The following is a 61,261-nucleotide window of genomic DNA, read 5'->3' as shown; positions in this document are numbered from 1 at the left end:
TTTATTTGGGGGGGGTTGGAGGGGGTTTATTTGGGGGGGGTTGGAGGGGGTTTATTTGGGGGGGGTTGGAGGGGGTTTATTTGGAGGGGGTTAATTTGGGGGGGGGTTGGAGGGGGTTAATTTGGGGGGGGGTTGGAGGGGGTTTATTTGGGGGGGGTTGGAGGGGGTTTATTTGGGGGGGGTTGGAGGGGGTTAATTTGGGGGGGGGTTGGAGGGGGTTAATTTGGGGGGGGGTTGGAGGGGGTTAATTTGGGGGGGTGGTAATTTGGGGGGGGTTGGAGGGGGTTTATTTGGGGGTTGGAGGGGGTTTATTTGGAGGCGGTTTATTTGGAGGGGTTTTTTTTGGAGGGGGGGTTGGAGGGGGTTTATTTGGGGGGGGGGTTGGAGGGGGTTTATTTGGAGGGGGGGTTGGAGGGGGTTTATTTGGAGGGGGGGTTTGGAGGGGGTTTATTTGGGGGGGGGTTGGAGGGGGTTTATTTGGTGGGGGGTTGGAGGGGGTTTATTTGGGGGGGGGTTGGAGGGGGTTTATTTGGGGGGGTTGGAGGGGGTTTATTTGGGGGGGGTTTGGAGGGGGTTTATTTGGGGGGGGGTTGGAGGGGGTTTATTTGGAGGGGGGGTTTGGAGGGGGTTTATTTGGGGGGGGGGTTGGAGGGGGTTTATTTGGTGGGGGGTTGGAGGGGGTTTATTTGGGGGGGTTTATTTGGAGGGGGTTTATTTGGTGGGGGGGTTGGAGGGGGTTTATTTGGGGGGGGGTTTGGAGGGGGTTTATTTGGAGGGGGGTTGGAGGGGGTTTATTTGGGGGGGGGTTGGAGGGGGTTTATTTGGTGGGGGGTTGGAGGGGGTTTATTTGGGGGGGGGTTATTGGAGGGGGTTTATTTGGGGGGGGGTTGGAGGGGGTTTATTTGTGGGGGGGTTGGAGTGGGGTTTATTTGGAGGGGGGGTTGGAGGGGGTTTATTTGGGGGGGTTGGAGGGGGTTTATTTGGGGGGGGTTTTGGAGGGGGTTTATTTGGGGGGGGGTTGGAGGGGGTTTATTTGGGGGGGTTGGAGGGGGTTTATTTGGGGGGGGTTGGAGGGGGTTTATTTGGGGGGGGGTTGGAGGGGGTTTATTTGGGGGGGGGTTGGAGGGGGTTTATTTGGAGGGGGGTTGGGGGGTTGGAGGGGGTTTATTTGGGGGGGGGTTGGAGGGGGTTTTTGGGGGGGGTGGGGGGTTATGGGGGGGTTGGAGGGGGTTTTGGAGGGGGGTTTATTTGGGGGGGGTTGGAGGGGGTTTATTTGGGGGGGGTTGGGGGGTTTATTTGGGGGGGGGTTGGAGGGGGTTTATTTGGGGGGGGGTTGGAGGGGGTTTATTTGGGGGGGTTGGAGGGGGTTTATTTGGGGGGGGTTGGAGGGGGTTTATTTGGAGGGGGTGTTGGAGGGGGTTTATTTGGGGGGGGGTTGGAGGGGGTTTATTTGGAGGGGGGGTTGGAGGGGGTTTATTTGGGGGGGGTTGGAGGGGGTTTATTTGGGGGGGGTTGGAGGGGGTTTATTTGGGGGGGGGTTGGAGGGGGTTTATTTGGGGGGGGGTTGGAGGGGGTTTATTTGGGGGTGGGGGTTTATTTGGGGGGGGGTTGGAGGGGGTTTATTGGGGGGGTTGGAGGGGGTTGGGGGGGTGGGGGGTTTATTTGGGGGGGGGTTGGAGGGGTTTATTTGGGGGGGGGTTGGAGGGGGTTTATTTGGGGGGGGGTTGGAGGGGGTTTATTTGGGGGGGGTTGGGGGGGTTTATTTGGGGGGGGTTGGAGGGGGTTTTTGGGGGGGTTGGAGGGGTTGGAGGGGGTTTATTTGGGGGGGGGGGTGGAGGGGTTTATTTGGGGGGGGTTGGAGGGGGTTTATTTGGGGGGGGGTTGGAGGGGGTTTATTTGGGGGGGGTTGGAGGGGGTTTATTTGGGGGGGGGGTTGGAGGGGGTTTATTTGGGGGGGGTTGGAGGGGGTTATTTGGGGGGGGGTTGGAGGGGGTTATTTGGGGGGGGGGGGGTTGGGGTGGGGGGTTTATTTGGGGGGGGTTGGAGGGGGTTTTTGGGTGGGGGGGGTTTGTGGGGGGGGTGGGGGGGTGGTTTGGGGGGGGGTGGGGGGGTTTTTGGGGGGGGGTTGGAGGGGGTTTATGTGGGGGGGTGGGGGGTTGGGGTGGGGGTTTATTTGGGGGGGGTTGGTGGGGGTTTATTGGGGGGGGTGGGGGGGTTGGAGGGGGTTTATTTGGGGGGGGGGTTGGAGGGGGTTTATTTGGGGGGGTGGGGTTGGAGGGGGTGTGTTGGGGGGGTGGGTGGGGGGGTGTTTGGGGGGGGTTGGAGGGGGGTTATTTGGGGGGGGTGGGGGGGTTGGGGGGGGTTGGGGTGGGGGGGTTGGTGGGGGTTTATTTGGGGGGGGTTGGAGGGGGTTATTTGGGGGGGGGGTTGGAGGGGGTTTGTGGGGGGGGGGTTGGAGGGGGTTATTTGGGGGGGGGTGGGTGGGGGTTATTGGGGGGGGGTGGTGGGGGTTGTGTGGGGGGGGTGGGGGGGTTTATGTGGGGGGGGTGGGGGTTGGGGGGTGGGGGGTTGTTTGGGGGGGGGGTTGGAGGGGGTTATTTGGGGGGGGGGTTGGAGGGGGTTTATTTGGGGGGGTGGGGGGTGGTGGGGGGGGGTTGGAGGGGGGTATTTGGGGGTGGGGTTGGGGGGGGTGGTGGTTTGGGGGGGGGGTGGGGGGGTTTGTGGGGGGGGTGGGGGGGGTATTTGGGGGGGGGGTTGGAGGGGGGTTATTTGGGGGGGGGGTTGGGGGGGTTGGTGGGGGGTGGGGTTGGGGGGGGTGGTGGGGGTTGGGTGGGGGGGTTGGGGGGGGTATGGTGGGGTGTTGGGGGGGGTGGTGGGGTTGTTGGGGGGGGGTTGGAGGGGGTTTATTTGGGGGGGGGGGTGGGGGGGTGTGGGGGGGGGTTGGGGGGTTTGGGTGGGGGGGGGGGTGGTGGGGGGGGTTGGTGGGGGTGGGTGTGGGGGGGGTGGGGGGGTTGTTGTGGGGGGGGTTGGGGGGGGTTTGTGGGGTGGGGGGGGTTGGTGGGGGGGTGTATTTGGTGGGGGTGGGGGGGGTTGGAGGGGGGTTTATTTGGGGGGGGTGGGGGGTTGGAGGGGGGTGGTTGTGGGGGGGGGTGGGGGTTGGGGGGGGTGGGGGGGTTTGTGGGGGGGGTGGAGGGGGTTTGTGGGGGGGGTTGGTGGGGGGTTGTGTGGGGGGGGGTTGGGGGGGGTGTGTTGGTGGGGGGGGGTTGGTGGGGGTGGTGGGTGTGGGGGGGGGGTTGGGGGGGTTGTGTGGGGGGGGGGTTGGAGGGGGTTTGTGTGGGGGGGGGGGGTTGGTGGGGGTTGTGGGGGGGGTTGGAGGGGGTTTTTGTGGGGGGGGGGTGGGGGGTTATTTGTGGGGGGGGGTTGGAGGGGGTTATTGGTGGGGGGGGGTGGGTTTGGGGGGGGGGTTGGGGGGTGGTTGGGGGGGGTTGTGTGGTGGGGGTGGGGTGGGGTGGGGGGGTTTGGGTGGGGGGGGGTGGGGGTGTGTGTGGGGGGTGGGTGGGGGGGTTTATTTGGGGGGGGGGTGGGGTTGGGGGGGGGGGTGGGGGGGTTGTTGGGGGGGGTGGGGTTGGGGGGGGGTTGTTTGGTGGGGGGGTTGGTGGGGGGGGTGTGTGGGGGGGGGTGTGGAGGGGGGTTTGTGGGGGGGGGGTTGGGGGGGGTTTGTTGGGGGGGGGGGGGGGTGGAGGGGGTTTATTGGGGGGGGTGGTTGGGGGGTGGGGGGGGTGGGGGGTGTTGGGGGGGGGGTTGGGGGGGTTGGTGGGGGGGGGTGGGGGGTTGGGGGGGGGTGGGGGGGTTGTGGGGGGGGGTGGTGGGGGGTGGGGGGGTTTATTTGGGGGGGGGTGGGGGGGTGGGTGGGGGTTGGGGGGGGTTTGTGGGGGGGTGGTTGGGGGGGGGTTGGTGGGGGGTTGGTGGGGGGGGTGGGGGGGGTTTGTGGGGGGGGGGTGGGGGTTGGGGGGGTGGTGGGGGTGGGGGGTGGGTTGGTGGGGGTGGGGGGGTGGGGGGGTTATGTGGGGGGGTGGGGGGTTGGGGGGGGTGGGGGGGTTGGGGGGGGGTTTATTGGTGGGGGGGGTGGAGGGGGTTTTTGGGGGGGGTTGTTGGGGGGGGGGGTTGGAGGGGTTATTTGGGGGGGGTTGGGGGGTTTATTTGGGGGGGGTTGGAGGGGGTTGTTGGGGGGGGTGGGTGTTGGGGGGGGGGTTGGGGGGGGGTGGTATTTGGGGGGGGGGGTTGGAGGGGGTTTATTTGGGGGGGGGTGGGGGGGTTTATTTGGGGGGGGTGTTGGGGGGGTTATTGGGGGGGGGGTGGGGGGTTTATTTGGGGGGGGGGTGGAGGGGGTTTATTTGGGGGGGGGGGTTGGGGGGGTTTATTTGGGGGGGGGGGGTTGGAGGGGGTTTATTTGGGGGGGGTTGGAGGGGGGTTTATTTGGGGGGGTGGAGGGGGTTTATTTGGAGGGGGGGTTGGAGGGGGGTTATTTGGAGGGGGGGTTGGAGGGGGTTTATTTGGGGGGGGGGTGGAGGGGGTTTATTTGGGGGGGTTGGAGGGGGTTTATTGGGGGGGGGTGGAGGGGGTTTATTTCGGGGGGGGTTGGAGGGGGTTTATTTGGGGGGGTTGGAGGGCAGGCAATGATTGGCCACCGGTTTGCGGGCTGTGACCCCTGGATGAGGAAGTCGAGCAGGATCCGGGAGCGGGAGGATTTACGATAATAAAACATTAAAGAACAAACCAGTGAACCCGGAGCGCTGGGAACCGTCAGGGGTCGGTACCGGTGCCGGGGTCAGGGGTCGGTACCGGGGCTGGAGTTAGACTGACAGCTGTGAGCCGTGGGCCATTCCTGGGGCCTGAGATGTTTGGATGAGTTTGTAACCACTGCCTTTATTTGCAGAGGTCCTGGGGCTGTGGTGGAGGGTGAGCTGGTCGGTGTCTCCCGGCATCTGATCACCGACAGCAGCAACAAGAAGGTGAGCAAATGCCTGTGCACTTTGCGTGGGATCAGTCCCTGACACCTGGACACCGAATCTACAAACTCCGCTCCCCCCGCTCTGCCCACACTGGGGAGTGGAGTTTGCTGATTCCAATGTGATCCCAGTTGCCTTGTTTCTGTGTGGAAGTGGTGAGAGCCTGTCAGAACCGAGCTGTCGTCTTTGAGAAGAAATAGGAAGTTACTAGAATACTTGATTTTATTTTAGTTCCACCCTCACTCTGTCACATTAATTATCTGAACATCAACTGCCAAAACTTTTGATTTTCCAAACTAGCCAAAATGTGCTTCATATTGTCTTATTCCCAATGATTAGTCCAACAGTTACCTAATTGTGCCAGTTATGGAGAGAGAAACCTTCGAGTGAAACTTTTCTAATGTATCTTTTACTTTCTTTTGCCTTTTGAATAAAGACGACATAAGACATCATCGCTACAAACAGTAAAGGGTCAATCCATGGCCGAGATTCTCAACACTGCGAAAAGCAGGTGCCTCCTGATAGAGGGAAGACAGATCGGGCGTTGAATCATGTTGTCCGTTTGCAAGATCCGTTCTAAAAGTCAGTGACCAGGCGATGTGCACATTACTGGGGATCAGGTGACCTTCCTGCCTTGGATAGGGAATCATGAAAGAAAGAACTTGCATTTATATAGTGTCTTTCACTACGCCAGGACGACCCAAAGCACTTTACAGCCAATGAAGTACTTTTGAAGTGTAGTCACTGTTGTAATGTAGGAAAGATGGCAGCCAATTTGTGTATAGCAAGATCCCACAAACAGCTATGAAATAAGTGAACAGATAATCTTTTTAGTGATGTTGGTTGAGGGATAAATATTGGTCAGGACACTGGGGAGAACTCCCCCCTGCTCTTCTTTGAAATAGGGGCTGTGGGATTTTTTACTTCCACCTGATCTGTCGGGGGAGCGTCTGGTGTCTGGTCTAAGGACTGTAGTATCTGTCCGGGGACAGTGCGGCGCTCCCTCAGTACTGACCCTCCGACAGTGCGGCGCTCCCTCAGTACTGACCCTCTGACAGTGCGGCGCTCCCTCAGTACTGACCCTCCGACAGTGCAGCGCTCCCTCAGTACTGACCCTCCGACAGTGCGGCGCTCCCTCAGTACTGACCCTCTGACAGTGCGGCGCTCCCTCAGTACTGACCCTCCGACAGTGCAGCGCTCCCTCAGTACTGACCCTCCGACAGTGCGGCGCTCCCTCAGTACTGACCCTCCGACAGTGCGGCGCTCCCTCAGTACTGACCCTCCGACAGTGCAGCACTCCCTCAGTACTGACCCTCCGACAGTGCGGCGCTCCCTCAGTACTGACCCCCCCGACAGTGCGGCGCTCCCTCAGTACTGACCCTCCGACAGTGCAGCGCTCCCTCAGTACTGACCCCCCGACAGTGCGGCGCTCCCTCAGTACCGACCCTCCGACAGTGCAGCGCTCCCTCAGTACCGACCCTCCGACAGTGCGGCGCTCCCTCAGTACCGACCCTCCGACAGTGCGGCGCTCCCTCAGTACTGACCCTCCGACAGTGCGGCGCTCCCTCAGTACTGACCCTCCGACAGTGCGGCGCTCCCTCAGTACTGACCCCCCGACAGTGCGGCGCTCCCTCAGTACTGACCCCCCCGACAGTGCGGCGCTCCCTCAGTACTGACCCTCCGACAGTGCGGCGCTCCCTCAGTACTGACCCCCCCGACAGTGCGGCGCTCCCTCAGTACTGACCCCCCCGACAGTGCGGCGCTCCCTCAGTACTGACCCCCCCGACAGTGCAGCGCTCCCTCGGTACTGACCCTCTGACAGTGCGGCGCTCCCTCAGTACTGACCCTCCGACAGTGCGGCGCTCCCTCAGTACTGACCCTCTGACAGTGCGGCGCTCCCTCAGTACTGACCCTCCGACAGTGCAGCGCTCCCTCAGTACTGACCCTCCGACAGTGCGGCGCTCCCTCAGTACTGACCCTCCGACAGTGCGGCGCTCCCTCAGTACTGACCCTCCGACAGTGCGGCGCTCCCTCAGTACTGACCCTCCGACAGTGCGGCGCTCCCTCAGTACTGACCCTCCGACAGTGCAGCGCTCCCTCAGTACTGACCCCCCGACAGTGCAGCGCTCCCTCAGTACTGACCCTCCGACAGTGCAGCGCTCCCTCAGTACTGACCTGGGAGTGTCAGCCTGGATTTTGTGCTCAAGTCTCTGGAGTGGGACTTGACCCCACGACCTCCTGACTCCGAGGCGAGAGAGCTCCCACTGAGCAACGCCTCACACTTTATATAGAATGGGGAAAGTGGGGTGTGATACGAGCAGAGTACAAGCTTCAAACCATAAAATCTATTGTACTTATTTCATATGACACCTTAGATAGAACAAAATTTTGTAAATTTAAAATCGGCTTCAGACAGTAGTATCTGTCGGGGGAATGTCCAGTGTCTGTGGTCTGAAGACTGTAGGATCCGACGGGGGAGCGTCTGGTGTCTGGTTTGGACTGTAGGATCTGTCGGGGGAGTGTCTGGTGTCTGATTTAAGGACTGTAGGATCTGTCGGGGGAGCGTCTGGTGTCTGATTTAAGGACTGTAGGATCTGTCGGGGGAGCGTCTGATTTAAGGACTGTAGGTTCTGTAGTTTTTCTGGACCAAGCCCCAGGAATCTTTGAACACAAGCCAATCCTGTGTGGGCCAAGAATTTTATTTGTGGATTCCAATTCGATGAGGGAATGGTTTTGATTGGTGACCATGTCAAAGAAAGTGAACTTACAGATGGGTTTATTGTCTCAAATTTGACCCAATTGGAGGCGCCTCAAAAGGAAGTTTGTTAATGTCTCAAGTTTACTTGGCATGAAATCTCTTCTTGCATAAAGACATCACATCACGGTTTTCAAGATTAGATTCCAGTTTTCAACTGTCTGTGTCTGTAACTGACACTCGCTCCACACAATAGGCGAGAATTGCAAATCAGAAAGTTCACAAAAACCAGCAGATCCTCAAAGTCTTTCTGATTATTGGACTGTGTAAGAAATATGTTCTGAAGAAGGTATTTAAATTCTGTGGACTGATTAAACCTTTATTGTCTAAATATTTGTGACATTAATCTCTCACAGGGATCTGTGTTGGGCCTCAGCTATTCACTGTATTTATTAACGACTTAGATGACGGGATCGAGAGCCACATATCCAAGTTTGCCGATGACACAAAGATAGGCAGCATTGTAAGCAGTGTAGATGGAAGCATCAAATTACAGAGATATTAATAGATTAAGTGAATGGGCAAAAATGTTACAAATCGATTTCAATGTAGGCAAGTGTGAGGTCATTCACTTTGGACCTAAAAAGGATCAGAGTACTTTCTAAATGGTGAAAAGCTCGAAACAGTGGAGATCCAAAGAGACTTAGGGGTCCCTGTACATAGATCATTAAAATGTCATGGACAGGTACAGAAAATAATCAAAAAACACTAATGGAATGCTGGCCTTTATATCTAGAGGACTAGAATACAAGGGAGCAGAAGTTATGCTGCAGCTATACAAAACCCTGGTTAGACCACACCTGGAGGACTGTGTTCAGTTCTGGGCACCGCACCTTAGGAAGGATATATTGGCCTTGGAGGGAGTGCAGTGTAGATTTACTAGAATGATACCTGGACTTCAAGGGTTAAATTACGAAGCGAGATTGCACAGTAGGAACGGGAGGAGGCCATTCAGCCCCTCGAGCCTGTTCCGCCATTCAGTGAGATCATGGCTGATCTGTGACCTAACCCCTTATACTGCAATTTAGAAAATTAAGGGGTGATTTGATTGAAGTTTTCAAGATATTAAGGGCAACTGTTAGGGTAGGTAGAGAGAAGCTATTTCCATTGGTTGGGGAGTCTAGCACTGGGGACGTAGCCTAAAAATTAGAGCCAGGACTTTCAGGAGTGAAGTTAGGAAACACGCAAAGGGTGGTGGAAGTTTGGAACTCTCTTCCGCAAACGGAAGTTGATGCTAGCTCAATTGTTAATTTTAAATCTGAGATTGATATATTTTTGTTAACCAATGGTATTAATAGCTATGGGGCTAAGGCAGGTATATGGAGTTCGGCCACAGATCAGCCATGATCTCATTGAGTGGCGGAACAGGCTCGAGGGGCTGAATGGCCTACTGCTGTTTGTATGTTCCTACTGTAATCATTTGATTCTGTGCAATTACAATTCTTGTCAATAAATTCAGCTATTAATTTCCACCTGGAAGCTACAACCTGGCAGTGTGAAGTTTTCCATTTTGCAAAGTGGACACGGACACTTGATAGAAATCCAGTGCTCGACACCTGTCACGTTATCTCAATCTGTGGTCGGAGCCCGAATGAAGAATATTGGGGCAAAACCCAAATTGTAATGGACCAGCCAAATAAAGGGTGGGACAATAAAATAATAACGTACTTTCATTCTGTCTACAAAGAATGTGAAAGGGAAAGTTAAGAGAATGTTATGTTAATATGTAAGTAGCCAAACATGTATTAAAATTCTTTTCTTGAATTGCTCGTGTACTTTTCAGGATCACTACTTCATTCTGTACATTAAACCAACAAGAATCCACAAAAGAAAGTTTGATTCTCATGGGGCAGAGATAGAAGCAAACTTCAGTGATAGTGTATTCTTTCAGGAAGTATGGGGCTTATTGATGCTCTGGAGATCGTCAGCATTTGGAATTTTCCCTGCTCGAGAATTTAGTGTCAGTGAGATTCACCCCACTTTAGACTTGTGGTATGATGGGAGATTTCATTCCCTTTCAGAGGTTGGAGTTTATTCTTTAAAGACCACAAGATAATTGCAGATGTTAAAGGCCATTCAGCCCATCTTTAATTCATTCATGCAGGGAGAGGTGGGGAGTGCTGGCAGGTGGAAGGACGGGCTTTGGGGGCAGTATTGAATGATAGGGTTGCTCTTTAGTGTTGGACAGTGTTGAAGCTAAAATACTCAAAAAGAAAGAAAAACCCCAGTGAGCCAGATGTGATTTGAGGATGGTCACAAAACAAGCAGAGGTGGAAAATAGTCTATGCAGGTCCAACACCTGGAGGTAAATGTTGAGACAAATGAAGGACTGGACTGTCCTTTCCCTCAGTCTTGTCTTATGTTCTCATGTGCTGCATTGTGTGATAGAAGTGGAAGAAAAAGGACAAACAGATAAGATTTCAGTGGAAGAGCTGAAGCATTTGATAAACAAATCACAGCTGGTGAGAATCTTTCGGATGTACACACCTAATCAGAGCCTTAGTTTTTGGATTTCCGAGGGAGAGATGGACAAAATTGAGCTGGAGATTGGAGATGGACTGAAAACCGATGGGGAAGGTCCGTTTATATGTAAGTTGATGTTATGTGAATGCTGCTGGTTTTTGCTGTTGTCAATCATCTCTCCATTCACCTGCTTTCTGAAGAAAGAACTTGAATTTATATAATGCCTTTCACGTCCTAAGGATGTCCCAAAGTGCTTCACAACCAATAATTTGCCTTTGAAGAGTAGTCACTGTTGTAATGTAGGAAACGTCGCAGCCAATGTGTGCACAGCAAGATCCCACAAACAGCAATTAAATAAATGTCTGGTGAATATGTTTTTTTTATGGTTTGAAGAACTCCAATCTAAATCTTGTTTTAAAGATAGAAGGATTTTAACTTTTTCTGGGTCAATGACTGTTTTATATTGGGTCATTTAAACAGCCCAGGAATGCTGATAAGGAAAATGTTTTCAAGTATTTATTGTGAACTAACCTATCTGTTGTTTCACTGTCTGTGTAAGGGGGTATTTCCTGCAGCTGTAAATCTCACATTTATCCACGTTATACTGCATCTGCCATGTTCTTGCCCACTCACCCAACTTGTCTAAATCACATTGGAGCCTCTTTGCATCCTCCTCACAGCTCACGTTCCACCCCAGCTTTGTGTCGTCTGAAGGATGATCTTGTTTTATCTTCACATTTTCCTCCTTTCCCTGAGAGGACAGAGCAGTGGCACAGTCTTGGGTCCTTGTATCCTTTGACTGGGTGGCTCAGTGAGTGTGGCCTGGTCTGTGTGTCCTTGAGTTATGAGGTGAGGCAAGTGACCTTTCCACAAACTAAACTTGACTAACTTTTGAAGGACTAAAAGTGGAACCAAAACCCCCCAAAACTGCATGGCTGTTACTGTAGTAACCCAAGTCCTTGATTTTCAGTTACGTTGGCCAAAATGGATGCCGGTACTGTGACTAAATGCAACTTTTCAGGAGATGAAAAGTTGGGAGCTTCTTGGACTGATGAGGTATTTGGTGCAAAATCTAAAAATAAACAAGAGGCCAAAGCTAGCACACAAGAAGAAGGAGCTGATGAGGATGAATGGGTAAGATATGGATGGAGAGAGTGCCCTTCGGTCACTCCTATTGGGAAATTTATCAGATATTTTAAGGAGATGCTTAACTTAAGGATCATAAACCAATTGTAAAGGGCCATAGTCACTTGAATTGAAGCAAAGAATGCCCCACAGCCCATGAGAAGGCCAGCAAAATGACGATGCTTTGCGACTTGCTGCTAGAAGGGAATATCGGAGAAGGTGCAACAAATGCAACATTTTAGAGTTAACTTCCCCACAACTATTTTGGTCTAAAATTTTATGGCTAATCATTGAACTATTGGCCCTAAAAAGATACTGACAAGCAAAGTGCTCAATCAGATGGAGAACTCTTCTTTGGAGACATTCCATTGGTCATTAATAATTGGAGTACCAAAGTATTTGAAAGGGCTCCACAAACTGCAGCTGCGAATTTTCAGTTTAATGTAGTTACTTGGACCGGTGAGGTTTCAGTCTTTGGAGATTCTAACACTGGTGAGAAGTAGTGATTGGTCATACTGCGTGAAGTAATACATTAATTCCAATAAGGTAAGGTACTAAAGAGGAGGCTTCTGCCTTAACAATGAGATATATGTAGAAGTACTGGTATAAAGTAACTGTTAGTAATGCATAAGACTGCAACCTTTACAGTCCTGGATATCAGTGAGGGATGTCAAGAGTTAAATAGATTTAATTCCCACTGTGGACGATCGTACTGAATCCTTTTAATTCAGTTGGATTACGAAGCACATCTTGAGCCAAGTTAAGCATTATAAATAAATAAAAGCCCGGATTCAAACCGAAATCCTGATCCATTTTTCCGAGAAGGGGAAGTTTTTGGTTTTCACTTGTCTCCCTCAGTAAACGGGAAGGTTCTGCAGTAAACGGGAATCTTTACTAACTGAACCGTGGGCATTAATGAGGTGGGAGATGGGTAATTAGCTCTCACTCAGGTAAAGGTTCAAGGTTTGGAACAATGAAGGAAAACTGGCCGACTTCACCATTAAATCTCTGAAGAAATATAAGATTATTTGTAGAAGTTAGTTAGTATTAACAATAACCATTTTTATGAAATAAAGCTTTGCTGTGACCCAGACAGTCCAGTGTGTTACTTTATTATGCAAATAAATCCTGAATAAAATATTTTCATGAACCATCCACAAGCACTTAACATAACAAGAGTTGATGTAAGAGGCACTGCCTTATTATTGGGAACTTGGAGACAATCCAAATGTTTTTTGTTTTTAGAAAATCTATCATAGAATCATAGAAGTTACAACATGGAAACAGGCCCTTCGGCCCAACATGTCCATGTCGCCCAGTTTATACCACTAAGCTAGTCCCAATTGCCTGCACTTGGCCCATATCCCTCTATACCCATCTTACCCATGTAACTGTCCAAATGCTTTTTAAAAGACAAAATTGTACCCGCCTCTACTACTGCCTCTGGCAGCTCGTTCCAGACACTCACCACCCTTTGAGTGAAAAAATTGCCCCTCTGGACCCTTTTGTATCTCTCCCCTCTCACTTTAAATCTATGCCCCCTCATTATAGACTCCCCTACCTTTGGGAAAAGATTTTGACTATCTACCTTATCTATGCCCCTCATTATTTTATAGACTTCTATAAGATCACCCCTAAACCTCCTACTCTCCAGGGAAAAAAGTCTCAGTCTATCCAACCTCTCCCTATAAGTCAAACCATCAAGTCCCAGTAGCATCCTAGTAAATCTTTTCTGCACTCTTTCTAGTTTAATAATATCCTTTCTATAATAGGGTGACCAGAACTGTACACAGTATTCCAAGTGTGGCCTAACTAATGTCTTGTACAACTTCAACAAGACATCCCAACTCCTGTATTCAATGTCCTGACCAATGAAACCAAGCATGCTGAATGCCTTCTTCACCACCCTATCCACCTGTGACTCCACTTTCAAGGAGCTATGAACCTATACTCCTAGATCTCTTTGTTCTATAACTCTCCCCAACGCCCTACCATTAACGGAGTAGGTCCTGGCCCGATTCGATCTACCAAAATGCATCACCTCCCATTTATCTAAATTAAACTCCATCTGCCATTCATCGGCCCACTGGCCCAATTTATCAAGATCCCGTTGCAATCCTAGATAACCTTCTTCACTGTCCACAATGCCACCAATCTTGGTGTCATCTGCAAACTTACTAACCATGCCTCCTAAATTCTCATCCAAATCATTAATATAAATAACAAATAACAGCGGACCCAGCACCGATCCCTGAGGCACACCGCTGGACACAGGCATCCAGTTTGAAAAACAACCCTCTACAACCACCCTCTGTCTTCTGTCGTCAAGCCAATTTTGTATCCAATTGGCTACCTCACCTTGGATCCCATGAGATTTAACCTTATGTAACAACCTACCATGCGGTACCTTGTCAAATGCTTTGCTGAAGTCCATGTAGACCATGTCGACTGCACAGCCCTCATCTATCTTCTTGGTTACCCCTTCAAAAAACTCAATCAAATTCGTGAGACATGATTTTCCTCTCACAAAACCATGCTGACTGTTCCTAATTAGTCCCTGCTTCTCCAAATGCCTGTAGATCCTGTCCCTCAGAATACCCTCTAACAACTTACCCACTACAGATGTCAGGCTCACTGGTCTGTAGTTCCCAGGCTTTTCCCTGCCGCCCTTCTTAAACAAAGGCACAACATTTGCTACCCTCCAATCTTCAGGCACCTCACCTGTAGTGGTGGATGATTCAAATATCTCTGCTAGGGGACCCGCAATTTCCTCCCTAACCTCCCATAACGTCCTGGGATACATTTCATCAGGTCCCGGAGATTTATCTACCTTGATGCGTGTTAAGACTTCCAGCACCTCCCTCTCTGTAATATGTACACTCCTCAAGACATCACTATTTATTTCCCCAAGTTCCCTAACATCCATGCCTTTCTCAACCGTAAATACCGATGTGAAATATTCATTCAGGATCTCACCCATCTCTTGTGGTTCCGCACATAGATGACCTTGTTGATCCTTAAGAGGCCCTACTCTCTCCCTAGTTACCCTTTTGCCCTTTATGTATTTGTAGAAGCTCTTTGGATTCACCTTTGCCTTATCTGCCAAAGCAATCTCATATCCCCTTTTTGCCCTCCTGATTTCTCTCTTAACTCTACTCCGGCAATCTCTATACTCTTCAAGGGATCCACTTGATCCCAGCTGCCTATGCATGTCATATGCCTCCTTCTTCTTTTTGACTAGGGCCTCAATCTCCCGAGTCTTTATATTTTTGTATAAAATTTCTTATATCTGCCTCCCTTTCTGTCACTACTTCCATTATAGATTTTTGCGTCCATGTTCAAGTGTCTATTGATATCACTGTGTCAGCCAATGGGTTGGAGGCGGGGCAGTACTTACGGCAGGACTCACAGCAAACAGTCTACAGAGTCTATTTAAAGAGTCTCTACAAACTACAGCAAACAGAACACATGACCGAAGCAGAGTTACGTCTCCCAGTAAAAGCAGAGTGATTTCTCCAGCAAAATGCAGAGAGTGGAGGATAGTTACATAATACAAACTATGAGCGTAAAATCAATCCCAGTCACTTACAGCAGTGATTGACAGCTGAATTACCCAATTATCTCCATTCTGGCAGTAAATAGTGGTGTCATTATATGCAGCGATATTTATAATGGAAAATGCCTATGTCAACATGTGATGCTGTAACTCAGTGCCCTCTCCCTGTAATGCCACAACTGGTGGGAAGGCATAATCATAGAAATTTGCGGCACAGAAGGAGGCCAATCGGCCCATCGTGTCTGTGCCAGCCGAACAAGAGCTATCCAGCCTAATCCCAATTTCTAGCTCTTCGTCCGTAGCCTTGTAGGTTACGGCATTCCAGTGCATTTAAATGAGTTGAGGGTTTCTGCCTCTCCCACCCTTTCAGGCAGTGAGTTCCAGACCCCACCACCCTCTAGGTGAAAAAAATTCTCTTCAGCTCCCCTCTAATCCTTCCACCAATTACTTTAAATCTATGCTCCCTGGTTATTGTCCCTTCTGCTTAGAGAAATAGGTCCTTCCTATTCACTCTGTCTGGCCCCTCATAATTTTATACACCTCAATTAAATCTCCCCTCAGCCTCCTCTGTTTCAAGGAAAACAACCCCAGCCTATCCAATTTTTCCTCATAGCTTAAAATTCTCCAGCCCTGGCAACATCCTCGTAAATCTCCTCTGTACCCTCTCCAGTGCAAACACACCTTTCCTGTAATGTGACCATAACTGTACACAGTACTCAAGCTGTGGCCTAACCAGTGTTTTATACAGTTCCAGCATAACCTCCCTGCTCTTAGGTTCTATGCCTTGGCTAATAAAGGGAAGTATCCCGTCTGCCATTTTAACCACCTTATCTACCAGTCCTTTTTTAAAAATTTGTTCATGGGATGTGGGCGTCGCTGGCGAGGCCGGCATTTATTGCCCATCCCTAATTGCCCTTGAGCAGGTGGTGGTGAGCCGTCTTCTTGAACTGCTGCAGTCCGTGTGGTGACGGTTCTCCCACAGTGCTGTTAGGAAGGGAGTTCCAGGATTTTGACCCAGCAACGATGAAGGAACGGCGATATATTTCCAAGTCTGGATGGTGTGTGACTTGGAGGGGAACGTGCAGGTGGTGTTGTTCCCATGTGCCTGCTGCTCTTGTCCTTCTAGGTGGTAGAGGTCGCAGGTTTGGGAGGTGCTGTTGAAGAAGCCTTGGCGAGTTGCTGCAGTGCATCCTGTGGATGGTACACATTGCAGCCACTGTGCGCCGGTGGTGAAGGGAGTGAATGTTTAGGGTGGTGGATGGGGTGCCAATCAAGCGGGCTGCTTTGTCCTGGATGGTGTCGAGCTTCTTGAGTGTTGTTGGAGCTGCACTCATCCAGGCAAGTGGAGAGTATTCCATCACACTCCTGACTTGTGCCTTGCAGATGGTGGAAAGGCTTTTGGGAGTCAGGAGGTGAGTCACTCGCCGCAGAATACCCAGCCTCTGACCTGCTCTTGTAGCCACAGTATTTATATGGCTGGTCTAGTTAAGTTTCTGGTCAATGGTGACCCAGGATGTTGATGGTGGGGGATTTGGCGATGGTAATGCCGTTGAATGTCAAGGGGAGGTGGTTAGCCTCTCTCTTGGAGATGGTCATTGCCTGGCACATGTCTGGCGCGAATGTTACTTGCCACTTATCAGCCCACGCCTGGATGTTGTTCAGGTCTTGCTGCATGCGGGCATGGACTGCTTCATTATCTGAGAGGTTGCGAATGGAACTGAACACTGTGCAATCATCAGCAAACATCCCCATTTCTGACCTAATGATGGAGGGAAGGTCATTGATGAAGCAGCTAAAGATGGTTGGGCCTAGGACACTGCCCTGAGGAACTCCTGCAGCAACGCCCTGGGGCTGAGATGATTGGCCTCCAACAACCACTACCATCTTCCTTGTAGGGGGTAGTGGTGTGTGTCAGCTTCACCTCTTGACTTTTGAGCGGTTCGAATCGCTCCCACTCCCTGGGTTCTCGACCTTGGACTTATTTGGGGGTTGTGACAAAGTGCAGCAGACAACTGGTTTTGGTGCAAGAAAAACTGGGTTTATTGAAGTCACAAATGAACTTATAACATTAGGATTACACTGAGATTATACAGACCTACAAAAGTACACTTAGTTAAGAATGGGGAACACACAGCATAATGAGAGAAAATCACGCTACTAATCCCCTTCCCCTTGTCCCACCCCCAAATCCTAACTAAATTGAACTTGGAGAGGTCAGGGATCATGGTCACCAACCAGGGTTCCTTGACAGTTCGAAATCCAGCCAGGTAAGCCGGTTGCAGTTTTGGGGTACGCTCTTTGTGTCCTTTGGGGCCTGCCGTCCCCACGTGGTCCTGGTCTGTGGAATCTGCGAAGGTTCTTCAGTTGGGTGGAGTCCGCTGATGCGGTAAGACGCGGTTGTGCGTGGTCGATCTTCGTGGAGGGCTGCGGTTGCAGCCTTGTTGTCTTCGGTTGAGCCTGCCACACCGTGCCTCTCACCGTGATGTTGCCTGCGGGCCTGAGAACCTCCGGATCTCCTTCCTCCGCTCGGCTCAGCCCCCTCTCCCTGCTTAAACTCTGCTTCAACCGCTTAAAACCTGCTTACAACCTCTGCTTAAAACCTGCTCCAAAACTGCTCACCCTGCCCCTTCGAATTTTTTCGAATTTCTTATCTGAGTGCCCAATCAAGGTTAGTTCTTTGTCTGATTTCGGTGGGCTTCTTCAGGTGATTATAGTTTTTCGCCTTAACTGGTTTTGGGGCGGTTGTCTCGTTGTTTTTAATGGGCTCGCATAATGTTTATCGTTGCCTTCTTGCCCCCCTAACTAGTCTTGAACTGATGTGGAGATGCCGGTGATGGACTGGGGTTAACAATTGTAAACAATTTTACAACACCAAGTTATAGTCCAACGATTTTATTTTTAATCCCACAAGCTAGTCTTGAACTGAAAGCCATTGTATATGTGACGTCTTGATGGGCTCGCATAATTTCTCCATTGTTGCCTTCGTGCCTTAGTGATTATTTATGCAAGGTTTTGATGGGCTTTAGTTTCGTGTAAGATGAAGTCTTTCTCTGGCTTGATTGTTTTAAAGGGAAGAATGCGTATTCTGTCTCTTCTCATTGTCTGGTTTCAGGCAACAACCCACACTGCACCCAACAAGCCCGGGCATGTCCAGTCCCAGGCCCTCATGGGCCTAATCTCCTGTCTGCAGGGTTCCACATTTAACCCAGCAGTTGGGTCCTCTGCCATAAAAGTCCAAAAGTCATATCCTCGTTGATATGAAAAATTTAGGAATTTTGAGAACCCTTCATCCTTTGTGCCAGGTATGACTCCAGCCACAGGAGAGTTTTCCCCTGATTCCCATTGACTTCAATTTTACTAGGGCTCCTTGGTGCCACACTCAGTCAAATGCTGCCTTGATGTCAAGGGCAGTCACTCTCACCTCACCTCTGGAATTCAGCTCTTTTGTCCATGTTTGGACCAAGGCTGTAATGAGATCTGGAGCCGAGTGGTCCTGGCGGAACCCAAACTGAGCATCGGTGAGCAGGTTATTGGTGAGTAAGTGCCGCTTGATAGCACTGTCGACGACACCTTCCATCACTTTGCTGATGATTGAGAGTAGACTGATGGGGCAGTAATTGGCCGGATTGGATTTGTCCTGCTTTTTGTGGACAGGACATACCTGGGTAATTTTCCACATTGTCGGGTGGATGCCAGTGTTGTAGCTGTACTGGAACAGCTTGGCTAGAGGCGCAGATAGTTCTGGAGCATAAGTCTTCAGCACTACAGCCGGGATGTTGTCGGGGCCCACAGCCTTTGCTGTATCCAGTGCACTCAGCCGTTTCTTGATATCACGTGGAGTGAATCGAATTGTCTGAAGACTGGCTTTTGTGATGGTGGGGATATCGGGAGGAGGCCGAGATGGATCATCCACTCGGCACTTCTGGCTGAAGATGGTTACAGACGCTTCAGCCTTGTCTTTTGCACTCACGTGCTGGACTCCACCATCATTGAGGATGGGGATGTTTGCAGAGCCTCCTCCTCCCATTAGTTGTTTAATTGTCCACCACCATTCATGACTGGATGTGGCAGGACTGCAGAGCTTTGATCTGATCCGTTGATTGTGGAATCGCTTAGCTCTGTCTATAGCATGTTGCTTCCGCTGTTTACCATGCATATAGTCCTGAGTTGTAGCTTCACCAGGTTGGCACCTCATTTTTAGGTACGCCTGGTGCTGCTCCTGGCATGCTCTTCTACACTCCTCATTGAACCAGGGTTGATCCCCAGGCTTGTTGGTAATGGTAGAGTGAGGAATATGCCGGGCCATGAGGTTGCAGATTGTGCTGGAATACAATTCTGCTGCTGCTGATGGCCCACAGCGCCTCATGGATGCCCAGTTTTGAGCTGCTAGATCTGTTCTGAATCTATCCCATTTAGCACGGTGGTAGTGTCACACAACACGTTGGATGGTGTCCTCAGTGCGAAGACGGGACTTCATCTCCACGAGGACTGTGCGGTGGTCACTCCTACCAATACTGTCATGGACAGATGCATTTGCAACAGGTAGATTGGTGAGGACGAGGTCAAGTAAGTTTTTCCCTTGTGTTGGTTCGCTCACCACCTGCCGCAGGCCCAGTCTAGCAGCTATGTCCTTCAGGACTCGGCCAGCTCGGTCAGTAGTGGTGCTACCGAGCCACTCTTGGTGATGGACATTGAAGTCCCCCACCCAGAGTACATTCTGTGCCCTTGCTACCCTCAGTGCTTCCTCCAAGTGGTGTTCAACATGGAGGAGGACTGATTCATCAGCTGAGGGAGGACGGTAGGTGGTGATCAGCAGGAGGTTTCCTTGCCCATGTTTGACCTGATGCCATGAGATTTCATGGGGTCCAGAGTCAATGTTGAGGACTCCCAGGGCCACTCCCTCCTGACTGTATATCACTGTACCGCCACCTCTGGTGGGTCTGTCCTGCCGGTGGGACAGGACGTACCCAGGGATGGTGATGGAAGAGTCTGGGACATTGGCTGAAAGGTATGATTCTGTGAGTATGGCTATGTCAGGCTGTTGCTTGACTAGTCTGTGGGACAGCTCTCCCAATTTTGGCACAAGTCCCCAGATGTTAGTAAGGAGGACCTTGCAGGGTCGACTGGGCTTGGTGTTTTGCCGTTGTCGTGTCCGGTGCCTAGTGGTCCGATGCCGGGTGGTCCGTCCGGTTTTATTCTTATTATGACTTTTTGTAGCAAGATTTTTACAACTGAGTGTCTTGCTCGGCCATTTCAGAGGGCAATTAAGAATCAACCACATTGCTGTGGGTCTGGAGTCACATATAGGCCAGACCGGGTAAGGGCAGCAGGCTTCCTTCCCTAAAGGACATTAGTGAACCAGATGGGTTTTTACGACAATCCGGTAGTTTCATGGCCATCATTACTGATACTAGTATTTTAATTCCAGATTTTTAAAAAATTTAATTAATTGAATTTAAATTCGCCAGCTGCCGTGGCGGGATTTGAACTCATGACTCTGGATTTTGGTCCAGGCCTCTGGATTACTAGCCCAGTAACATAACCACTATGCTACCGTACCCATACATTTGCCACTGTTCTGCCCACCTGACCAGTCCATTGATATCTTCCTGCAGTCTACAGCTTTCCTCCTCACTATCAACCACGGGGCCAATTTTTGTATCATCTGCAAACTTCTTAATCATGCCCCCTACATTTAAATCTAAATCATTGCTATATACCACAAAAAGCAAGGGACCCCACTGGAAACAGCCTTCCAGTCACAAAAACACCCATCGACCATTACCCCTTGCTTCCTGCCACTGAGCCAATTTTGGATCCACTTGCCACTTTCCCTTGGGCTTTTACTTTTCTGACCAGTCTGCCATGTGGGATCTTGTCAAAAGCCTTGTTAAAATCCATGTGGACTACATCGAACTCACTAACCTCATCGACCCTCCTTGTTGTCTCCTCAAAAATTCAATCAAGTTAGTCAGACACGACTGTCCCTTAACAAATCCATGCTGACTGACCTTGATTAATCTGTGCCTTTCTAAATGACGATTAATACTGTCCCTCAATTTTTGCAATAATTTGCCCACCACCGAGGTAAGACTGACTGGCCTGTAATTACTCGGTCTATCCCTCGCTCCCTTTTTAAACAATGGTATAACGTTAGCAGTCCTCCAATCCTCCGGCCCCACGCCTGTGTCCAGGGAGGATTGGAAAATGATGGTCAGAGCCTCCGCTATTTCCTCCCTGGCTTCTCTTAACAGCCTGGGATACATTTCATCCGGGCCTGGTGATTTATCTACTTTCAAAGACACCAAACCCTTTAATATTTCCTCTCTCACTATGTTTATCCCATCCAATATTTCACACTCCTCCTCCTTAACTATAATCTCTGCATCGTCCCCCTCTTTTGTGAAGACAGACGCAAAGTATTCATTAAGAACCATTCCCACATCTTCCACCTCCACACACAGGTTACCTTTTTGGTCTCTAATAGGCCCTACTCTTTCCTTAGTTATCCTCTTGCTCTTTATGTATTTATAAAACATCTTTGGGTTTTCCTTGATTTTAATTGCCAATTTTTTTCATGCCCTCTCTTTGCTTTCCTAATTTCCTTTTTAATTTCACCCTTGCACTTTCTATACTTCTCTAGGCTTTCTGCAGTATTGAGCTCTCAGTGTCTGACATAAGCTTCCCTTTTTTGCCTTAAGTTACCCTGTATGCTCCTTGACATCCAGGGGGCTCTAGATTTGGAAGTCCCTCCCTTATTCTTTGTGGGAACATATTTGCTCTCACCCCCTTGACTGCCTCCCACTGCTCCTGCACTGATTTACCTTAAAGTAGCTGTTTCCAGTCCACTTTTGCTAAATCACATCTTAGCTTAGTAAAATTGGCCATTCCCCAGTTGAGGACTTTTACTCCTGTTCTATCTTTGTCCTTTTCTATAACTACACTAAATCTAACTGAATTATGATCACTACCACCAAAATAGTACCCTTTGCACCTGCCCACCTAAGTCCAGAACTGCTCCCTCTCTTGTTGGGCTTGCTATGTACTGGCTAAAAAAGTTCTCCTGAATGCATTTTAAGAATTCTGCACCCTCTATACTTTTACACTGATTCTATTCCAGTTAATATTAGAGTAGTTGGCACTTTGGATACAAAACTGGCTTAGTGGCAGAAGGCAGAGGGTGATGGTCGAAGGTTGTTTTTGTGACTGGAAGCCTGTGGCCAGTGGGGTACCACAGGGATCGGTGCTGGGTCCCTTGCTGTTTGTGGTCTACATTAATGACTAGGATATGAATGTAAAAGGTATGATCAGTAAGTTCGCTGATGATACAAAAATTGGTAGGGTGGTAAATAGCGAGGAGGATAGCCTCAGTCTGCAGGACGATATAGATGGGTTGGTCAGATGGGCGGAACAGTGGCAAATGGAATTTAACCCGGAAAAGTGCGAGGTGATGCACTTTGGAGGGACTAACAAGGCAAGGGAATACACAATGAATGGGAGGACCCTAGGCAAGACAGAGGGTCAGAGGGATCTTGGTGTGCAAGTTCACAGATCCCTGAAGGCGGCGGAACAGGTAGATAAGGTGGTAAAGAAGGCATATGGGATACTTGCCTTTATTAGCCGAGGCATAGAATATAAGAGCAAGGAGGTTATGATGGAGCTGTATAAAACACTGGTTAGGCCACAGCTGGAGTACTGTGTGCAGTTCTGGTCGCCACACTACAGGAAGGATGTGATCGCTTTGGAGAGGGTGCAGAGGAGATTCACCAGGATGTTACCAGGGCTGGAGCGCTTCAGCTATGAAGAGAGACTGGGAAGATTGGGTTTGTTTTCCTTGGAGCAGAGGAGGCTGAGGGGGGACATGATTGAGGTGTACAAAATTATGAGGGGCACAGATAGGATGGATACTAAGGAGCTTTTTCCCTTCGTTGAGGGTACTATAACAAGGGGACATAGATTGAAGGTAAAAGGCGGGAGGTTTAGAGGGGATTTGAGAAAGAACTTTTTCACCCAGAGGGTGGTTGGAGTCTGGAACTCACTGCCTGAAAGGGTTGTGGAGGCAGGAACCCTCACAACATTCAAGAAGCATTTGGATGAGCACTTGAAATGCCATAGCATACAAGGCTACGGACCAAATGCTGGAATATGGGATTAGAGTAGACAGGGCTGATGGCCGGCGCGGACACGATGGGCCGAAGGGCCTCTATCCGTGCTGTATGACTCTATGACTCTATGACTCTAGTTGAAATCCCCTACAATTACTGCCCTACTGATTTTGCACTTCTCAGAAATTTGCCTACATATTTGCTCCTCTATCTCCCTCTGACTGTTTGGGGTTCAATAGTACACGGCCAGTAGTGTGACTGCCCCTTTTTTGTTCTTCAGTTCCACCCATAAGGCCTCATTTGATGATCCTTCTAACAGGCTGTTAAGAGAAGCAAAGGAGGAATCGCAGAGTTTGTTTCTAAAATTAAAGCTGTAAAGACCTCCATTTTCTTCAATTTTAAACTAATTCCTGTAGTAATTTTAATTGGACAGAAGATGGCCTGTGACTCTCTCGGGTTGTGCTGGTTTGAAGCAGCAGTTGGCTGTGTGGGCAGGTTGAAGGTGAGGGACTTTATTCAGCTTGGAGCTGTTGTTAGACCCACACAGCTGAGTGATGAGATCTAAAAGGTCGCAGATCTAACAATCATTATAACGGGAGAGGATTTCCCCCCAAAAGTAAGAATTACTGCGTTAGAAAAGTCATCAGTCCCTTTGCCCCTCAGTCTGCGATTCTCTTCATGAACACCTGCCTTACTCCTCTCTCCTTACATTCAAAAGCCTCCTCTAAACCTACCTGTTCTACCACCTCTTTGTTCACCTCTAATTCTTCTCCTAGATCTTGCTGGATGTCTTTCTTTCCCTCCCTCCTCCTTTGCCCCAGAAAGCACCTTGTGATGATCTGTTCTTAAGTGTATGTTGTTGGTGGACTGATGGTATTTGTTGCTATTGACTGATGGTGTTTGGTGTTTGTCAGTGACCAACACAGTGACTGAGGTGTGAAGGGAGATTGATGAGAAGAAATGGAGCAAAGATACTTTTTTTCATGTTTCATTGCTGGATGTTTAGTCTGTTCCTATTGGTTCCCAGGTGAGGTTCAGAGCTCAGTACAACTTGATGCAGATTAACATTCCCTCCACTAAACCCATCTTACTTTTGAAACTGAAGAACTTGTGTACTTTAAATTATTACACAGATTTTTTTTAAAAATGGATTAGTATTGCTACAATCTGACCTGGTTATTTACATATAAGTAAGAAGATTGAAACCAAAAGCTTTAATAGATTTTTACATCTGCTCCCAATTGCACGAGTGTGAATTTCCCACTTCCCACATCTACTATCTGAATGAGAAATTGCCAATTTATGCCACAGTTTTGCAGTTTTATGCTGTGAGCTGATCCCTAAACTTGTTCTGGCAGCCAGAGATCTTCCATCTCAGTTATTGAGGCTATGTCCCAGAGGTCAAAGGTTAGTGCGATCGCCCCCCCACCCCCACCCCCACCCCCACCTCCACCTCCACCTCTAGGTCCCAGGACAGATTGTTTTTAAATGATGATTTCAAATCAACGACATATCAGTTGCTAGAAAAATTCTCCTTGTTTTTAAGATCTGTGGTTTATTCTGTTGCTAACAAGGCTTGTTTGTTTGTGAAGGCGATGTTTCAACTTTTCCTCAACTTCTGTGGAAATTTTGCTGATTTGGTTAAAACTTCACAATTCTTTTCTTAAATAAAAGTTATCAAACAACATGTCTGTGTCTGTCTCTGTCCATCCTTGAACCAGTGTTGCTGCTGCTCTCCTGATGGTGATTTAGAGATTGACATGTGACCTACAACCCTTCGAGATCTCTGCGCTCCTCCAATTCTGGCCTCTTGCGCATCCCCGATTTTAATCGCTCCACTATGGGCAGCCGTGCCTTCAGCTGCCTCGGCCCTTCCTAAAGCTCTCTGCCTCTCTCTCCTCCTTTACGACACTCCTTAAAACCTACTTTTACCTGCCCTAATATCTCCTGATGTGGCTCAGTGTCAAATTTTGTTTGATAATCGCACCTGTGCATGGCCTTGGAATGTTTCACTGCGTTAAAGGCGTTTTAGAAATGCAAGTTGTTGTATCTCATTCATTGCCTGCTGTGAGGTGCATGTAATGGCTGACCTGTTAACAGAGGGGTCAGTGACCGGGGGGGGCGTCGATTTAAAGTAATTGGTAGAAGGATTAGAGGGGAGTTGAGGAGAATTCTTTTCACCCAGAGGGTGGGGTCTGGAACTCAGTGCCGGAGAGGCAGAAACCCTCAACTCATTTAGAAAGTACCCGGATGTGCCCCTGAAGAGCCGAAACCCCCAGGGCCACGGAGCCAGAGCGGGAAAGTGGGATTCGGCTCTTCTTCTGCCGGCACGGACACGATGGGCCCAATGGCCTCCTCTTGTGCTGTAAATTTTTATGATTTTAAGTCTGAACTGGGAACAGTGGGTTTTGGAGCAAAAAACTCAGACTTTCAGCTGAAGCCCCTCCTCCTCCTCCCTGGGGGAGAAGCTGAATTAGGCGCGGCCCTCGGCCCGACAGTAAGTGAACAGGAGTCACGGGGGGACCGGAAGTGGAGTTGCGCCGAGCGGGGGACCGGAAGTGGAGTTGCGCCGAGCGGGGGACCGGAAGTGGAGCGGTCACGATGATTAAGGCGATTCTGGTGTTTAACAATCACGGGAAACCGCGGCTGATCCGCTTCTACCAGCGCTTTGTGAGTACTCGAGGCCGGGGACTGGGCTCCGGGCCCCCCCTCCCCGGAGTGCCGGCTTGGCTCAGTCGGTCTGACTCCTGCTTGGGGCCGGGAGGCCGCGGCTTCAGAGTCAGGCCTGGAAACGGCCAATGTTTCCGGTCAGTGGCCCGATTCCAGCCTCCGGCCACCACATTAAGCAAGGCAACTTCCGGTCATAAACCCCTCGGACGTCCGGTGCCCCCGACCGGACCCCTCCCCTCCCCCCGGGACCCCTCCCCCGAGACCCCTCCCCCGGGACCCCCCCCCCCCCAGAGACCCCTCCCCCGGGACCCCCCCCCCCCAGAGACCCCTCCCCCGGGACCCCTCCCCCCAGAGACCCCTCCCCCGGGACCCCCCCCCCCCCCAGAGACCCCTCCCCCGGGACCCCCCCCCCAGAGACCCCTCCCCCCGGGACCCCCCCCCCCAGAGACCCCTCCCCCCGGGACCCCCCCCCCCAGAGACCCCTCCCTCCGGGACCCCCCCAGAGACCCCTCCCCCCGGGACCCCTCCCCCCAGAGACCCCTCCCCCCGGGACCCCCCCAGAGACCCCTCCCCCGGGACCCCTCCCCCCGGGACCCCCCCAGAGACCCCTCCCCCCGGGACCCCCCCAGAGACCCCTCCCCCCGGGACCCCCCCAGAGACCCCTCCCCCCGGGACCCCCCCCCAGAGACCCCTCTCCCCAGGATTCCCTCTGACCCTCCCCTGGGACCACCCCCAGGGACCCCGCCCTCTCTCTCCCCAGACCCCCACCCCCATGGAGACCACCCCTTTCCCCCTGGGGACCTCTTCCCTTCCGCCCTCCCCGGACCATGTTTTGTTTATTGTCCCATTGACCCTGTTTCTCTCACAGAGGCGAATATTGACAGAAGTTATAAATAGAGGCATAGAGTACAAAAGCAAGGAAGTCGTGATGAACTTTTATAAAACACTGGTTCGATCACAACTGGAGTATTGTGTCCAATTCTGGGCACCGCACTTTAGGAACGATGTGAAGGCCTTACAGAGAGTGCAGAAAAGATTTACCAGAATGATTCCAGGGATGAGGGACTTTAGTTACGTGGAGAGACTGGAGAAGCTGGGGTTGTTCTCTTTAGAGCAGAGAAGGTTGAGAGGAGATTTGATAGAAGTGTTCAAAATCATGAACTGTTTAGTAAATAAAGACAAACTGTTCCCATTGGCAGAAGGGTCAAGAACCAGAGGACACAGATTTAAGGTGATTGGCAAAAGAACCAAAGGCAACATGAGGAAAAACTTTTTTACACAGCGAGTTGTTATGATCTGGAATGCACTGCCTGAAAGGGCGGTGGAGGCAGATTCAATCGTGGCTTTCAAAAAGGAATCGGATAAATACTAGAAGGGAAAAAATTTGCAGGGTTACGGGAAAACAGCGGGGGACTGGGACTGACTGGATTGCTGTTACAAAAAACTGGCTCAGGCTAGATGGGCTGAATGGCCTCCTGTGCTGTAACCATTCTATGATTCTAAGTTAGGGAAGAGATAGCAGAGGCACTATTCCATATATATCAAAACCCATTAGAAACGGAATAATGCCAGAGGGAACGGCGGCCAGCTAATGTGAATCCTATATTTAAAAAGGGAGATAGAAAAATCCAGGGAACTATAGACCAATTAGCATAATGTCAATGGTAGGAAAGATAATGGAATCTTTACTCAAAGATGTAATAGAAAAATACCTAGAAACTAAAAATATAATGGAGTAGGCAGCACGGATTTTGAAAGGGAAGGTCAGGCTTGACCAACTTTATTGAATTTTTTTGAAGAAGTAACAGAGAGTCGATACAGGTAATGTGGTCGATGCAATGTATTTGGATTTTCTAAAAGTCTTCGATAAGGTACCGCATTGTAGACTCGTGATAAGGTGATAGCATGTGGAGTCAGGGGACAGGTAGCAGAATGGATAGCATAGCTGGCTACAAAACAGAAAACAGAGTAGGGGTTAAGGGTAGTTACTCAGACTGGCGGAGGGTGGGAAGTGGTGTTCCACGGGGATCGGTGCTGGGACCACTGGTGTTCAACATTTACATTAATGATTTGGACTCTGGAATCGGAAGTACAATTTCAAAACTTGTGGACGACACCAAATTGGGGGGTGTACTTAATACTGAGGAGGACTGCGACAAAGTACGAGAAGACATTAATAAACTTGCAGAATGGGCGTGTAATTGGCAAATGAATTTCAATATAGATAAGAGTCATAGAGTTATACAGCACGGATAGAGGCCCTTCGGCCTATCGTGTCCGCGCCGGCCATCAAGCCCAGTCTACTCTACTCCCATATTCCAGCATTTGGTCCGTAGCCTTGTATGCTATGGCATTTCAAGTGCTCATCCAAATGCTTCTTGAATGTTGTGAGGGTTCCTGCCTCCACAACCCTTTCAGGCAGTGAGTTCCAGACTCCAACCACCCTCTGGGTGAAAAAGTTCTTTCTCAAATCCCCTCTAAACCTCCCGCCTTTTACCTTGAATCTATGCCCCCTTGTTATAGAACCCTCAACGAAGGGAAAAAGCTCCTTAGTATCCATCCTATCTATGCCCCTCATAATTTTGTACACCTCAATCATGTCCCCCCTCAGCCTCCTCTGCTCCAAGGAAAACAAACCCAATCTTCCCAGTCTCTCTTCATAGCTGAAGCGCTCCAGCCCTGGTAACATCCTGGTGAATCTCCTCTGCACCCTCTCCAAAGTGATCACATCCTTCCTGTAGTGCGGCGACCAGAACTGCACACAGTACTCCAGCTGTGGCCTAACCAGTGTTTTATACAGCTCCATCATAACCTCCTTGCTCTTATATTCTATGCCTCGGCTAATAAAGGCAAGTATCCCATATGCCTTCTTTACCACCTTATCTACCTGTTCCGCCGCCTTCAGGGATCTGTGAACTTGCACACCAAGATCCCTCTGACCCTCTGTCTTGCCTAGGGTCTTCCCATTCATTGTGTATTCCCTTGCCTTGTTAGTCCCTCCAAAATGCATCACCTCGCACTTTTCCGGGTTAAATTCCATTTGCCACTGTTCCGCCCATCTGACCAACCCATCTATATCGTCCTGCAGACTGAGGCTATCCTCCTCGCTATTTACCACCCTACCAATTTTTGTATCCATGATGTGGAGATGCCGGCGATGGACTGGGGTTAACAATTGTAAACAATTTTACAACACCAAGTTATAATCCATAAAAATAAAATCGTTGGACTATAACTTGGTGTTGTAAAATTGTTTACAATTTTTGTATCATCAGCGAACTTACTGATCATACCTTTTACATTCATATCCAAGTCATTAATGTAGACCACAAACAGCAAGGGCCCCAGCACCGATCCCTGTGGTACCCCACTGGCCACAGGCTTCCAGTCACAAAAACAACCTTCGACCATCACCCTCTGCCTTCTGCCACTAAGCCAGTTTTGTATCCAAAGTGCCAAGGCACCCTGGACTCCATGGGCTCGTACCTTCTTGACCAGTCTCCTGTGGGGGACTTTATCGAAGGCCTTACTGAAATCCATGTATACCACATCCACTGCGTTACCCTCATCCACATGCCTAGTCACCCCCTCAAAAAATTCAATCAAATTAGTCAGACATGATCTTCCCTTGACAAAGCCATGTTGACTATCCCTGATTAATCCTTGCTTCTCCAAGTGGAGACTAATTTTGTCCTTCAGAATTTTTTCCAATAATTTTCCTACCACTGATGTTAGGCTCACTGGCCTGTAGTTCCCCGGTTTTTCCCTACTCCCCTTCTTGAATAATGGTATTACATTAGCGGTTCTCCAGTCCTCTGGCACATCCCCTGTGGCCAGAGAGGTTCTGAATATATGTGTCAGAGCCCCCGCAATCTCCTCCTTTGCCTCACACAGTAGCCTGGGATACATTTCGTCCGGGCCTGGGGATTTATCCATTTTTAGGCCTGCTAAAACCGCCAATACCTCCTCCCGCTCGATGTTAATATGTTCGAGTATATCACAGTCCCCCTGCCGTATTTCTCTGTCTACATCGTCCTTCTCCATAGTGAAAACAGATGCAAAAAATTCATTTAGAACCCCTCCTACATCTGCCGGCTCCACACACACATTGCCATTTTTGTCCCTAATGGGCCCTATTTTTTCCCTAGTTATCCTCTTACCCTTAATATACTTATAAAACATCTTAGGATTTTCCTTTATTTTGCTCGCCAGTGTTTTTTCATGGCCCCTCCTTGATCTCCTAATTTCTTTTTTAAGTATCCCCCTGCACTTTTTGTACTCCTCTCGGGCTTCCTCCGTCCTTAGCCTTTTGTATCTGCCAAAAGCCCTCCTTTTTTTCCTAATCCATTCTCGTATATCCCCTGACATCCAAGGTTCCCTGGAGTTCTTGGAACCACCCTTGAGGTGGTACATTTCGGAAGGAAGAATACGGAGGATAAGAGTCTAAATGGGGTGGAAGATGCACAATTAGGGGGTACAGATACACAAATCACTAAAAGTAGTGACACAGGTTAATAAGGCCATAAAAAAGCAAACCAGGCACTGGAGTTCATTTCTGGAGGGATAGAGTTGAAAAACAGAGAAGTTATATAGAACTTGTCTAGAACCTTGGTTAGTCCACACTTGGAGCACTGTGAACAGTTCTGGTCTCCATATTATAAAAAGGATATAGATGCACTGGAGAAGGTGCAAAAAAGATTCACAAGGATGATACCAAAACTGAGAGATTATACCTATCAGGAAAGATTGAACAGGCTGGGGTTCTTTTCTTTAGAAAAGAGAAGACTGAGGGGTGGCCTGATAGAGGTCTTTAAGATAATGATAGGGTTTACATAGAGAAGATGTTTCCACTTGCGGGGGAGACCAGAACTAGGGGCCATAAATATAAGATAGTCACTAATAAATCCAATAGGGAATTCAGGAGAAACTTCTTCACCCAGAGAGTGGTTAGAATGTGGAACTCACTACCACAAGGAGTAATTGAGACGACTAGTATAGATGCATTTGAGGGGAAGCTCGATAAACACATGAGGAAGAAAGGAATAGAAGGATATGTTGATGGGGTGAGATGAAGAAGGGAGGGAGGAGGCTCGTGTGGAGCATAAACACCGGCATGGACCTGTTTCTGTGCTGTACATTCTATGTAATTCTGTGTAATTACCACCCCCTTTTGCTATTGAATCACTCCAGCCCTCCACCCCATCACAGACCTTCTCTTTCCATGGCTCTGTACTTGCTTATAAACTGTCAAATCTCTATAAAAGGTCATTGACCTGAAACGTTAACCCTGTTTCTCTCTCCACAGATACTGCCTGACCTGCTGAGTGTTTCCAGCATTTTCTGTTTTTATTTCAGATTTCTAGCATCTGTAGTATTTTATTTTGTTTTGCGTATTCCACTTATTGCGTATTTATACTTTTCTTTCCTCGTTTTGCCTCCACTGTTCAGTCTGAAGTTGGGACCATCCCGATTGTGGGCCTGGAGCTGCTCTTGCTCTTCTGCCTGTGCCGTTACTATTGAGGTAACAAACTCCCATATAGGGAATCCTGGGCAAAGACCCAGATATTGGCTCCTCTGCTACAGCCAACCTGCCCCGTCAGATTATTGCTATATATTTATCTGTAAATGTTTACAAGACTCCACAGGGTGGTCTCACCATGTGGCCTGGAGGCACTCTCACTGAGAGTCGAGGTCAAGAAATCATAGGTCTGCAGCCCGTTTTGTTAGATGGGGAGTCGCAGGCTGTGGGCTCTCATGTCCCAACCTGTGTTCACTGGGAGCTCTCAATTGTGGAATCAGCCTTTATATTATTTCTCCAACATTTATAATATGTTTAAAGGCCTAGATCTTCTTGCATTTAGTATATAATATCCCCACCTATAGGAATTGCAAGAGACTGAGTGTTAGTTCACTGCCTGTACTATTGTTGAAGTATCTCCAAAACCAGCTCAAAGTCATTCATGTAATTGTAGCCCTGACCATGTGCTGTTCTATATGTGGATTATCATTTTGTAAACCTGTGCAGTGTATCTCCTGTTTATTGCCTGGTAAATCTGCAGGTGTTTTCTGTCCTTTCTGTTCTGTTTGATTTAGCACCGTACTCACTTGCTGCTGAGTTCTGTTTCTCGAGTGTCAGGCCATCTATGGCTCTGAGTGTTTCAGCTGCTGCTTCACACCCTGTGTAACCGTGAACGCTGATCTGTATTTGTTTTGTATCTTCAGTCCGAGGACATGCAGCAGCAGATCATCCGCGAGACCTTCCATCTGGTGTCCAGGCGAGATGAAAACGTCTGCAACTTTTTGGAAGGTGGCAGGTGAGTGATCGGCGATGGTATGTGCCGATTGTTTGTAGCATTGCTCCTGTGAATGAGGGACAGCTGGTACAATTGGTGACACTATTGCTTCTGGGCCAAAAGGTTGTGGGTGTGAGTCTCTCACCAGGAATTGAGCACAGGATCTAGGCCGACTCTCAGTGCAGTTCTGAGGGAGGGCTGCATTGTCAGAGGAGCCATCCTTTACATTAGACTGGTTACCTTTTCTGGTGGAAGCAGTAGGATTGCTATTAGAAAGATGAAATCAAATGGGCTGCCTTTGTCCGAGCGGATTGGGAGCATCGTGAGGGCCTGAATCGAGTTGTCTGGGGATAATGGCTAATGTGTGAGTAGATTAGGTATCTCGAATTTGTACCACTGATAGTTGGGGAGCTGAATTAATATCAGTTCATTGAAGTCATTAATATAGTTAGCAGTAATATAATTTGAGCAGTAAATGTTAATTCAGCTCCTTGGCAGTGTTGAATTCACTAATTCTTTTATACAGTTAGTAAAATCATCAAATCATATCCAGGCGGTGAATTTCATGTGATTTGCCAGTGAATTATTTCGTAATGCTCATGGTCAGAAATCATTCTGTTCGCAACATCACCCTATTCTGTTATTCCCCCTCCACCACCCCACAGGCCGTCCCATCTTTAATTCACTAAATGAAATGTGGAGGATGGTAACAGAATTCAGGAGGACGTTAGACAGACTGGTGAAATAGACAGACTGGTGAAATGGGCAGACACATGGCAGATGAAATGCAGAGAAGTATGAAGTGATGCATTTTGATAAGAAGAATGAGGAGAGGCAGTATAAACTAAATGGTACAATTTTAAAGGGGGTGCAGGAACAGAGAGACCTGGGGGTGTACACACATAAATATTTGAAGATGGCAGGACAAGTTGAGAAGGCTGTTTTTTTAAAAAAAAACATATGGAATCCTTGGATTTATTAATAGAGGCATAGAGTACAAAAGCAAGGAAGTTGTGCTAAATCTTTTTAAAACCAGTTAGGCCCCAGCCAGAGTATTGTGTTCAATTCTGGGGCCACACTTTAGGAAGGATGTGAAGGCCTTAGAGAGGGAGCAGAATAGATTTACTAGAATGGTCCCAGGGATGAGGGACTTCAGTTATGTGAAGAAGCTGAGACTGTTCCCCTTAGAGCAGAGAAGTGTAAGGGGAGAGTTAACAGAGGCTTTTGATAAAGTAAATAAGGAGAAACTGTTTCCAGATAATTGCCAATGGATAATATGCCTGAAAATGTGGTGGAAGCAGATTTAATAGCAACTTTCAAAAGGGCATTGAGTAAATACTCGAAGAGGAAATAATAGCAGGGCAATGAGGAAAGGGCAGGCGAGTGGGACAGATTGGATAGCTCTCTCAAAGAGCCGGCACAGGCACGATGGGCTGAAGGGCCGCCTCCTGTGCTTTTTGATTCTGTGACAGTGTAGGTGGATGACTTGCACTATGAATGTATGTCCTTTTCTTCGTTGTCAGACTTGTGCTGCTGTTCAACCACAGCAGAATTCCAGTTCTCGAATCTCCGATTGTAATCTGCCTCTGGTTACTAGCTTGGCTTTAATACCAACTGGTTTTGATTAAAAGTAGCAAATTACAAAATCGGTGACTGAACAATATAATTTTCATCATATGTTTAAAATGATGTCATACGAAAAGGAACATAAAGGCCTGGAAAGTAGCAGTTGGCCCATTGAGTCTGCCCTGTGGGGCAAGATGCAAATCAGCCTTACCTACCGACCACCCACACAGTCTCTAATCCCCAAAGGCAATGAAACAAGTTGCAGGAGATCCCGGTGACTGGAAGACGTATCCCCCAATGCACGGTGGCTGGGGTCCCGGCGCACGTGTCTGGGGGGCCGGGCGGTCCAGCGTCCAATACCCACCTACCTTCTCTACGCAGTTATCAGCCACATTCAGGAACATGTTCCATTCCTTTTGAATGTCATTATTTAAGTTCTGTTTACAACTCCCTCTGATTTGTTGCAGTTTGATCGGAGGGTCGGACTATAAGTTGATATATCGGCACTACGCCACTCTCTACTTTGTGTTCTGTGTTGACTCGTCTGAGAGTGAATTGGGAATTCTGGATCTCATACAGGTTTGTGGGTTGATTCCATTCTCACAATATAACTATCATAACTCAATTAGTCTTGTCGATGAGTATTGTAAGATTGACGTAGGGAATCTCCAAGCTCAGGGCTACTAAACATACTAGAAAACCATGTTCATTCAAGATGTGGAGATGCCGGTGATGGACTGGGGTGGACAAATGTAAGGAGTTGCACAACACCAGGTTATAGTCCAACAGTTTTATTTGAAATCACAAGCTTTCGGAGCTTTGCTCCTTCGTCAGGTGAAGTGAAGAGATGCATATAGGCACAGCATATATAGTCAGAGAGCAATGCCTGGTGATTACAGATAATCTTTCTAACTGCCCTTTATCACACCTCGGCAGAGAGGTAATCACAGCAATCAAAGGAGTGAATGGTGTTCAGACAGGTTAGTCAGGGAAACATTACATCCAAGAATACTGAGGTGGGGTCACAAGGGGTCAAATGTAGCAGATGCTGGGGTTTGTATTGAAAACAGATAACTTTTTTTTTGCTGGAAATCGCAGCAGGTCCGGCCGCATCTGTGTATGGAGAACAGGCCAACTACAACTTGAGTCTGGATGACTCTACGTCAGGTGGGGTTACATGTAGCATGACATGAACCCAAGATCCCGGTTGAGGCCGTCCTCATGGGTGCGGAACTTGGCTATCAATTTCTGCTCGACGATTTTGCGTTGTCGTGTGTCTCGAAGGCCACCTTGGAGAACGCTTACCCGAAGATCGGAGGCTGAATGTCCTTGACTGCTGAAGTGTTCCCCGACTGGGAGGGAACCCTCCTGCCTGGCGATTGTTGTGCGGTGTCCGTTCATCCGTTGTCGCAGTGTCTGCATGGTCTCGCCAATGTACCATGCTCCGGGGCATCCTTTCCTGCAACGTATGAGGTAGGCAACGTTGGCCGAGTCACAGGAGTATGAACCATGTACCTGGTGGGTGGTGTCCTCTTGTGTGATGGTGGTATCTGTGTCGATGATCTGGCATGTCTTGCAGAGGTTGCCGTGGCAGGGTTGTGTGGTGTCGTGGTCGCTGTTCTCCTGAAAGCTGAGTAATTTGCTGTGAACGATGGTCTGTTTGAGGTTGGGTGGCTGTTTGAAGGCAAGTAGTGGAGGCGTGGGGATGGCCATAGCGAGGTGTTCATCGTCATCGGTGACATGTTGAAGGCTGCGAAGAACATGGCGTAGTTTCTCTGCTCCGGGGAAATACTGGACGACGAAGGGTACTCTGTTGGTTGCGTCCCGTGTTTGTCTCCTGAGGAGGTCTATGCGATTTTTCGCTGTGGCCTGTCGGAACTGTCGATCGACGAGTCGAGCGTCATATCCCGTTCTTATGAGGGCGTCTTTCAGCGTCTGTAGGTGTCCATCGCGTTCCTCCTCGTCTGAGCAGATCCTGTGTATTCGTAGGGCCTGTCCATAGGGGATGGCCTCTTTGACGTGGTTGGGGTGGAAGCTGGAGAAGTGGAGCATCGTGAGGTTGTCTGTGGGCTTGCGGTAGAGTGAGGTGCTGAGGTGCCCGTCTTTGATGGAGATTCGTGTGTCCAAGAATGAAACCGATTCTGAGGAGTAGTCCATGGTGAGTTTGATGGTGGGATGGAACTTGTTGATGTTATCGTGTAGTCTATTCAGTGATTCTTCGCCGTGGGTCCATAGAAAGAAAATGTCGTCGATGTATCTGGTGTATAGCATTGGTTAGAGGTCCTGTGCAGTGAAGAAGTCCTGCTCGAACTTGTGCATGAAAATGTTGGCGTATTGGGGTGTGAATTTGGTCCCCGTGGCCATTCCGTGTGTTTGGGTAAAAAACTGGTTGTCGAAGGTGAAGACATTGTGATTCAGGATGAAGCGGATGAGTTGTAGGATGGCGTCTGGAGATTGGCTGTTGCAGCGATGCCGTCATCGTGGGGGATACTGGTGTAGAGTGCCGAGACGTCCATCGTGGTGAGAAGTGTTCCTGGTTCAACTGGTCCGTGGGTGCTGAGTTTTTGTAGGAAGTCTGTAGTGTCGCGACAGAAGCTGGGGGTTCCCTGTACGATGGGTTTCAGGATGCCCTCGATGTATCCAGAGAGGTTCTCACACAGGGTTCCGTTGCCTGATACAATAGGACGTCCGGGTGTGTTGGCTTTGTGTATCTTTGGGAGGCAGTAGAAGTCTCCCACGCGGGGATTACGTGGGATGAGAGTGCGTAGGATGCTTTGAAGGTCTGGATCGAAGGTCTTGATCAGTTTGTTGAGCTGGTGGGTGTGTTCTTTGGTCGGATCTGCGGGTAACCGTCTGTAGTGTTCCTGGTTGTCCAGTTGTCGGTATGCTTCTTTGCAATAGTTCGTTCTGTTCTGTATGACGATGGCTCCTCCTTTGTCCGCTGGTTTGATGACGGTGTTGCGGTTGGTCTTGAGAGCGTTGATGGCGTTGCGTTGTGCTCGGGTGACATTCTGGACTGTCTTGTGAGTGCGGCTGATGAATCTGGCATGGACGCATTTCCTGACAGCTTGAGCATACATGTCAAGCTTAGGGCAGCGACCCTCCGGAGGGGTCCATTTTGACTCTTTCCTCTTCGGTTGCTGTACCGCGGATCCCTCTGTCTGCTGTTCCGGATCGTTGATTGTCTCATTGGGTTCGTTGCTGACATCTTGGGATTTGTGGAAGAATTCCCGGAGCCTCATTCTCCTGATGAATTCCTCTGTGTCCGCCGCGAGACTAATGGGGTCCATTTTGGTAGTGGGGCAGAAATTGAGCCCTCGGCTGAGAACTTCGATTTCGTCTGGTTGAAGGGTGTGGTCGGACAAGTTGACGATGGACTTCCCTGTGGTTGCAACCGTGGTACCGGGGGAGGCTTGGTTGCTGCTGGTGGTGATGCCGAGTTTCTCAAGCTTCCTGCTCTTGGTTTGCATGTAGGCAGCGTAGTTCCGTTGCCTCGTCTGTTTGGTGGTGTCTCGTAGCTGGTCTGCTATGTCCTGAGCACAGGTTGAGAGTATGGACTCTATTTTGGTTTCGAGGATGCGGCGTCTGCTGTAGAGTTGGTGTATGAGATGGTTGCGGAGTGTGCGAGAGGTACGACGGCAGAGTCTCTCAGCGTAATCTGAGTTGTATGTCGACTTGAGTGGGTTTGTGATCTGTAGTCCTTTCGGGAGAAACTACGCCATGTTCTTCGCAGCCTTCAACATGTCATCGATGACGACGAGCACCTCGCTAAGGCCATCCCCACGCCTCCACTACTCTCCTTCAAACAGCCACCCAACCTCAAACAGACCATCGTTCACAGCAAATTACCCAGCTTTCAGGAGAACAGCGTCCACGACACCACACAACCCTGCCACGGTAACCTCTGCAAGACATGCCAGATCATCGACACAGATACCACCATCACACGAGAGGACACCACCCACCAGGTACATGGTTCATACTCCTGTGACTCGGCCAACGTTGTCTACCTCATACGTTGCAGGAAAGGATGCCCCGGAGCATGGTACATTGGCGAGACCATGCAGACACTGCGACAACGGATGAACGGACACCGCACAACAATCGCCAGACAGGAGGGTTCCCTCCCAGTCGGGGAACACTTCAGCAGTCAAGGACATTCAGCCTCCGATCTTTGGGTAAGCGTTCTCCAAGGCGGCCTTCGAGACACACGACAACGCAAAATCGTCGAGCAGAAATTGATAGCCAAGTTTCGCACCCGTGAGGACGGCCTCAACCGGGATCTTGGGTTCATGTCACGCTACACGTTACCCCACCTGACGTAGAGTCATCCAGACTCAAGTTGTAGTTGGCCTGTTCTCCATACACAGATGCGGCCGGACTTGCTGCGATTTCCAGCAAAAAAAAAGTTATCTGTTTTCGATACAAACCCCAGCATCTGCTACATTTGACCCCCTGTGACCCCACCTCAGTATTCTTGGATGTTATGTTTCCCTGACTAACCTGTCTGAACACCATTCACTCCTTTGATTGCTGTGATTACCTCTCTGCCGAGGTGTGATAAAGGGCAGTTAGAAAGATTATCTGTAATCACCAGGCATTGTTCTCTGACTATATATGCTGTGCCTATATGCATCTCTTCACTTCACCTGACGAAGGAGCAAAGCTCCGAAAGCTTATGTTCATTCATCATCTTCCTGTGTCCATATTTCAGTTGAGATTCCTGTAAACGTGGGCGTTGTGGTGGAGACTGGAATGCTACCTCAGTCCTCCGTGTTTCATAGAGTTCCTCGCTGTAATAGGAAATTTCAGCAGGAGCGGGGAAAGTGCAATATCAACCCTTTAAAGGAGGCAGTCTCTCATCTTTTTGGTTTTATGCTCTCTGCGAAATAACTGCACCTGATGCAAAGTGACTTCATTTGTACTTTTTTTTGATGTAATTGGAGAGCCACCTGTTTGATTTGCATTAAAATGGAACCAGTGTTCTATTGACACTGAGTGAAGCTCTGAACTCCTTGGCCAGAGTAACATGGATTCAACAGTACAATTTCACATTGCTGTCAATAGAGACTGCTCACAAACTGGTATGTGTGGTATAATCATGTCCTACATATCCAGAAAGTCAACAACAGCTTGCATTTATATAAGAAATAGGAGCAGGAGTAGACCAAACAGCCTCTTGAACCTGCTCCACACCCTTAACATAAAAAAATCCCAAGACACTTCAGAGGTGTAATAAATAAAATGGACCCTGAGCCAAGAGAGAGATTCGGAGGGGTGAGCAAAGTCTTGGTCAACGAGGTGGGTGTTAAGGAGGGTCTTAAAGTAGGAGAGGCAGGTGGGGAGATTAAGGGAAGGAATTCCAGAGCGTCGGGCTTAGGCAGCTGAAGGCACGGCCGCCAGTTGTGGAGTGAAAAGAGGTGGGGGTGCGCGAGAGGCCAGAGGAAGGGGGAGGTCAGGAGATTTCTAGTTTCTGTAAGTCCCCACTGGGTGATTTCCCATAGATAAACTTCAGCTTATTGAACCCAGTTGAGTATATTCAAGACTGAGATCGCTACATTTTTGGACACTAATGGAATATGGAGATTGGGCGGGAAAGTGGAGTTGAGGTGAAAGATCAGCCATGACCTTGTTGAATGGTTGAGCAGGCTCGAGGGGCCGTATGGCTGACTCCTGCTCCTAGAATCATAGAATCGTGGAAATTTACGGCATGGAAGGAGGCCATTCGGCCCATTGTGTCTACGCCGGCCGAAAATGAGCCACTCAGCCTAATCCCACTTTCCAGCACTTGGTCCGTAGCCTTGTAGATCACGGCACTTCAAGTGCACATCCAGGTACTTTTTAAATGAGTTGAGGGTTTCTGCCTCTCCCACCCTCTCAGGCAGTGAGTTCCAGACTCCCACCACCCCCTGGGTAAAAAAAGTTTCCTCAGCTCCCCTCTAATCTTTCTACCAATCATTTTAAATCTATGCCCCCTGGTTATCGAACTCTCTCCTAAGGGAAATAGGTCCTTCCTATCCACTCTATCTAGGCCCCTCATAATTTTGTACACCTCAATTAAATCTCCCCTCAGCCTCTTCTGTTCCAAAGAGAACAACCCCAGCCTATCCAATCTTTTCTCATAGCTAAAATTCTCCAGTCCTGGCAACATCCTCGTAAATCTCCTCTGCATCCTCTCTAGTGCAATTACATCCTTCCTGTAATGTGGTGACCAGAACTACACAGTACTCAAGCTGTGGCCTAACCAGTGTTTTACACAGTTCCAGTATAACCTCCCTGCTCTTATGTTCTATGCCTCGGCTAATAAAGGAAAGCATTCCATATGCCCTTTTAACCACCTGCTGCCTGCCAGGTCCTGCTACCTTCAGGGATCTGTGGACATGCACTTCAAGGTCCCTCACTCCCTCTACGTCTTTCAGTATCCCCCCATTTATTGTGTACTCCCTTGCCTTGCTGTCCCTTCCCAAATGCATCACCTCACACTTCTCTGGATTGAATTCCATTTGCCACTTTTTTGCCCACCTGACCAGTCCATTGATATTTTCCTGCAGTCTACAGCTTTCCTCCTCACTATCAACCACACGGCCTATTTTTGTATCATCTGCAAACTTCTTAATCATGCCCCCTATATTTAAGTCTAAATCATTAATATATATCACAAAAAGCAAGGGACCTAGTACTGAGCCCTGCAGAACCCCACTGCACCTATTTCTTATGTTCTAACACGGTGCCTCGTGTTCATTGGCAGTGCAATCTTTTTTTATTATTCGTTCATGGGATGTGGGCGTCGCTGGTGAGGCCAGCATTTATTGCCCATTCCTAATTGCCCTTGAGAAGGTGGTGGTGAGCCGCCTTCTTGAACCGCTGCAGTCCGTGTGGTGAAGGTTCTCCCACAGTGCTGTTAGGAAGGGAGTTCCAGGATTTTGACCCAGCGACGATGAAGGAACGGCGATATATTTCCAAGTCGGGATGGTGTGTGACTTGGAGGGGAACGTGCAGGTGGTGTTGTTCCCATGTGCCTGCTGCTCTTGTCCTTCTAGGTGGTAGAGATCGCGGGTTTGGGAGATGCTGTCGAAGAAGCCTTGGCGAGTTGCTGCAGTGCATCCTGTGGATGGTACACACTGCAGCCACAATGCGCCGGTGGTGAAGGGAGTGAATGTTTGGGGTGGTGGATGGGGTGCCAATCAAGCGGGCTGCTTTGTCCTGGATGGTGTCGAGCTTCTTGAGTGTTGTTGGAGCTGCACTCATCCAGGCAAGCGGAGAGTATTCCATCACACTCCTGACTTGTGCCTTGTAGATGGTGGAAAGGCTTTGGGGAGTCAGGAGGTGAGTCACTCGCCGCAGAATACCCAGCCTCTGACCTGCTCCTGTAGCCACAGTATTTATATGGCTGGTCCAGTTAAGTTTCTGGTCAATGGTGACCCCCAGGATGTTGATGGTGGGAGATTCGGCGATGGTAATGCCATTGAATGTCAAGGGGAGATGGTTAGACCCTCTCTTGTTGGAGATGGTCATTGCCTGGCACTTGTCTGGCGCGAATGTTACTTTCCACTTATCAGCCCAAGCCTGGATGTTGTCCAGGTCTTGCTGCATGTGGGCTCGGACTGCTTCATTATCTGAGGGGTTGCGAATGGAACTGAACACTGCAATCATCAGCGACATCCCCATTTCTGACCTTATGATGGAGGGAATGTCATTGATGAAGCAGCTGAAGATGGTTGGGCCTAGGACACTGCCCTGAGGAACTCCTGCAGCAATGTCCTGGGGCTGAGATGATTGGCCTCCAACAACCACTCCCATCTTCCTTTGTGCTAGGTATGATTCCAGCTTTGAATAACGGGAGAACTTTCACTTCAGTGAATGTCCTTCTTTCTCACCAAAGGTTTTAAATTATCTATTGGGCTAAATCACATTATGTAGCCAAGCTGTGCCCCCAATTCCATGAGTCAGCTATGGGTATTTTTATTATGCATCAGCTATCCATAGAATTAGCTCGAATTAACGCATGATTTATGGTGTCCTAATATTTGCAAGGAAGCAAAATGCTGAATTCTATTGAACGATTAAACTTTCAAATCATTTAACATAAATAAGGATTTGTGTAGTAATCTGATCGTTTACTGTTTAAAAGAGTCAAAGGTCAGGAGTTGGACTCTTTCAGTTGTTCCTATCAGGAGCAATGACTTTAATGATTAGATACACATGGCCCAAAGGGAACAGTGTATAAGATATCAGCACTCACTCTACAATCTGGTTTGCTGCAGCATTAGTGGAGATATGAGAATTGTTAGAAAAAGGTCTTTAACCCTGTGAGCCCATCGGATTTTGGTACATCTGAAGCCACCTTCTTCCTGTATTCCCCCCCACCCCGCCTTCTCCCCGTATTCCCCCCCACCCCGCCTTCTCCCCGTATTCCCCCCCCCACCCCGCCTTCTCCCCGTATTCCCCCCCCCACCCCGCCTTCTCCCCGTATTCTCCCCCCACCCCCCCACCCCGCCTTCTCCCCCCACCCCGCCTTCTCCCCCCACCCCGCCTTCTCCCCCCACCCCGCCTTCTCCCCCCACCCCGCCTTCTCCCCCCACCCCGCCTTCTCCCCCCCACCCCGCCTTCTCCCCCCACCCCGCCTTCTCCCCCCACCCCGCCTTCTCCCCCCACCCCGCCTTCTCCCCCCACCCCGCCTTCTCCCCCCACCCCGCCTTCTCCCCCCACCCCGCCTTCTCCCCCCACCCCGCCTTCTCCCCCCCACCCCGCCTTCTCCCCCCACCCCGCCTTCTCCCCCCACCCCGCCTTCTCCCCCCACCCCGCCTTCTCCCCCCACCCCGCCTTCTCCCCCCCACCCCGCCTTCTCCCCCCACCCCGCCTTCTCTTTCCATCCTCCCGGGATCACTTCCTCCCCACGGAGGTGCCGTTCCCACGGGGGGTGTACGTACACAAATCTTTGAAGGTGGCAGGACAAGTTGAGAAGGATGTTAAGAAAGTACATGGGATCCTGGGCTTTATTAATAGAGAGAGAGAGTACAAAAGCAAGGAAGTTATGTTAAACCTTTATAAAACACTGGTTAGGCCTCAGCTGGAGTATTGTGTTCAATTCTGGGCACCGCACTTTAGGAAGGAGAGACTGGAGAAGCTGGGGTTGTTCTCCTTAGAGCAGAGAAGGTTGAGAGGACATTTGATAGAAGTGTTCAAAATCATGAAGGGTTTTAATAGAGTAAATGAGAAATTATTTCCAGTGGCAGGAGGGTCGGTAACCAGAGGACACAGATTTAAGGTAATTGGCAAAAGAGCCAGAGGTGAGATGAGGAGAAATATTTTTAAGTAGTGAGTTGTTATGCGATGCCTGAAAGGGCGGTGGAAGCAGATTAAATAATAACTTTCAAAAGGGAATTGGATAAATACTTGAATGGGAAAAATTTACAGGGCAATGGGGAAAGAGCAGTGGAGTGGGACTAATTGGATAGCTCTTTCAAAGAGCCGGCACAGGCACAATGGGCTGAATGGCCTCCTTTTGTGCTGTATCATTCTATGATTCTAAATTTAACTTGTAATTAACTTTGTTATCTAGAGCTGATACTCCTGTCAGGCCTTATCGTTCTATCAGATAAGTAGAGACAGTGTAGTCACGTGATCCTGGCTGTTAATTGGTGTCAATCCAGTTACTCAGCTTTTCTTTTTCTCTTTCAAAACAATCTGTATTTTGTTCATGATTAGATGGTGACCAGTCACATGTTAGTGCAGTCTGTCAGTGATCTATTGATGTTTATGCATCTCTGAAACATTCCGGAATTGCTGGGAGGTCGGTGAAAGTTTATTTGAACTTTGTTTGTGGTGAAGTGGTGTGCATAACTTTGTAATAAAATGCACTCTTCATATTTCAAATGGGGAAATCAGTACTAAATAGTAAATATTGTAATACATTGTAAGGGAGAAACTGCTTGACTCTGTATGTTAATGTGTGTTGCACTGCTCACTGAGACTTTCACCATCTCGTTAACATTGCTGACATAACCGGTAAATGCTCCCAGTTTTAATAATTATTTGCCTGTCAGCCTGACATATTCCTAAAGGTTATTTCATTTCCTTCCTCTTCACCCCCCCCCCCCCCCCCAACCTGCCCCAAGCCAGCACCGTCTTCCAGATCTGGTCATGTCCAGTAGGTCATATTTGTGTATACAGAGTGAGCAGTTACTGCCCTGTGTATATACTGACAGTCTATCACGGACAGAGGGGATTGTGTATACAGAGTGAGCAGTTACTGCCCTGTGTATATACTGACAGTCTATCACGGACAGAGGGGATTGTGTATACAGGGTGAGCAGTTACTGCCCTGTGTATATACTGACAGTCTATCACGGACAGAGGGGATTGTGTATACAGAGTGAGCAGTTATTGCCCTGTGTATATACTGACAGTCTATCACGGACAGAGGGGATTGTGTATACAGAGTGAGCAGTTACTGCCCTGTGTATATACTGACAGTCTATCACGGACAGAGGGGATTGTGTATACAGGGTGAGCAGTTACTGCCCTGTGTATATACTGACAGTCTATCACGGACAGAGGGGATTGTGTATACAGGGTGAGCAGTTACTGCCCTGTGTATATACTGACAGTCTATCACGGACAGAGGGGATTGTGTATACAGAGTGAGCAGTTACTGCCCTGTGTATATACTGACAGTCTATCACGGACAGAGGGGATTGTGTATACAGGGTGAGCAGTTACTGCCCTGTGTATATACTGACAGTCTATCACGGACAGAGGGGATTGTGTATACAGAGTGAGCAGTTACTGCCCTGTGTATATACTGACAGTCTATCACGGACAGAGGGGATTGTGTATACAGAGTGAGCAGTTACTGCCCTGTGTATATACTGACAGTCTATCACGGACAGAGGGGATTGTGTATACAGAGTGAGCAGTTACTGCCCTGTGTATACTGACATCTTTTCAGTGAGCTGCTGTACTGAGCAATAGCTGATGTTTGTTGTATCTGTTCCTTCAGGTGTTTGTGGAAACATTGGATAAGTGTTTTGAGAATGTCTGTGAGCTGGATCTTATATTCCACATGGATAAGGTATGTTTGTATCTGCTATTGTTAGGCTTACATTGTATCAAATTGTGTTTTATCAAACTGCATTTAAATCAAATTTGATTTAACAATCCAATTTCCTGTACAGTTTAACAAAAGTCTTTATTTAATTAGTATTAAAATAATGGTGCAGTTTATTAGCAGTGAATGTTGGAATTTTAATATGAAAATACCTGAAACATTGATCAAACAACAGAAGGGTAGGTGTATGGTGCTGAGCACTGGCCAGAACCTACTTGACCTCAAATGTTGCCACTCCCACCAGATTCATGGCTCCTTGTGATTTATTTTCCATTTATTCAAGTACTGGCACATTTGTTAACATTCCAACACATGTCTACAGAGCACATCATTCACAGAGTCAAAACATCTGACAAAAGTTACTAAGGGATTATAGAATTTTATCTGATTTGGCAAAATAACAAACTGAATAATAACCCTTGTGCTATGTTTGTGGTTTTGATGCATGCAGCATCTAAAATTGGAGCATTTCAATGTTAAATATTAGGATTACAATCAGCTTTGTGCAAAGCTCAGATTAGATAGGTCAGTTACAGCGACTGTAGCGCTGTCTCGGGTCACCAAGCTTTCGTTGTGTTTTGATCTCTGGCTGCAGTCTGATAGAAGGCTTCCCAGGCTGTTTTTTGTAGTGTTTGCTTTGATGATTAGAGTGGCCACAAGTCTGACAGGACTTCAGGGTTTGTATTAGACCTGGAACCATCACTTGCAGTCCTTGGCAAATTATAGACAAAACTCATTTCTTGCCTGAACTTGATACAGAGCCACACAGTCTGCTGGACTGGCTAAGAATGGCTAACTATATGGCATTCAAGGTTGGAGAGATGTGACTGGACCGTCAGTTTTCTTTATGATGATGGAGCAGCACCACAGGGTTGTTAATTTGTTGAGGCAGACCGCTCTATGCCAGGAACATGCTCTCAGCAATCTGTATCAGTTCAGAAACTTCATGTAGCAATTCTGAGAAATGATCTTGTCTCTTTAGCTGCTGATGGGCCTGCTGTGTATTCCTAACATTTTCTGTTTTTATTTTACATGCCAATTTTGTCTGTGAAACTCTTTCCATTGTGTTGCTACATAATGACGCTGGAGGCTTGGCAGTAGTTTCTTTGCCACCCTCTCTGGGGAATGCTATGTGCAGCTGCAGGATAAGAGTGTGAGAATGCAAGTCATTTTTCACAAAGTAAAGCTTTTCTAATGACACTTTTAAAATGGCAGTGCCATTGCTGACTTATCACAGTATGTGGGGTTACCACTACTTTACACACAGATGGTGCAAACAGTGTTTTATTTTGTTCCTCTAATCATTGGTGAATGAAAGGACATTTGTAGCAGGATATTTCAGGGATTTATTTTTGATGATTAGATGTAATGCCTCCTCCCAATCTGTTACACAAGTGTTGCCTGCAGAAATGGGTTGAAATTGTGCTGTGCAATATTAGTAACAAACCCTTACAGGCCATGTCATGAATGCCTTAACACATTTATTTTAAACAAATTTGTTAACATAACAAAGGAATTGCATGCTTTCGCATTTATATATTTGTTCCATCATTGCACAGTGCAATTTCAACCCACAGTATGGTTTATATTAATGAGCTGATTTCAAAGTTTCTGGTTCATATTGTATTTGTCGGCTTCAATTCCCTTCATTGTTTGAATATAACAAACAGGTGGTCCATTTGTTCGGAGATTTGGTGATCTCCTTCCAGCCTCGTCTAGTCCGATTTATTTATGCCGTTGTGCCCAATTTTGACATTAATTGAGTGGAAGCTGACTGTTGAGCCTCACCTGATAAGATGGGTTAAAGAATTTACAATACAAAGTAAACTCTTACCTAATCTAGTTATATTTTAACTGCTACTGAGTAGGAGTTATTCAAAGTTTTAATCTTTATCTTTTATTTCTTTTCCTTGGGCGGAAGTGAGGCTTGTGAGAACTGATTGCAGTGTAGGTCCCACAACCAGGAGGTTAATTGGTGGTACAAGGAGAGGGTCACATGAAGAATATTTCCTTGAGAGAGTTGTGTTTTTTCATAACGCCTTGAATGAATATTTATATTGAAAGTATCTTCCCCAAATAAATCCTTGCTTTGACCTTTAATTACTCGAAAGGATTGAATTCTGACCAGATTAGGGGCCAGAGGAAAGAAGTAGCTTGGTAGCATAATACTGGAGCAATTAAACATCAGGGGCCTGGAGTTTCTGCTTTGGGCGCAAATCACAAATGTAAAATCTGCCATGAATCAGCACAGTTTGGCAGCTCAACGCAGCGTCATCGTTCATTTATTGTTTTTGCAATTGACGTATTTAAATGATGTATTTAAGAGTGGTAACCTGGTGCAGTTATATTAATACAGATGAAAATGGGATTATCACTAAAAATAAGCATTTTTAATAAAGGTATCCAGTCCTGCCTGTGAGTAACCGGAATTAAAATCATTGAAAATGGCTCCAAAAAAAATTATACTGAAGCATTTCCCACTTTCATTGGTCTACACATTAATTTCTTAGTAGATTAATGTTTTTTAATATTTAAAAATGTTTAAAAGATCACGGAAACTCAAATTCCGCAGGGCACAAATTACACCCGGTGTAATTCGAAATTCCATGAGGTTTTGCACTGATATGGCGAGATTGCACTGAAAAAGCCAGTGCAATCAAGTGGAAACTCTGGGCCCAAGTATTTAGTGTTTCCAACGCTTGCAATTCTCGAAAGGTGTCCTGATGATTATGTCTTAGTGAAGCACCTTAGGGCATTTTCTACGTTAAAGGCGCTATATAAATGCAAGTTGTCGATGATGCAGCATCCAAGCGGATTGAGGCAGTCGCAAAGTGGAGCCGAAAGAGACTACTTTTGGTTGCACTTCAGTGCTCCCTCAAGACTCCCCTTTGGAAGTTCCATCAGGACACAGTGTAATAAAACTGCATATTTAGCAATAATAAATATGTATAGCTCATAAAATGTGTTTCTGTCGATTCAATCAGAATGTTTCAGTTAATTATCCTGATAAGAAATGATTTTTTGCAAGAGATCGCACTAAAGACACTTTCTTATTGCTAGATACGTAGCGTTATCTCTGCTTGCATTGGTTCTTCACAAACCTTTACTCCCAATTACGTCCTATTCATTGCCCTTGATATGAATGAATGGGGTCACATCCCTATAGTGGAAATCAGGATAACATTGATGTTGGAGGTTTAGCAGGGTAGCAGATTATCTGGTCATTTATTTGTGCTGTTTGTGGGATCTTGCTGTGCACTATTGCCTGCTATGTTTGCCGACACAACAGTGGCTGCGCTTCAAAATAATTCATTAGCTGTAAAGCGCTTTGGGATTTCCTGTGAAAGGTGCTGCAAGAAAGTTCACAAGAAAGTTACACCTGCGGAAGACCACCTGGCCCATCTTAGATCATCCAGAATGACCCTAAAATTCCCCAGTTGTAGTGTCCAGTTGGTTCTTTATTGATTTCAGCATTTTTCCCTCCACTCCTCTATCTGAGAGTCAGATTCACGTGCTGAGCACTTCGTGTGAAGACCTAGATTTGCCTTTTGCTAGTTTGAACCCATGCCCTATTCTTGCAGTTTAAAGTAATTTTCTACATTTGCCTTTCCATTCTGTTAACTATCTTGTAAACCTCTGAACAATCACCTTTCAGACATCTTTCGAGGCTGTAAAGCCCAAGGTTAGCTAGTGTTCCATAACTCAAATCTCTTTAGACAGGAACATAGGAATTACTGGACGAATAAAGACAGAGGTCTATCTAGATCACCGTCTACCATTCTAGTAGTCACATGATACAATGATAATGGAGTTGTTGACAATCATAGCAATCAATCTCTCTCGATTAGCCTACAACAGATCTAGACATGAGGCGAGGAAAACCTCAGTAGTGGAGAGCTTTGGGAATCATAGGTCCAAAGTCACCTATTCTCCCCAAGCCTGTTACACTCACCACATGTCATGTGTCGGTATTCAATTTGAAATTTTTCCCGGCCATTTTGATGCCTTTCAAACTCCAGGCATTTTGCTATTGAATCCGTCTTAATTCTTTGCCGTTTTTCTTCATGGCCTTAAATGTTTTTTTTCCTTCTTTATGAGTTGCCTGATAGTCCCATTTAATGAGGCAGGAGTGACTTGAAGCTTGGTAAATTTGCTTTACTCGGGTATACATTGGTCCATTGCATTCAGAATCACCTCCTTCAAGGATCTCCACAGTTCCTCGACTCTCCGAGCCATGTTCAAACCTGCCAGGCCCACTCTGACAAGACTTCCCAAGCGCATAAAGTTGGTCCTCTTAAAATTTGGCAATTTTGTTTGGATTTTAGTAACCTTTCCAATTCTTGTAATGTCAAATGATCACTGGTACTTAAAGACTCAGCCACTTTTGTGTTGGAGATTTGATTGTCCCTATTACTCAATCATATCCAGGTGATTTCCCCCCTTGTTGGTTCTTTTACAAACATGTCGTAGAGTTTGCATTGGGATGTCAGAGAGACTGATCAGACACAATCTTCCCCTTCTGAATTTATGTTGACTGCTGGTTACTAGGTTATATTATATAGATAATGTTCAAGTTTAATGTGGGAATCCATTCCATTATTTTACACGGAATTGGTTTGAATCTAATGGGCCTTTGGTGATCTGTGTCTGATTTGTTGCCATGGATACCTACCCGTGTTCATGCCGTTTGAAGCTGATATTGCAGAGATATGTGGAACTTTCTGAAAGTCAGAAACAGTTAAAAGCAGCTATATTGAGACAGTTTTAACTTTTATAGTCTTTTACCTTCCATCCCTCCCTGTGGTCGGGCACAGCTGGTCAATGCAGTTCCCCAAACAGTGCGTTTCTGATCTCAACTGGATCAGATTGCTTCCGATCGTGATCCACTGCCCTGGTGGAGATGTGCCAGTCACCTTGAGGTGAGGACGAGTGAGGCTGAGCTGCGATAGTCTGCGGATACTCACCGACACATGAAAAGTGGACACTTGGCGGAAGGCAGAAGTGGAGAAAACTGACAAAAAAAGAGAAAAAATCTAATATTGGGCAGATCTGCTTTGTTAAAAATACAAGAGCTAGCTTTATTATGTTATTTTAATTGTTTTGTGAACCCGGGCAGTAGATGTTAAATTGTATTTTGAATGGTTAGAATTTGTTTGTAAATCAGTTACCATGCTGATGATTGTTTGCAGCCTGTCCGAGAGCACAGTGAGTCACGTGAAGTTCCGAGTGGAATGATACAGCAGTGTTTCTATCTGATCTTCTTTGCACAGGTCCATTACATTCTGCAGGAGGTGGTAATGGGAGGGATGGTACTAGAAACCAACATGAACGAGATTGTAGCGCAGGTCGAGGCACAGACTAAGCTGGAAAAGTCTGAGGTGAGAAATACTGAACGTACATCTGAAGCAGGGCTTTTTGTTTCTGTGGGAGTTCCATTCCTTGGACTGGGTGAATCGCGTCTCGTAGAATAAAAATTTATGGCACAGAAGGAGGCCGTTCGGCCCATCGTGTCTGTGCCGGCCGAAAAAGAGCTATCCAGCCTAATCCCACTTTCCAGCTCTTGGTCCGTATCCCTGTAGGTTACGGCACTTCAAGAGCACATCCAGGTACTTTTTAAATGAGTTGAGGGTTTCTGCCTCTACCACCCTCTCAGGCAGTGAGTTCTAGACCCCCACCACCCTCTGGGTGAAAAAATTTCTCCTCAACTCCCCTCTAATCCTTCTACCAATTATTATAAATGTCTGCCCCCTGGTTATTGACCCCTCTGCTAAGGGAAATAGGTCCTTCCTATCCACTCTATCTAGGCCCCTCATAATTTTATACCCCTCAATTAAATCTCCCCTCCGCCTCCTCTGTTCCAAGGAAAATAAACCCAGCCTATCCGATCTTTCCTCATAGCTAAAATTCTCCAGTCCTGACAACATCCTTGTGAATCTCCTCTGTACCCTATCGAGTGCAATCACATCTTTCCTGTAATGTAGTACTCTAGCTGTGGCCTAACTAGTGTTTTATATAGTTATAGAATAACCTCCCTGCTTTTATATTCTATGCCTTGGCTAATAACTAGACACAAAAGGCATCAAGGGGTATGGGGAGAGAGCGTGAATATGGTATTGAGATAGAGGATCAGCCGTGATCATATTGAATGGGGGAGCAGGCTCGAAGGGCCGAATGGCCGACTCCTGCTCCTATTTCTTTAAAGGAAACTATCCTGTATGCCGCCTTAACCGCCTTGTCTACCTGCCCTGCCACCTGCAAGGACCTGCACTCCAAGGTGCCTCTGTTCCTCTACATTTCTCAGTCTTCTACCATTTATTGTGTATTCCCTTGCTTTGTTTGCCCTCCCCAAACACATTACCTCACACTTCTCTGGATTGAATTCCATTTGCCACTTTTCTGCCCACCTGACCAGTCCATTGATATCTTCCTGCAGTCTACAGCTTTCTTCCTCACTATCAACCACACGGTCAATTTTTGTATCATCTGCAAACTTCTTAATCATGCCCCCTACATTCAAGTCTAAATCATTGATATATACCACAAAAAGCAAGGGACCGAGTACTGAGCCCTGCGGCACCCCACTGGAAACAGCCTTCCAGTCGCAAAAGCACCCGTCAACCATTACCCTTCGCTTCCTGCCACTGAGCCAATTTTGGATCCAACTTGCCACTTTCCCTTGGATCCCATGGGCTTTTACTTTGTTGACCAGTCTGTCATGTGGGACATTGTCAAAAGCCTTGCTAAAATCCATGTAGACTATGTCAAGCACGCTACCCTCATCGACCCTCTTTGTTGCCTTGTCAAAAAATTCAGTCAAGCTAGTCAGACACGACCTTCCCATAACAAATCCATCCTGACTTTCCTTGATTAATCCTTGCATTTTTAAATGACGATTAATACTGTCCCTCAGAATTTTTTCCAATAATTTGCCCACCATCAAGGTAAGGCTAACTGGTCTGTAATTACTCGGTCTATCCCTTTCTCCCTTTTTAAACAACTGTATAACCTTAGCAGTCCTCCAATCCTCTGGCACCTCGCCTGTAGCCACACAGGATTGGAAAATGGTCAGAGCCTCCGCTATTTCCTCCCTGGCTTCTCTTAACAGCCTGGGATACATTTCATCTGGACCTAGCGATTTATTTACTTTCAAAGATGCTAATCCGCCTAATATTTCCTCTCTCACTATGTTTATCCCATCCAATATTTCACACTCCTCCTTAACTATAGACAGAGCTAAGCGATTCCACAACCAACGGATCAGATCAAAGCTCTGCAGTCCTGCCACATCCAGTCGTGAATGGTGGTGGACAATTAAACAACTAACGGGAGGAGGAGGCTCGGTAAACATCCCCATCCTCAATGATGGCGGAGTCCAGCACGTGAGTGCAAAAGACAAGGCTGAAGCATTTGCAACCATTTTCAGCCAGAAATGCCGAGTGGATGATCCATCTCGGCCTCCTCCCGATATCCCCACCATCACAGAAGCCAGTCTTCAGCCAATTCGATTCACTCCACGTGAGATCAAGAAACAGCTGAGTGCACTGGATACAGCAAAGGCTATGGGCCCCGACAACATCCCGGCTGTCGTGCTGAAGACTTGTGCTCCAGAACTAGCTGCGCCTCTAGCCAAACTGTTACAGTACAGCTACAACACTGGCATCTACCCGACAATGTGGAAAATTGCCCAGGTATGTCCTGTCCACAAAAAGCAGGACAAATCCAATCCGGCCAATTACCGCCCCATCAGTCTACTCTCAATCATCAGCAAAGTGATGGAAGGTGTCGTAGACAGTGCTATCAAGCGGCACTGACTCACCAATACCCTGCTCACCGATGCTCAGTTTGGGTTCCGCTCCAGACCTCATTACAGCCTTGGTCCAAACATGGACAAAGAGCTGAATTCCAGAGGTGAGGTGAGAGTGACTGCCCTTGACATCAAGGCAGCATTTGACCGAGTGTGGCACCAAGGAGCCCTAGTAAAATTGAAGTCAATGGGAATCAGGGGGAAAACTCTCCTGTGGCTGGAGTCATACCGAGCACAAAGGAAGATGGTAGTGGTTGTTGGTGGCCAATCATCTCAGCCCCAGGACATTGCTGCAGGAGTTCCTCAGGGCAGTGTCCTTGGCCCAACCATCTTCAGCTGCTTCATTAATGACCTTCCCTCCATCATAGGGTCAGAAATGGGGATGTTTGCTGATGATTCCACAGTGTTCAGTTCCATTCGCAACCCCTTAGATAATGAAGCAGTCCGTGCCCGCATGCAGCAAGACCTGGACAACATCCAGGCTTGGGCTAATAAGTGGCAAGTAACATTTGCGCCAGACAAGTGCCAGACAATGACCATCTCCAACAAGAGAGAGTCTAACCACCTCCCCTTCACATTCAACGGCATTACCATCGCTGAATCCCCCACCATCAACATCCTGGGGGTCACCATTGACCAGAAACTTAACTGGACCAGCCATATAAATACTGTGGCTACAAGAGCAGGTCAGAGGCTGGGTATTCTGAGGCGAGTGACTCACCTCCTGACTCCCCAAAGCCTTTCCACCATCTACAAGGCACAAGTCAGGAGTGTGATGGAATACTCTCCACTTGCCTGGATGAGTGCAACACAACAACACTCAAGAAGCTCAACACCATCCAGGACAAAGCAGCCCGCTTGATTGGCACCCCATCCACCACCCTAAATATTCACTCCCTTCACCACCGGCGCACCGTAGCTGCAGTGTGTACCATCCACAGGATGCACTGCAGCAACTGGCCAAGGCTTCTTCGACAGCACCTCCCAAACCCACGACCTCTACCACCTAGAAGGACAAGGGCAGCAGGCACATGGGAACAACACCACCTGCACGTTCCCCTCCAAGTCACACACCATCCCGACTTGGAAATATATCGCCGTTCCTTCATCGTCGCTGGGTCAAAATCCTGGCACTCCCTTCCTAACAGCACTGTGGGAGAACCTTCACCACACGGACTGCAGCGGTTCAAGAAGGCGGCTCACCACCACCTTCTCAAGGGCAATTAGGGATGGGCAATAAATGCCGGCCTCGCCAGCGACGCCCACATCCCATGAACGAATAAAAAAAAACTGCAATGTCTGCATTGTACGCCTCTTTTGTGAAGACAGATGCAAAGTATTCATCTTCCACCTCCACACACAGGTTACCTTTTTGGTCTCTAATAGGCCCTACTCTTTCCTTAGTTATCTTCTTGCTCTTTATAAAACATCTTTGGGTTTTCCTTGATTTTACTTGCCAATATTTTTTCATGCCTTCTCTTTGCTTTCCTAATTTCCTTATTAATTTCACTCCTGCACTTCCTATACCCCTCCAGACTTTCTGAAGTATTGAGCCCTTGGTATGAATCCTACCCTGTATGCTCCTCACATCCAGGGGCTCTAGATTTGGGAGACCCACCCTTTTTCTTTGTGGGAACATATTTGCTCTGAACCCTCATTATCTCCTCCTACAGAACATCGAATGGAAACCCTGCCTGTCTCACACTATTGGCTGGGTGCAGGGAGCGGAGTGGAGGAGTTCTGGGCCCATTGTATGGACCAGATGGTTTAGTCCTATGTATTGGTCAGTTTTGAGCCTCTGAGAATGAGGTGGTTGCCATGTTGAGCAGTTGCCCATGTTTATAGCATTTGTTTGTACTTCATTGTATCTGGTATTGCAACTTCCAACGTGTTAGTGGCAATGCCTCCGTCGGCTCCCTTTCTCTCGCTCTTTAACCATAATTCTTTTAGTCTTTGTCTGTTGCTTTCTCCTCTACTCTTATTTTTGTAATCTGCCCATGTTGTTGATCTCTCTGATTCCACCTGTTTTCTTGAAACAGATGGTCATTCTCTTTTCCGTCTCTTTCTGCTGTTTTATATTTCTGTTTCTCGTCTCCTGCCTCGACTTGTGTTTCTTCCTCCACTCAATCTTGTCTCTCTAAAGAGTTTACTTCTCTGTAACCGTCGACCCACTCGGTCCCCGACGCTCGGTCCTATCGCTGCTGAACGAAATGTGTAGCTTAAAGTGAATTCATGCCAGAATATCAGATTTTTAAAAATCACCTGCTTGTGAGCTAGTCAAACCAATATATGGCCTATTTTTGTTGAGTGCTATGTCTAGTGAAGAGCCTGAGTTGATACCGAGAGTGTTGCCTTTTCAGGGGTTTGCAGTGTTGCAGTATTTAGCTGTGAATTTTATCTGTTGCATCATGAAGCACTATAATAGTTTAAATTATTTGCACCCAGCAGAGTGGCTTAATCAGCAGTTGCAAAACCTTTGAGTGACGATGTTAAAGGCTGGGGTTATGTCCGGGAGTTTTCAGGCTGGTTCAATTGCTTGAAGAGCCAAGGACCAAAAATTAGTTGATCCAAAACAAATTCTAGAACCGAATAAAACCAGCCCTCAAACTTTACAAAAAATAACCTTGAAATGATTACAAGGCAGTAATCTAATCTTGATCAGATTGCAGTTATAAATCACCCACCTTTCATATCACAAATTAGAACAATTTGAAGTTTCCAACCTTGTGTACATGTGCTAGCTCGATTAGTTATTCATCAGCCTCTGTACTGGTGAGGCTCCGAAGCAGCAAACACTGTCCACCACAGTCCGATTGTCCTTTTCAACACTTTGAGAAAAATGCAGCTGAGATGATTGTGTGTGTGTGTGTTGGGTAAAATGCAGAAGTGCTGCTGAAGTGCCGATTTAATCCATCAAAAACTTTATTTATCACTAGACAAATCAAAATAGTCAGGCTGGTGATGCAATGTGATTCTCTCTTGTGCCACCAAGACATCGGATATAAATTCTTTTGATTTACTAAATGTGGTGAGCTCCTAATCTTGGGTGGGATCCCCAGGTGAGGCTCTCAAAACTGCACAAGAGGTAGTGGATTAACAAGGTTCACTAAGTTACTGGCCTGGAACAGAAGGACAGTGTTGTAAATTGAAGATGTGCCTCCTCTTTACCGTTATCCTTTTCCTCTTCCTCCTCTCTTTCTCCAACTTTTTTTGGAAGGGCTTCAGTTGCCATAGAGGGAGTGCAATGAAGGTTCACCAGATTGATTACTGAGATGGCAGGATTGTCATATGAGGACAGATTGAGTAGACTAGACCTGTATTCTCTAGAGTTTAGAAGAATGAGAGGTGATCTCATTGAAACGTACAAAATTCTTACAGGGCTCGACAGGGTAGATGCAGGGAGGATGTTTCCCCTGGCTGGGGAGTCTAGAACCAGGGGTCACAGTCTCAGAATAAAGGGTAGGCCATTTAGGACAGAGATGAGAAATTTCTTCACTCAGAGGGTGGTGAATCTTTGGAATTCTCTACCCCAGAGGGCTGTGGAGGCTCAGTCATTGAGTACATTCAAAACAGAGATCGATAGATTTCTAGATATTAAAGGCATCAAGGGATATGGGGATAGTGCAGGAAAATGGGGTTGAGGTAGAAGATCAGCCATGATCAGCCAGTTGTGGTCGAACTAGTGTTTTATAAAGGTTGATCATGACTTCCTTGCTTTTGTACTCTATGCCTCTATTTATAAAGCCTAGGATTCTGTATGCTTTCTTAACTGCTTTCTCAACCTGCCCTGCCCCCCTTCAACAATTTGTGCACACAAACCCCCAGATCCCTCTGTTCCTATAACCCTTTTAAAATTGTGCCCTCTAGTTTATATTGCCTCTCCTCGTTCTTCCTACTGAAATGTATCACTTCGCATTTTTCTACGTTAAATTTCATCTGCCACGTGTCCGCCCATTCCACCAGCCTGTCTCTATCCTCTTGAAGTCTATCACTATCCTCCTCACTGTTCGCTACACTTCCAAGTTTTGTGTCATTTGCAAATTTTGAAATTGTGCCCTGTTCGTCCAAGTCATTACTATGTATCAAGAAAAGCAGTGGTCCTAGTACCGACCCCTGGGGAACACCACTGTACACCTCCCTCCAGTCCGAAAAATAACCATTCACCACTACTCTCTGCTTTCTGTTACTAAGCCAATTTTGTATCTATGCTGCTACTGCCCCCTTTATTCCATGGGCTTCAATCTTGATGACAAGCCTATTATGCGGCACTTTATCAAACACCTTTTGAAAGTCCATATACACCCATCAACTGCATTGCCCTCATCTACTCTCTGTTACCTCATCAAAACCTCCATCAAGTTAGTTAAACACGATTTGCCTTTAACAAATCCGTGCTGGCTTTCCCTAATCAATCCACACTTGTCCAAGTGACTGCTAATTCTGTCCCGGATTATCATTTCTAAAAGTTTCCCCACCACTGAGGTTAAACTGACTGGCCTGTAGTTGCTGGGTTTATCCTTGGACCCTTTTTTGAACAAGGGTGTAACATTTGCAGTTCTCCAGTCCTCTTACTATGCCTGTAGAAGACTTTTGGATTCCCTTTTATGTTGGCTACCAGTCTATTCTCATACTCTCTCTTTGTCCCTCTTATTTCCTTTTTCACTTCCCCTCTGAATTTTCTATATTCAGCCTGGTTCTCACTTGTGTTATCAACCTGACATCTGTCATATGCCCCTTTTTTCTGCTTCATCCTACTCTCTATCTCTTTTGTCATCCAGGGAGCTCTGGCTTTAGTTGCCCTACCTTTCTCCCTCATGGGAATGTGCCTAGACTGTACCCGAACCATCTCCTCCATAAAGGCTGCCCATTATTCAATTACAGTTTTGCCTGCCAATCTTTGATTCCAGTTTACCCGGGCCAGATCTGTTCTCATCCCACTGAAATTGGCCCTCCTCCAATTGAGTATTTTTACTTTAGAGTGTTCTGTGTCCTTTTCGATGGCTATTCTAAACCTTATGATAACATTATCACTGTTCCCTAAATGTTCCCCCACTGACACGTGCTCCACTTGGCCCGCCTCATTCCCCAGAACCAGGTCCAGCAATGCCTCCTTCCTCATTGGGCCAGAAACGTACTGGTCAAGAAAGTTCTCCTGAACTCACTTCAAAAATTCCTCCCCCTCTTTGCCCCTTATATTATTACTATCCCAGTCTATATTAGGGTAATTGTAAACAATTTTACAACACCAAGTTATAGTCCAGCAATTTTATTTTAAATTCACAAGCTTTCGGAGGCTTCCTCCTTCGTCAGGTAAATGTTCAGGAGCTCCTTGAAGCCTACGCATTTATACGCATTTATCCCCCATTATCACTACACTATGGCCTTCTCACCTCTTTGTAATTTCCCTGAAAATTTGCTCCTCTATGTCCTTCCCACTAGTTGGTGGCCTATAGAATACACCCAGTAGTGTAATGGCACCTCTATTGTTTCTTAACTCTAACCAAATAGATTCTGTCCTTGACCCCTCCAGGACCTCCTCTCTCTCCAGCACTGTAATATTCTCCTTAATCAATACTGCCACCCACCTCCTTTCTTTCCTTCCCTATCTTTCCTGAACACCTTGTATCCAGGAATATTTAGTACCCAATCCTGCCCTTTTTTGAGCCAGGTCTCTGTTATCGCCATGACATCATATTCCCATGTGGCTATTTGCGTCTGGAGCTCACCGACCTTGTTTACCACACCTCGTGTGTTTACACACATGCACTGTATACCTATCTTAGACTTTCTTGTATTCTCTCCTAGTCTGATCCCACCTATTACTGTACTATTACTTACTCTAGTGCTATCTGTGTCTCCCAATCCTTTGTATCCTTCGTGCATCTTGTTTCTCCTTTCCAATGCTACATCCTGGTGCCCATCCCCCTGCCAAATTAGTTTAGCCCCCCTCCCACCACAGCACCAGCGAACCTCCCCGTGAGGATATTGGTCCTGGCTCTGTTGAGGTGCAACCCGTCCGGGCCTGTACAGGTCCCACCTCCCCCAGAACCAGTCCCAATGCCCCAGGAATCTAAAGCCCTCCCTCCTGCACCATCTCTCCAGCCACGCATTCATCTGCTCTATCCTCCTATTTCTATACTCACCAGCGCGTGGCACCGGGAGTAATCCGGAGATTACGACCTTTGAGGTCCAGCTTATTAATCTCTTTCCTAACTCCTTAAAATCTGCCTCCAGGACCTCTTCCCTCTTTCTACCTATGTCGTCGGTACCGATATGGACCACGACCTCTGGCTGCTCACCCTCCCCCACCAGAATATTCTGCAGCCACTCAGTGACATCCTTGACCTTGGCACCAGGGAGGCAACATACCATCCTGGAATCACGTCTGTGGCAGCAGAAACTCCTGTCTGCTCCCCTAACTATAGAATCCCCCATCACTATTTCTCTCCTGACCTTCCTCCTCCCCCCTGTACAGCTGAGCCACCCATGGTGCTGTGGTCTTGGCTCTGGCCGCACTCCCCAGAGGAACCCTCTCCCTCACCAGTACCCAGAACTGAATGCTGGTTAGAGAGTGAGATGCCCTCAGGGGACTCCTGCACTACCTGCCTGGTCCTCCCTGTCTGTCTGGCGGTCACCCAGTCCCTCTCTGCCTGCACTCTCTTAATCTACGGGGTGACCACCTCCTGAAACGTGCTGTCCACGTAGCTCTCAGCCTCGCGGATGCTCTGCAGTGACTCCAGCCGCTGCTCAAACTCCGAAACCCGGAGCTCGAGCTCCTCCAGCCGACGACACTTCCTGCACCTGCGATTGTCCAGGACACGGGCAGCGTCCTGGAGTTCCCACATGGCACAGGATGGGCATTGGACGGGAGTGAGGTGCCCTGCCATGCCTCGATTTATTAGATTATTAACTAAACTTAACAAAAATAAACTTAAAGATTTTAAAAAAACACTCACCGGAAAAAGAACACTCGCCAGATACTCACCAATCAGCTCTTTCCCTTACAGTGCTCCCCCCCCCCCCTCGCCCCCCCCCTCGTCCTCCCCCCCCCTCGCCCCCCCCCTCGCCCCCCCCCTCGTCCTCCCCCCCCCCCCCCCCTCGCCCTGAGTGCTCCTCCCCCCCCCCCTCGCCCTGAGTGCTCCTCCCCCCCCCCCTCGCCCTGAGTGCTCCTCCCCCCCCCCCCTCGCCCTGAGTGCTCCTCCCCCCCCCCCCCTCGCCCTGAGTGCTCCTCCCCCCCCCTCGCCCTGAGTGCTCCTACCCCCCCTCGCCCTCCCCGCTCCTCCGCCCCCCCTCGCCCTCCCCGCTCCTCCCCGCTCGCCCTCCCCGCTCGCCCTCCCCGCTCGCCCTCCCCGCTCGCCCCCCCCCCTCGTCCTCCTCCCCCCCCCCCCTCGCCCTCCCCTCGCCCTGAGGGCCCCTCGCCCCCCATTCTCGGGACCTCCTTTTCCTCAAACTTAAAATGGTGCAATTCTCTGTTGCTTTAATTACTTGGATGCAGTTTGGATTTCTTGGTTGTGTGACATTAAAGTAAAACTTTTCTTTTGTTATTCCAGGCCGGATTCTCTGCAGCTCCCGCCCGTGCAGTCTCTGCCGTCAAGAACATCAATCTGCCGGAGATCCCACGTACAATCAATATGAAAGTTTCAAATCTATCCCCATTTGTGTAAAAGGACATTTTATGTCAATGATACCTGTTCATCCATTGCACACGGCTGTAAATACTGAGAGCTTTCACCACATCAGCTTTTGATGTGCAGTTTATCACTGTAAATGTATGAAGACTGGAGCCCTCAGTCTGTAACAAATCCTATATTGTTACATAACTAGAGCTACAAACCCTGAGACTGTAGTGAGCACCTAACCAGGTCTCATTACAGACAGGAACACACTACGCACAAAGTGCCATTCCTTAACCTGGTGCCATGGCCCAGATCTAGATTCACCAATCCAGGTTCACCATCCAAATGGAGGCAGGTACCCAGGAACAGTCAATACCAAGCCCTCACTGTGGTTCCCCTAGAAAATAGAGCAACATAACTAGGGACAGTTTGTCACCAGCCTAATTGTGGTCCTACTGCACAAATGCCCATTGACTAAAAAGTGAGATTTTACACGCCCCCGTCCTCTATTTTCGAAGACAAAGGATGCATTTTACTTCATTTGTGAACATAAAGTGGAAGTTCCCACAGCCACAGGATGGAAATGGACTGCAGACTTTAATAGCAATGTGCCTGAAATTCGAAATATTGACAATTAAAGGGTATTTCCTTTAACCACAGTTTTGTGGCGATATATTTTCTTTCATTTTTGGTGGTAGGGTATTTTCTCTAAGTATGGAGTTGGTGCTAAGGGAATGAAGGGGCTGAGTGGTTTCGATGGGTTCTGTGGGTGCGCTGAGCTCTCACCATCTCCAGCTGCACACTTGTTGGTAATTGGACAAAGTAAGTGATTATATAATGAGCCAATTTCCATTCAAACCCAGAGGTGGCCACGGCAGATGTGCTAATGGAACAGATCAGTGTGTCAGGAGCAATCAGTCGATTTAGTTGGTCATTTTAGTGGGTAGTCATATAGCAAAACCAGTGTCGAACTGAAGGCTGAAACTGACTTATTACTTGGCTTTCTTTCTCAGTCTTTTACTTCAGATCGATAGATTTTTGGACACTAAGAGAATCAAGGGATACAGGGATCGGACGGGAAAGTGGAGTTGAGGTCGAAGATCAGCCATGATCTGATTGAATGGCAGAGCAGGCTCGAGGGGCTGAATGGCCTACTCCTGCTCCTATTTCTTATGTTCTTATGATTCAT

General features: G+C 48.1%; 2 protein-coding genes across 5 annotated transcripts; both read left to right on the top strand.

The window, feature by feature from the left end:
- The first annotated feature begins 4,676 nt into the window (after positions 1-4,676).
- arpin (actin related protein 2/3 complex inhibitor) lies at positions 4,677-12,438 on the top strand. Its single transcript, XM_067971124.1, has 6 exons — positions 4,677-4,690; positions 4,722-4,819; positions 4,939-5,012; positions 9,548-9,814; positions 10,092-10,353; positions 11,198-12,438. Exons 1-6 carry the CDS (start codon positions 4,677-4,679, stop codon positions 11,461-11,463), a joined length of 981 nt encoding a protein of 326 aa, XP_067827225.1. The 3' UTR covers positions 11,464-12,438.
- A 13,120-nt stretch (positions 12,439-25,558) lies between these two features.
- ap3s2 (adaptor related protein complex 3 subunit sigma 2) lies at positions 25,559-60,731 on the top strand. Of its 4 annotated transcripts, XM_067971200.1 has the most exons (7): positions 25,607-25,683; positions 31,132-31,204; positions 31,906-31,997; positions 34,010-34,121; positions 44,545-44,616; positions 49,923-50,030; positions 60,007-60,731. In XM_067971200.1, the coding sequence occupies exons 3-7, from the start codon at positions 31,915-31,917 to the stop codon at positions 60,118-60,120; spliced, it is 489 nt and encodes a 162-aa protein (XP_067827301.1). In that variant the 5' UTR covers positions 25,607-25,683; positions 31,132-31,204; positions 31,906-31,914; the 3' UTR covers positions 60,121-60,731. The 4 variants fall into 4 exon arrangements, with proteins under 4 accessions (XP_067827302.1, XP_067827299.1, XP_067827300.1 ...); XM_067971198.1 differs by lacking the exon at positions 31,132-31,204 and having other exon boundaries at positions 25,564-25,683; XM_067971201.1 differs by lacking the exons at positions 31,132-31,204; positions 49,923-50,030 and having other exon boundaries at positions 25,559-25,683.
- The last annotated feature ends 530 nt before the right edge of the window (positions 60,732-61,261 follow it).

This window comes from Heptranchias perlo, chromosome 34, assembly GCF_035084215.1.
Source record: "Heptranchias perlo isolate sHepPer1 chromosome 34, sHepPer1.hap1, whole genome shotgun sequence".
In the NCBI taxonomy this organism is placed as follows: Eukaryota; Metazoa; Chordata; class Chondrichthyes; order Hexanchiformes; family Hexanchidae; genus Heptranchias; species Heptranchias perlo.
Note: the sequence above shows the minus strand (reverse complement) of the source record. Positions and strands in the feature narration are given on the sequence as shown.

Excerpts from the sequence above, each read along its gene's own strand:
- arpin (XM_067971124.1), top strand. Across the intron at positions 4,820-4,938 it reads ACCGTCAGGGGTCGGTACCG|GTCCTGGGGCTGTGGTGGAG; the intron begins GTGCCGGGGTCA and ends TTATTTGCAGAG. Across the intron at positions 9,815-10,091 it reads TTTATTCTTTAAAGACCACA|GACTGGACTGTCCTTTCCCT; the intron begins AGATAATTGCAG and ends AGACAAATGAAG.
- ap3s2 (XM_067971198.1), top strand. The coding sequence starts at position 25,615 with ATGATTAAGGCGATTCTGGTGTTTAACAATCACGGGAAACCGCGGCTG. Across the intron at positions 31,998-34,009 it reads AACTTTTTGGAAGGTGGCAG|TTTGATCGGAGGGTCGGACT; the intron begins GTGAGTGATCGG and ends GATTTGTTGCAG. Across the intron at positions 50,031-60,006 it reads CTAAGCTGGAAAAGTCTGAG|GCCGGATTCTCTGCAGCTCC; the intron begins GTGAGAAATACT and ends TTGTTATTCCAG.